This window comes from Bubalus bubalis, chromosome 10, assembly GCF_019923935.1.
Source record: "Bubalus bubalis isolate 160015118507 breed Murrah chromosome 10, NDDB_SH_1, whole genome shotgun sequence".
NCBI classification, from domain to species: domain Eukaryota; kingdom Metazoa; phylum Chordata; class Mammalia; order Artiodactyla; family Bovidae; genus Bubalus; species Bubalus bubalis.
Window position 1 is genome coordinate 66072136 of NC_059166.1, and position 72089 is coordinate 66144224.

At 40.7% G+C, this 72089-nt stretch overlaps 2 long non-coding RNA genes across 2 annotated transcripts; both read left to right on the forward strand.

Annotated features, from left to right (window-relative positions):
* Positions 1-2551: 2551 nt before the first annotated feature.
* LOC123327740 lies at positions 2552-16330 on the forward strand. The gene is made up of 3 exons (XR_006542439.2): positions 2552-3216; positions 14504-14597; positions 15051-16330. It is a non-coding gene; the product is annotated as an uncharacterized LOC123327740 (long non-coding RNA).
* Positions 16331-29749: 13419 nt separating this feature from the next.
* On the forward strand, positions 29750-33272 carry LOC123327741. The gene is made up of 2 exons (XR_006542440.2): positions 29750-31546; positions 32454-33272. It is a non-coding gene; the product is annotated as an uncharacterized LOC123327741 (long non-coding RNA).
* The last annotated feature ends 38817 nt before the right edge of the window (positions 33273-72089 follow it).

The following is a 72089-nucleotide window of genomic DNA, read 5'->3' on the forward strand; positions in this document are numbered from 1 at the left end:
ACCTTTGTATGAAGTGACAATGAAAGAAATTCTCAAACAAAATACTAGAGTCACATATAGACATTTGTTAACATTTATTACTAAGCAGACTGAGGAGGTCTTAACTATCTGATTTTAGGTGATTTAACTGCCCATTACATGGAAAGTTTAGTTGAGGCAGACACACCGATTTCCTGGAGACAGGATTTTGTTACCCTGACAGGTGACATCAGGCAAATAGAAGTCTTCTGACTCCCAGCTGGATACAGGACAAGCAGGCACAAGCTACAGGTCAGGTTAAACTTTTATTTTAGGATGGAGAATCTCTCCAAACTATTTTATTTTACCTCCTCTATATGTCAGTTATTGTTGTTCAGTCGCTCAGTTGTGTCTGACTCTTTGTGACCCTATGGACTGTAACCCTCTGGACACCTCTGTCAAAGGGATTTCCCAGGCAGAAATACTGAACTGGGTTGCCATGCCCTCCTCCAGGGGGTCTTCCCAACCCAGGAATCAAACCTGCGTCTCCTGCATTGGCAGGCAGGTTCTTTACCACTAGCATCAGCTGGGAAGCCCCTCTACTTATATAGGTGTGTTACTTGCTCAGTCGTGTCAGACTGTTTCTCCAGGGGATCTTCCCATTTCAGGGTTTGAAACCATGTGTCCTTCATTGGCAAGTGGATTCTTTACAACTGAGCGACCAGGGAAGCCCCTTCTATATATTTATGGTGCCTATGATTTCATCACCGAGAGCCCATTCCTAATATTCTTTATGCTAATTTCATAACTCTCTGGTGTAGATGGAGGAAAGCATCCCTGAAATCTGTGCTAGCCTCCTCTGAAGTGTGGGCTTCCCAATTAACTGTAACTAAGTAGCTTACTGACCATCCCTGGGATGGGAATTTCTGCTTAGGACAACACACAGAACTTATTAGTTTAAGTAAAGCTTTACTTAAACTAATAAGTGCTATTTATGCTGAAGTAATAACAATTAAAGCAAAGCATGGACATCGTAACAACGTCTATTAGCTGGATTACATACAGTTGCATTTTTTGACAAATACTATTCTCCTGGAGCAGGCAAGCACATATTATTGAGAACAGAACACTTGAGGGGATGATACTGCATTTATCTTTCACACTGGAGCTTGATGTTTCAGCTGTGGACCAAAAAGGAACATAAATTTCATTGTTTAACTTCATTTTTTGTCCATTTCTGAAATGAACTTGGCAGACAGACTGCAGGCTCCTGATTATCACTAAGCTTCCCCAAACCATTGCAAGCTCTTCATCTCTTTTCAGTGGCACTAGCAGAAAATTGATGTCTTATTTGTGGCATTAGTTTGAACCTAATGCCATCTTTCAAGGAGAGACATGCTCTTTATTTAATGAGTCTACACCCTAGGTTAGCTCTGAGGGAAGAAATTAGTCTTTCTCTCTCTCCCTCCCCTCCTTCCTCTCCCCTGCCTTTCTCTTTCCCCACAGCCTGTCTTTTCTATTCTACTTTCTGTGTTGTCATTTTTTAAAATCTCTTCCAATAAGTTAATTAATTGCTTGGTTCTTCGTATTCAACAGAACTAAGCTACTTCTACAAAGGAAGTTGGTAGGATTTTCATTATTCCAGGTTGTAAGGAAGATCTATGGCAACTTCTATTATTTCTGCTACTTATTTTAAATGTTGCAAATCTACAGATTATTCCATGGCCAATAACTTTGTGTCTGAGTAGCTCAACCCTCTGCTGAGCCTTTTCTTGGTGCCTTTGTCTCCTTTTACCAGTTGTCATGGATCATTAGTTCCTGTGGGCAGGCACTTAAACACTCAGGTTGCCTTTGGACATCTATTTATTTTCCATTCCTCCATTAAATATTTACTGATCACTTCTTATCAAGGGTGAAAAGGATATACATATAAATGAGGTAAATGCATCATCAAACCACAGTGAGATACTTAGTGATGGCTGTTTAACAGTAGTGCTTAAACATTTCTTTGGGGGCTCCTTACTCTACAAAATGGAGCATCTGGAGAATGGCATGTTAATTCCACTTCAAAAAGCCATGGGTTAAGACTGTAAAACTAGGGGCTAGAATTAACCTTAGCTTCCCTTCCTCTTCCTTTTTTCCTTCCCTCCTTCATTTTTTGAAACAAATCTAGACTGGGAACTGAACTGACAGCTCAATTAAGCGAGGCAAGCAAAGATTTCCCAGCTGGTACCAACTCAAAAAGGATTATATCAAAAGAGGGAAAGCAAGACTTCCCATCTGGAAAGCACCAAATACTTTGAACCTCACAGCATGGATCAGTGCAATAAGGATGAACAAAGTATTGAAAACATGGCCAAGCCACAATATCTTTGTATTGTGCCTTTAGAAAAAAATGAATAGAAAATATCTCTGGCTCACAGGGAAGTTATATTGAGTCACGATTTACAACCCCTGCACAGAGCTCAATACAGAGCAGGTGCTCACTAAATACTTGTTAGCTGAAGTCATGTTTGACTTGAATTGCCTCTAAAGCACCTTCATCTGACCCAGTGGTATTTATGGACCTCCTGGTTATAGCCCTGCACTGGCTTTCTCAATGTGGTATCTCCATGCAGGGAAACCTTCTAATCCCCAGTAAAATGAAAGAGAGCATAAATATTCAGTAACTAGAGGATTTAAGTATATGCTCAGTGTCCTACCTATAAACATGTCTGCAAAGGATCTTGGTTTGTTCCTTGGAGATGAACCAAATGCTTTAGCTAGTGGTAGAGTGTTTTCTCTCCCTTTGCTCTTATAGACCTGGCCTAACATAAAAATAAATATTTGCTTAAGATAATCTCCAGCTTGACCTTTCTGAAGGCACAGGAAGCTGGTTTAACTTTAGCCATCCACAGCTACAGGTTGGAATGTCTTGATGTAGGGAGGAAAATGTTTCCAAGGAAAGTTCTTTCCCATTTCCTTGCTGGTTGTATTAATGCTCCAGTGTTCAAGTCTAAATCTATGGGGTAATGGATACAGTGGATAATGGGGAGTGGTGGTGTTTTTTTTTTTTTAAACCAACATAACACATGGAAATACTTGTAACTGAGGAGTGAATTAGGCTTAGCATTCAGCTCTGTGGCTAATCACATCAGCCTGTGAAAGGCATGTGGAGGTGCTCACTGGGATAAACTGGCGGCTGTGCTTGCGTAATTTGGCGGTCCACTCTCATTTTCCTCAAGTCACCTAGCTCAAAAGCTTTCGAGTTATGGACAGGTAAGCTGACGTACTGAGAGCCGGTGGGAGGAGCTTGGTGTTGGTATTTACATCTCAGCTCTTAATTGATACTGGGCAAACATATTCCCTTCTCTGAGAATTAATATCTTAATCTCGTAACAAGGTAACAACAGGGGCTGAGTCGGATTTTCCCTGTTGTCCCAGAACCATCAGTAAGACCCAGAACTGGGGCTGTTCCCCAAATTCTAAGCCCTGAGAACTGTAGCTAATGGGACCTACTGTCTCTTTCTTTGCAGGGGTAACTGAGAAGGATTATTTCAGCAGACTGGGCATTATTGTTCCACTATCTCTTATCCCCTGCTGATGTATGAGAAAGACAAGCCTTTTGAGGGAGTGAAGTGCTCATTTCTTCTCTTTATCTCTTCCACTGAAGGCAAGAGAAGGAAGTCTGAGAGAATCATTCATATATTTGGGGGTGGCTAATGAAAGTCCCATTGACACTTCTTTCCCTTGTTGAATATCTACTTAGTTAGCAGAGCTGATGAACTACCTCTGAGCTATTCTGTGTGTGTGTGTGTGTGACTGAGAGAGAGACAGACAGACAGAGAGAGACAGAGAGAGCAAGAGAGATCGCAGATGGTCAACATGTACTTGGATGCTGGGGAAGGAACCCTGCAATGCAGAGACCACTAGGACTTCTCACACGTGCCCCCTTTTAAGAGATACTGAGAGTGCTCCTACATATATATGTTGCAAGCTTACAAACAGGCCAAGGAAGTTAGAGTTTGGGATCATGTGTCTCTAGAGGAATCTCATAACAAGGGACAAAAGAATGTGACATAACAGTGCCAGCTGAGGTCAGCCAGAAATGTGGCCAAATTTCGTAAGGAACTGCCAATGCTTAGAGTGATGGCTCGGAGGGAGTGTTGGTGAGAGGGAAGCATGCTGGAGCCACAGTCAAGCAGAGATGGGGGTAAAGGGGAAACAGGTAAGCTCACTCCACCCTGCCCCAACTCTAAAGGAGACATTTCAGGGAAGATGAGGAAGGGAGCTGGCATCTGACAAAGGCCACATCCCTGGCTAGAGGAAGGGAGAAGAATGTGATAAATTGGATATAATATGATATCTTAATCAAATAAAGTGACTAAAAGCATAAATTAGGGATAATTTGTTATTGTTTGGTGTGGGGCTTGTATAGTTGGGTACTGTCACTGGAAGAAAATAATATAGTTTCAAATTCATAGTCTAGGAGTTGAGACTCTTCAATAACCCCCTCTCGCTTTCTAGTCCATTGTTCTTCCTACTATATAAGGGCTGCTTATACAAGCCCTTGTGTCAAATCCTACCGTATCCCAGAAGTCTTCCTTAACAATTCCACTTTCCACCCTACCTTTTCCCCATTGCACTCCATCATTTCAGCATTTTTCTGGAATCTATCCTTGCTTTTCATTCCAAATGACCACGAGTTAGTTCAGCACTTCAGCTAATCTCACCTCCAAAGCATGGCCACACACTGGCCATGGCCAACTGGCAGAGGCCCTGCTGTATTTGGCAAGTTACGTGCTTGGAAACAGGGCAGCACAGCCCAGTGTGTGTTAGTCACTCAGTTGTGTTTGACTTTTGCAACCCGATGAACTGTAGCCCACCAGGCTCCTCTGTCCATGGAAGTCTCCAGGCAAGAATCCTGGAGTGGGTAGCCGTTTCCTTCTCCAGGGGATCTGACCCAGGGATAGAACCCAGGTCTCCTGCATGGCAGGCGGATTCTTTACTATTGAGCCACCAGGGAAGCCCAGAGGAGTATGTTTTTCTAAACTGCACAGGGACTCAGCTCACCAGGTGTGCACCTGTGGGATCATAAATGTTCAGGAGGAGTATATTTTCCTATTTCATGAAGGTGACTCTGAACATTTTAACTATCTGTTTTCCCCACACTGGCTTCCCAGGTGGCTCAGATGGTAAATAACTGCCTGTAATGTAAGAGACCCAAGTTCAGTCCCTGGGTTGGGAAGATCCCTTGGAGAAGGGAATGGCAACCGACTCCAGTATTCTTGCCTGAAGAATCCCATGAACAGTGGAGCCTGTCAGGCTATCGTCCATGGGATCACATAGAGTCGAAGATGGCTTAGCGACTAACCCTTTCACTTTTCCCCACACTACTCTTGATTTCAAATTACCTTGTACATGACTGACAGATAAGTTTTTTTTTAATTAAGAAAAATCTCTTTTTGTACATAAAATTCATGCTCCAGGGCACCCTCATGTCATGTATATGTGGTGGTGTTATTGAAGGGCTGAAAAGAGACTCAGCCTAAGCATGCAGTGAAATGAAAAGCTTCCTAGCACCATGATTCTTAAACTTTAATGTGTGTACTAATCACAAGCAAATCTCATAAAAACACAGATTCTGATTCAGAAGGTCTGGGTGGGATGTGAGATTCTAACAAGTGCTTGCTGCTGCTGCTAAGTCGCTTCAGTCTTGTCTGACTCTGTGAGACCCCATAGATGGCAGCCCACCAGGCTCCCCGGTTCCTGGGCTTCTCCAGGCAAGAACACTGGAGTGGGTTGCTATTTCCTTCTCCAGCGCATGAAAGTGAAAAGTGAAAGTGAAGTTGCTCAGTCGTATCCGACTCTTAGCGACCCCATGGACTGCAGCCTACCAGGCTCCTCCGTCCATGGGATTTTCCAGGCAAGAGTACTGGAGTGGGGTGCCACTGCCTTCTCCGAACAAGTGCTTAGGTGATACTAATGATGCTAGTCTGAGGACTACACTTTAAGTAGCAAGCAAACCTCATTTAATTCTCACAAAGATCTCTATGAGGTACGGATTATTTTTAGTGCTACTTTATGAATGAGAAAACTGATGGTCAAACTGATTAAATAATTTGTTCAAGGTCACATGTCTTGTAAGTAGAGGAACAGGGACTCAAATTCAGGTCAGCCTGAGTCAAAATCTCTTTTTAATCACCATAGTATATTCTCTCGAGAAGGGTTTATGACAGAAGAGAATTAACTTAAGGAAGGAATTCCATTCAGGAAGTAAGGCAGGCAAACTTGGTGATGAATTGGCCTTGATCTTCTCAATCACACTGGGGAGGAGGTCACTTCCTATTAGAAATGAAGTCTGGGCATTGGGAATGGAAGACTTAAGGAGAATTTGGAGCGTGTGGAGCAGCTGCAGTTTGCTGTGTGCTAGGGAATCAGCAGAAGGAGCAGGAGGACTGTCTGCAGAAGGGAGAACTAGGTGCATTTGGGTAGATTAGATCTGCCAAAGTACTGGATGGTTCCTCAGCTCCATGTTAGAATCACTTGTGCATCCTTAAAAATTTTCAAAGCTGAGGGCATGTCCAAGACCAATTAAGTCACAATCTCTGGGGCTGGGACACAAACATCAAATTTTTTTTGACGGTACCCTGGTAATTTCAGTTAGATAATTTGGGTAACCAAAAAAATTGTTACAGACTATTTGCTTCTAATGCTAAAGTGGGGAAAGTATTTAATTATTTATGAAGAGCCAAGGAGCATTAAATAATGGTTTGGGGTTTTGGTGTTGCTTAGAGCTTGGCAAACTTTTTCTGTTTAGAGCTGAGTAGTAAATAAAATATTCTAAGTTTTGTGAGCCAAACAGCAAAATTAAGGGTATTATGTAAGTACTTACATAACAAGAGAGAAAACAAATTTCCACAAATTTTATATTAGTGAAATTAAAAACTTTATGGACACAATCTTGAATTTCATATAATTTCTATATGTTATAAAATATTATGCTTCTTTTTATTTTTTTGTCATTTAAAAATATAAACATCATTCTTTAATTGTAGGCTATGCACAACAGGCAGCCAACTGAATTTGGCTCTTGAGTTGAAGGGCTGAAATTTGTTGACCCCTGATGTAGTTAATGATATGCTTTGATGAATCCTAAGTGAAAGTGAAAGTGAAGTCGCTCAGTCATGTCTGACTCTTTGCGACCCTGTGGACTGTAGCCCACCAGGCTCCTCCATCCATGGGATTCTCCAGGCAAAAATACTGGAGTGGGTTGCCATTTCCTTCTCCAGGGCATCTTCCTGACCCAGGGATAGAACCCAGGTCTCCTACATTGCAGGCACACGCTTTAACCTCTGAGTAAGAAGCTATCAAATATATGCATTTAAATAAAAATATCAGTATTCAGATAAGTGCCCTACTTGACTAGCAGTAAAACTGCCTTTGAAAAATCATTGTCCTTTCTAAGGACAATGTGCAGATTGAATGACAAAATTTTGGGGCAAAATTTTATTTTTGTCCTTATTTTTCACAATAAATTAAAAACAGCTTGTTGAAATATGAATGCATTACATAGTTCACTACATAATGTGCTTTATAAATTATTCAAAAACTTTAAAAGTATCTTATAAAATATATAAGTAGGGTTTTGATTTGATTTTAAAACATCTTAGTGTTTAACCAGATGTCTGTTCTCTCTGGGCTCCGATTTGTTCAAGAGTCCTGATTGCAGAGTACAGCCTTCTTGTGTTTCTATTTTGTGTGTTTGGATACAGGAATTACAGCCCCCAAATTGCAATTTTATGGAAATACTGTCTGTGTCATCAGGTGAATAGTCTGAAATGCTGAGAGGGTTTAGAGAAATCACTTTACTGTCTCTCTCTCTTTTTTTTTAATCCCCTAAGTGAATTCCAAGGATTACTTCACTAGTACAAAATGATACATCTGGTAAAAATCAGGGCAAAACTTGAATTCAAATCATCTTACTGCAGATTCTCTCTAAGCATCTTACTGTGATGCTTAGCCCATCACACCATTCAAACTTCATGGTCACTGTGAAGCCAAAAGCCCACCTCAGCAGGCTTTGTGTTTTAAAGACTGTGCATTTGGGTCTGCTATTCAAGCACCAGAATCTTTACTTGAAGTGCCAGTGGTTACTAACTGGCTCACATATCTCCTCTTAATAATTCTTAATGTTTTCATTAATTCAGGGTTTTAGTTTTTTAAGTTGATTAATTTATATTTGGCCACATTGCATGTGGGGTCTTGGTTTCCTGACCAGGGATGGAACCCATGGGCCCAGCATTAGAAGGACAGAGTCTTAACCACAGCATACCAGGGAAGTCCCCATTAATTCAGGATTTTAAAACAACAATATGATGAATTAAGAAAATAATGATACCAATATTTCAGAATGTACTATGTCCTTTTTCCCAGTTAAAAGTAAAAAATATGAATAGATTTAAAAGCAATATAAAAACACACAAACATAGGTATAATTTTAGTGTACTTCTGTTGCAAATTATCAAACCCAAGTGGTCTCCTCTGATATATTCTATGCTATGGGTATTTACCATGTATTATCAGCTGTCCTTCAGGGGTAGCAGTGTGGCTAAAAATGGTCATTTTATTGCTTTGCTAGGTTTTACAGTTTAACTGTTTCATCTTGACTTAAACAGGAGTATGTTTAAACTGGCTACTTATTTCATACTCTATTGTCAAAAATTTTATTTAGAAAACTAACTTAAGGAGGTAATTCACAATATGGGAAAGAGATATTTTAAGCAAAAAGGTATTATACTATGTAAAAAGAATATTTAGAATGTGCTTAAATATCCAGCTATATCTGGTTAAATATTTTTTAGTACATATGCTCATGTTACTGAATGCTATGTAATTTTAAAGTTATGTATACAAATAAATTTTTACCGGAGTATGACATGTTTTAATAAAATGTTCATTACTGAAGCAAGATGAAAGTTGTAAATTCTATACAAAATTTGATAATCTATGTATTAACATGGAAGCAAAGTTATACATAAAAGAGATTAAAAAAAATAAACTCACCAAAATAGCTAAGGATGTACCTGGAGGACAAACTTACTGAGTTTTTCCTCTTTCTGTTTTTGTTTCCCCTAATGAGTATATATCATTATTAATTCTAAAAGTCTTACTTTCATTTAAAAAGAGATCCTAACAGATGATTCAAGATCATAATTGCTAAGTATTTGACTCTTCTGGATTGTAACTTCTTGTCATCCTTCTGTCTTGAGGTATTTTATAACTAGACTATCCTGAAGTATTGTCTTAATGATTTCAGATACAGTTTCTCATTAGCAAAAAGCACAGTGGAAAAAAAATTTTTTAAAGCCTTAGGACCCGGTGATCTAAATATTGTGTTTGTAAATTATTTACAATTGCAAAGTTGTTTTTTTCCCCACTACATATGAAAATATTCAATTGCTAGCAGAAGTTAGTAGAAAATAAAAATTCCATTTGAAGGTTGTCTGCTTTGAGAATTTGCCAGACGTGGAAGGGAGCCCTCTGCTGTTAGTTATATTTATTACAGTAAAGTTTGATTTATATTGTTTTGTACCCTTCCTTGAACCTACTCAGATTTTTAATGTTTCTATTATGATTGTATATTTCACATAACAAAGGAAACATAAATTCCATGATGCCAGCTGGCATGGTTAATAATCCGTCAATTCTGCCCTTTTTGAACCATACCACAACATCGGAACATCTGGCGGTTTCCAATTTCCCTGTTAGAGTGGGGTTTTGACCTCTATTTCACTTTCAAATGGGTCTCTTCGGCAGAATAACTCTGCTTTCTCCATTACCTTCACCGTTCACACCCTTTGCAGTGCATGTAAGGCTTTAAACTGAATGCTTTAGAAGGCGATTGTGCTGTTATCACAGGGGACTACTCTCTCCCCTGCTCTTTAATCGCCTTTGTTAGTTTCTCCCATCCTCTAACGGTGAAGCCTCCCTAAATCTTGCTCTGTGGGCCTTTAAAAAAAAAATTCTGCATTTGTTGCTTCTGAGGGCTCGTCTATTCTCACAATCCTAGTTATTATGCCTACAGTAATAACTCCTTAAACAATGGCATCTGCAGGGCTCTGGAGGGGGAGCAGGGGACAGCATATTGGGTGCTTGCTGCATGAGTGCAGTTGTCTGTTTGTATATACATACACATAAAACTTATCAAATATAGATATAAAAATATCTCTTTTTGCCTGCTTTTCTTCACTGGCATCAGACTTCATACTCGGGGACTCAGCCCTTGGGAGGGTTTCTTCTGCTTCTGTGATTCTGAATTTACCCTGTGCTTTTCTATCCCCACTACCATTATAAAGACTTCATCACGTCACATTTGGATGAAAGTTTTAGCATTTCAACTATTTTTCTAGCCTCTAGCATTTTTTTTCCTTTTATCTGCTGTGCCTGTTCCCGACAAACCACTCTTGCTAATGTATTCAGTCGCTTCAGTCATGTCTTACTCTTTGGTATCCTATCGATGTTAGCCCACCAGGCTCCCCTGTCCATGGGATTTTCAAGGCAACAATACTGGAGTGGGTTGCCATGCCCTCCTCCAGGGGATCTTCCTGACCCAGGGATTGAACCTGTGTCTCATGTCTCCTGCATTGGCAGGTGGGTTCTTTACCACTAGCTCCATCTCCACTCTTCCTAATGAACTCTTTATTTCCCCTTTGAAAATATCTGCAATCCTTTTCTTTTGCTTACAGGTTCTGTATCAAATATCTCTCCCTGTTACTCTAGGCCTTTAAAATTTTGACTTTCCCCTTCCAGCCTAATATCCTGTTGTTAGGGGAACCACTGACCAAAACTGCCCACCCTGGCCGGGTCTGATAGGAACTACTTGCATGAGTTATCTTACAACAGGAGGTCCTGGCAAGGAACACAGAGCTAACAAGCTGCCACCAACCGGAAGAATTCGGAAAGGTCAAAAGGAGGGAGGAGGCACCAGTACACATGTCCTGCCAACTTCTCAGAATCCTTGTTGCTGGAATCCATCTTGGTTGAGAAATAAACTAGGCATCAGGAAGGACCCTGAGTCGGAATGATTGGCCAGGGACAACCTGGAAACTAACACTATTGCCATAAAACCTGAAGCTAGGAGCCACGCAGCAGAGCTGTTCTCCTGGGTTCCCTTACCCTGCAGCTCTCCACTTGCGCGCCTCTTCCCAATAGTCTCTTGCTTTGTCAGCATGTATGTCTCCTCAGACAGTTCATTTCTGAGTGTTAAAGAGGAGCCCACTCTCAGGCCCTGGAAGGGATCTGCCTTCCTGCAACATTGCTCCTAAGAAGTCTATTCAACAGGCCAGACTTTTCCTTGCTTCCTTTCCTTTCCTACACCAGGCCTCACATTCCTATCTTAATGCTTTCTCATTATGTTCCTGTCTGAAATGTTTTCTTTCCCTCTACCTGCCAAATCCAACTCCCATTTGAAATACTAACGTTTCCAACAAATCTCTTCTAATAATCAGGCAAACCCGTTTCTCAGCTATTTGTTTGGCATTTATTATTAGCTCCACTCATTACAATATTTTGTTGTATTTAGTTTGATCCTGGCATGTACTCTCTTGGGTACTCTCAATTGTTCCTTTAATATATCTTGTCTCACAAAATTATACATTTAGGAGGATAAGAAATAAACTCTGTGTACCACCCCGAGCTGAGTCAATTACTTGAACTCTCTGGAATTCATTTTCTTCTTCTGTAAAATGGAAATAATGATAGCTCTTTACCTATCTCAGTTTGACACTAGAGGCTAAAATCAAATAATGTGGAGAAATGCTTCAAAGCTTTCAAACTCATTTGTTACCACTATTATGATGATACATAATCTCCCTCCTTTTTGTTTTTTTGTTTTTCCTGAGATATCACCCAATTATAGAATCATGGAATCTCTTTCTGAGGATAGAGTTAATCACCAAAGAGGGTCACAGCCACCATGAGGAAAGGATACCATCTCTCTGAAGGCATATCAGACCTTCCAGAGTGAGATAGGTAAAGAGCTATCATTATTTCCATTTTACAGAAGAAGAAAATGATCATAGAATGATCTCCCTACTACATCTGGAAGCATCTGGAAGTTCTTTTCAGTCATGAGAAAGCTGAAGACCACCTGTCTTGAAAAATAAAACAGGGTATCTATTAGACCTCATATGGCGTATGATTTAGAGCTAGTGATGGTCACAGCAAGATGACCTGAAAAATGGAAAATTTATGTTATATTCTGAGTTGTCAATGGGGTTTGTGGTTAAGTCATGTAAAGAACACTTGCTCAGGAATAGTAGTGAGTGGTCATTATACAATCCATATTGGATGCTCTGGCTCAACTCTCTCCTGGGCAGTTATCTTTAGTGTGCAGATTCTAGTGTCATTTGATTTAGTGAACTTTGGACACTGTGGTTTGTCTAGTCCAGACCAAGTGGGATGCAAGAAAAACTGTCTTTTTTCCTCAGAGCTCACAGGGGATATGCCTCTGCTGGGTTCAAATGTTGGCTTTGCTGCTTGATAGAAAGTGACCTTCACAAGTCAGGTGACATCTCTGAGTCTCAGTTCTCTTTGCTTGAATTATGATAATAATAATATCCATATAACTGTGTTGAAATAGTATACACTAAAGCATCTTGAAAACTTTAAAAGTGCAATGTGTGTGCTTAGTTGCTCAGTCGTGTCCAGCTCTTTTTGTGACCCCATGGTCTGTAGCCCGGCAGGTTCCTCTGTCCATGGCATTCTCCAGGCAAGAATACTGGAGTGGGTAGCCTTTCCCTTCTCCAGGATATCTTCCCAACCCAGGGATTGAAGTTTGGTCTCCTTCATTGCAGGCAAAATGTCTGAGCCACCAGAGAAGCCCTTAAAAGTACTGTACACAAAGACAAATAACCCACTTATAAATGGCCAAAAGATCTGAGAACATTTCTTCAAATAATACATACATACACATGGCCAATAACCACATAAAAATATTTAACATCATTAGTCATTAAAACCACAGTGAAATATCACTTCATACCCACTAGGATAACTATAATTAAAAAGTCAGATGATAGTAAGTATTGGTGAGGATGTGGAGAAATGGGGACCCTCATGCACTGCTGGTGGAAGTGGAAAATGGTACAGATTCTTTGTAAAAGAGCCTGGAAGTTTCTTTAAAGCTTAATATAACTACCATATGATTCAGCAATTATACATCTGCATATATACCTGACAGAAATAAAAATGCATGCCTATATAAAAACTTGTATATAAGTGTTCCTAGGCATTATTCACAATAGCCTAAAAAAGTAGAAATAACCTAAACCTCCATCATCTGATGAATACATAAATAAAATGAATATTCATACAATAGAATATTACTTGACAACAGAAAGAAAAGAAGTCGTAATACATGCTATTATATGGATGAAGCTTGAAAATGCGTTAGATGAAACAAGCCAGTCACAAAGGATCACATTTATATGAAGTGTCTAGAACTGGCAACTCTATAGAGACAGAAAGTAGGCTGATGGCTGCCTATGACTGAGAGGATTGGGAGAAAATGGGGAGCTACAGCTAATGGATATGGGTTTTTCTGGGGGGGGTGATAAAAATGTTCTAAAATTGATTGTTATAATAACTGTACAATTTTGTGAATAGACTAACAACTATTATACACTTCAAATGGGTAAAATGTACAATATGTCTGTGAATTATATCTCAATAAAGCTGTTATGTAGAAAGTTATATGGGCTTCCCCAGTAGCTCAGCTGGTTAAGACTCTACCTGCAATACAGGAGACCCCAGTTCAATTCCTGGGTTGGGAAGATCCACTGGAGAAGGGATAGGCTACCCACTCCAGTATTCTTGGGCTTCCCAGCTGGCTCAGATGGTAAAGAATCTGTCTGCAAACCAAGAGACCTAGGTTTGATCCCTTGGTTGGGAAGATCCCCTGGAGGAGGGCATGGCAACCCATTCCAGTATTCTTGCCTGGAGAATCCCCATGGACAGTGGAACCTGGTGGGCTATAGGTCGTGGGGTCACAAAAGAGTTGGACACAACTGAGTGACTAAGCACAGCACAGAAAATTGTATACAATGGAAATCATCATAACAATTTGTTTTATTATTTTATTTGTGCTTTACTTTTGCAATATCAATGTTCCAATGTTTCTCAGCTTCTGGCTCCAAGGTAAAGACAAAAGTACATTGCAGATTTCTTGTGAAAGCTCATAGTATTTCTTAGGTTAAGTATTTTACATAGGAATCTTAAAGACAGCCATTCCAATTTGGGTGAATACTACTCAGGGCCTTGCCAGGGTGAACACTGAGGTTTTCAGTATTTCCAAGTTACCTCTGAGGATACACATAAGTAGGCATTTGTAATCAACTTGAATTTCATGGGCTTTGACAAAGACAGGATTGTGGGAACAAATATCCTAGTGAGAGTGAACCAAATTGGTCCTCTGCTGAGGGCATTTAAAGTCTGTGCAGACAGATCTACTTAGATTCTCACTGAGGAAAGAGAGGGGAAAGAATTACTTGTAATTTTATTTCAGAATTTGAAGATTGTAGAAGACCTCTGGAAGAATCCTTTGAGAAAAATCAAAGATCTACACTACCAAAAATGATTCTAGAAAGTACTGATGTAAGGTAAAAATACAGTTGGGATGGTGATAGTGTTAGTTAGATGAGAAGAAAACTATCCAGACAGCTTGCTATTGAGATATTGAGTAGGCATTTCTAAGAAAATGTAAAACTTTATCTTTCATCCTTTATTATATGGCTGTTTGTAGATAAGGCACCTTTTGACACTTGCAGAGCAGGTCCTAACATGCTGACACCTTTTGAAAGCTTTCCTAAGTGTACATGTTCCGTTATGGGACTTAACTGAATTGTTTTTGGCTAACCTATTTTGAGTCAGAATGTACATGCTGACCTAGCAACTCCTTTACCTTTTGGCATAATCAAAGAATTTAAGTTTCTTTAACACTAGCTCTATTCCAAACACCTGAATTTTACTGAGGTGAGTGCTAGGCAGCCTAGTTGTTGTTGTTGTTGTTTTAATATTTTCTTTTCTAGTCAAAGCTTCTTCTCACTGGACAGGGAAGCTCCCAGAATGAGCTGGAAACCAGGACATGTTGAATGGAAGAGAAGCAGAGTATGCAATCACTGGGCTCATTCTCTGATGTACGTGAAGACACCTCAGTTCAATCAGCTGAAGCACCCATTAGTTAATGAAGAATTTGAATGTTCTGAAGAGCTAAAGGCAAGACAAGGCTGGGGCAGGGGCCTGGTTTTACTTATTCATCACTCAACAAATATTTGCTGTCTGTCTAACGACTGGGAATGCCAATAGGAGTCAGGCAGTCATGATGTATTGAGGAAGACAGACAAAAATCAACAATATGCTAGGTGCTATGAAAGAGCCAAGGTTTGAGTGTTAAGGGGCCTGGACTGGGCTGGGAGTACTCACACTCCAGGTCCCAGAGACTGAGAAGAGAGGCAGGCACATTTGAGGAGCCTCCCCACCCACTACCATCTGGCGGTTAAAACGCAAATAAAACATCTTTAATTTAAAACTTAGCATTTGAAGATGTTGCAGACTTGACGTCTTTGAGTTTGAAATGTAAAGAATATGTGCTCAGAGATGGAGTTTTTCCTGCTGATTCAGAGGAAGCCAGCTCTGGGCCCCACGACAGCTTTTGATCTAGGGAGTAATCACTGTCTGTTTTCTCTGCAATCACAGAGAATTTCAGCAAAGCCTTTCCTAAAACAACCATAACCAATTTTTTCCCCCCAAAAATACTCCCTGCATTTCATGTTCTCTGTTTAGGTAATCTGCATAGAGTTTTTATTAAAAAACCTTGTAAAATAGCATTATTTTATCTATTTTACGGAAAAGAAAATAGAGATATAAGGAAGTTAACAATAACTTAGTTACTCAGCAAACTTTGGAATAAGGATTTTAGTCCGTGACATATTGCCTCTTTATAAATCCCTGCTCTTAGTCATATTAAATCTGCAAAGATTACAATCTGTTAGTCTAATTTATCAATGCCTAAGAATTTCTTCCTGAATGATGTTTCTGTGTAGCTTCTAAAGTGCTTTAAAATTCTTATTAAGAATAAGACATGTAAATAATTTTTTTTTAAAGGAAATGAACAAAAGGTTAAGTTCTAACTCGAGTAGGATGAGTTTTTATTCTGATTTTTTTTTTTTTTTTTTTTTTTTACAAAATGTGTTACTCTCTTGGACTGCAGAGGGACTTTCCAAAGGGGGAACAAAAAGTGACTTAACTGATCTTCAACTTCTCTTCCAATCCTAAGATTCTTTTATTTTGGTAAGAAAATTTGACATTTCTGTCTTGATGTGAACCAAGGGAGGACACTGTTGCGCAAGTGTGATTGTCTAAGCTGAACACATTCTTGACTGAGACGGTCCAGGGGAGAAATTCCTTCTGAGGACCACACTCCAAATATTGCCTTGAATTCAGAAGCATACCCATCCATTTTCTCCACAGGTCATGTAGAGGTTAGTGTGCATTTCTTGGTTTCTAATGTTCTGCTGTAAGGATCTGATTTAAAAGTTCATTTCCTTACACACCAGGAACAGTGTTTATAGGTCAGGCTCCCAGACTGTGAAATCCTTGAACTCTCTAGGAAATATCCTGAGCATATGATTTAACTTCTGGCTCCCTGGGTCTTGAATGGGGCCTTTGGAAAATACGGAACATGGAGGAAGACCCCACCAACAGCTCATTTTATTTCTAGACCGAGTAGCATAGCTGAGAATCGTAATAACTTTTGCCAGTCATCTTGCTTCTTGCTTACTACATTCTTTCACTGCTTCTGCACAGCACTACTGAATCCTGAGTTTATCTGCCTCCTCTGCTCCCATGCTCCAGAGAGTAAATCCTCTGGTAAAGCCATAACACCTGGCAGATCACGGTCACTGCAGACAATTGGTCTCCAGTCTGAGCTGGGTGCTCAGAAATTCCTGTCAATGCTTTTACTTTTTCAGAGTTGCTTCCCTCTCCCGTTCCTTTAATGATTTCCTACAACCTCACCAGACGCCTTCTGACCCCTTTTAATGCTCTCTTCCTCTGTCTCCAAAGATGACCTTGCTGTCACTACTCTGACGACCTTTAGGTCCCAAGTAAGCCCTCTATCAACTACCAGCTAGGAGCCACGTGCTCCCTCCATCCACATCTATACCGGCTAGCATGCTCTGCTTTTCTATCTCAGAGGATGGCTTGCTCCCTCTCAAGTCCAAGTCCTCTCGGCCACTAACCTAAGTCAGTGACCTAAATCAATGACCCTCGGGCCACTTGGAACTCCTACAGCCATTGCCCCACCCTCCTCTTTCTCCACTCTTTCCTTCTTCACAGGTTTCTAAAAATGTAAACTAGCTTTGAGGCCATTTCCCTCTGGAGCCACCATCAAATCTCTCTTTTCTTTGAGAATTCAAAATTCTCAAAGGAGTAGGCTGGACCCCTAACTTGGCTTTCCTATCTCATACAGGATCTGGCTTTGGAACCCACCATTCATTAACTGCTCTCACTAAGGTCACCAAAAATGACCTCATAACCCAGATGCAATTGACCCTTCTTAGTCTTCATCTCCAAGGCTCTGTGTGCTGCACTTAGCAAAGCTGACCATGCTTTCTTTCTTAAAACAATCTATATATTTCCTCCGTTTCTCCTGCTATGTCCTTCCAGTTCTCTCCATCCCAGCCTGGTTCTACTTCTCTCCCACATGGGCTCCCCTCCCTCTACCACCACTTAAAATTTTGTTGAATGCAGGATTGGTGTTCATTAAGAGTGACGATTTTTGAGTTAACTTGTCTCTCACTGTTTGTGCTTCCATAGATTCTTAACCCCTCTGTGCCCCAGTTTCCTCACCTTTTAAAATGGGATTGATAATATTTCTCATTTATCTGAGAGTTAAGTCAGATAACACATGCAAAGCCCTTAGTATGAATTTTTCATTTCAAAGAGAAAATTCAATTGTTATAACTTAATTATATAAAGAAGCATTCCAAAATCAAGTATTAGATTTCTAGTTTTTAGTAGTGGCTCACCAACATATTATCATGTTTTAGGTTATTCCAATTGTAAATGTCCTAGGAATTATTTGGAAAAAAAAAAAAAAAAGGTGCTTTTCTGAATTTGTCATGACAGCCAATTCAAATTTTTAGCTGTTGAGGCGCATCTAGCAAGATTAGGGCATCTAAAACTGTTTTAAAATAACTAGATTCTTGTTTTGATAACTACCAAAGACTTCTTTAAAAAAAAAAAAAACTCTGTTAAAACTAAAAAGAAAATTCAAAAACATACAAAATACATTGTAATTTTTGAATTGCTCACAAAATTTTTATTCAACTTGTCCTTATAATTAAAGTGAGCTAATATTTGATTTTAAAAAAGGTAAGTTCAAACTTTATTTCTGGTAAGTTAATGCAATTTCCAGAGACATGTTGACTCCTGTATACAAATAGGATAATTATATATAACTGAACTAAATTGATTCAAAACAATTTATTTCTAGACTTATGTGTGGAGGTTATCATAAATTAGAGCAAATTAGTAGATATTTATTTGGTTATTCTAGAAAATAAAAACCAATGTCAATATTTCAGATTTCTGATGTATATTTTCCTCCCAGATCCCAACCTATTTTTGATCAGAAGTTTACAGACTCTTCTGAAGGTGCATTAATTCTTTAGAATGTTAAGATATTGTTCAGTGAATTTTTAAATTCACTAAAAAGTGAGTATTTTGGTTCTGTAAATTTTTTGATCTGAGTATCAGTTCAATTTGACTAGGCAAAGCATTACATATTTTAGGTACTATGCACGTTTTAGTCTTGCTCGGGTGACCAATTTTCTTGATTTGCCCAAAGACTGTCCTGGTTTTAGCACTGCAAACACCTTGTCCTGAGAAATTCCTTAGTTCTAGAAAACCAGGGCAACTGGCCAGCCTAGGCTCAGTGAATCCACTATATAGCCTGACCAAAATTCTCTTCTTGTTTCAAATTAAAAAAAAAAGCAAAAATAAAACCATGCTCTTTGTCAATTTGTGTGTCCTTAATTAGAAATGTTTAAAGACATTGATTTCATGTTGTGACGAGCTTGCTGCTGCTGCTAAGTCACTTCAGTCGTGTCGGACTCTGTGCGATGCCATAGACGGCAGCCCACCAGGCTCCCCCATCCCTGGGATTCTCCAGGCAAGAACACTGGAGTGGGTTGCCATTTCCTTCTCCAATGCATGAAAGTGAAAAGTGAAAGTGAAGTCGCTCAGTCGTGTCTGACTCCTAGAGACCCCATGGACTGCAGCCCACCAGGCCCCTCCGTCCATGGGATTTTCCAGGCAAGAGTACTGGAGTGGGGTGCCATTGCCTTCTCTGTGTGAGGAGCTTAGAAAGGTTTATTTATACGCTTCATTTCATGTCTTTTTTTTCTTATAACCTGCAACTGGATGTTTGTAAGCATTCTCAGATTAAAATGGATTGAGTTGAGTCTACTTTTTGAGCATCAGATGTCTGAATAGGTTCCATGTCTGTATCTAGAGCCCTTTCATCTTTACCATCCACTCAGTACTTAGAACTTATGATTAAAGACTGTGAGTATATTTGTATATGGTTATACAGGGCTGTAGTAATATGAGAGTGGGCTTCTCAGGTGGTTCAGTGATAAGGAATCTGCCTGCCAACAGGGGAGACTCAGATTCAATTCCTGGGTCAGGAAGATCCCCTGGAGAAGGAAATAGCAACCTACTCCAGTATTCTTGCCTGAAAAATCCCATGATCAGAGAAGCCTGGCAGGCTACAGTCCATGGGGTCGCAAAAGTGTCAGACACGATTTAGTGACTAAACAACAACAACAATATGAGAGAAGATTCAACTCAGCTTTTTACAGGAGATGATTCACATTCACCTTATTATAGCTCACTGACCCACTGTGAGGTGCATCTTTTACTCCCCCTGTAGGAGGAGACAGAAAACTGCATCAGTTTCTAGGATATTCCCTCTTTGAGGAGAAGCAATGAAGACAGGCAGTAAGTGGCAGGGCCATTTAGTGACTTCCTCCAGCCATCTCTGTTTCATGGTGCAATTTAAGGTGGATGAATGGTTCACTCTGGGCTCTAGGCCAACTAACTGGCCCTGGAGAAAATCATTCTCACACCCACGCTTGACACACACACACCCTTCGATTGTCTTTCCTGCCCTGCAGCCCCCCAAATAAAATCCTTCTACTGGAGGAAGCAGCAGGTTCTTTCATTGCAGTCTCTGGGCTACAAGAACCAAAGAGCAAAATGGATGTTTTCCTCTGAGAACTGGCACTGAACAGAAGGAAGGAAATGACTACTCCAATTCAAGCATGTTTTAATCTCAGGAGAAGTGGGGACAGAGGAGGGGCAAAATTGGCTGAGGAATCAGTGGGAAAGTCATAAATTTTGTCTCTTATCCCGGCAGCTAAGATTCTCCCTTTATAGTGCCACCCACTTCTTTTTCTCTTTTAAAAGGGCTTGGATAATGAACAGTCCCTTTCTAAATTCTCAAGTTCAAAAATCTCTTAGTGGAGGAAGAAAAAGGAGTTTTGAGTAAATCTCTCAAGTCTGGTTGTATGCCTTCAGAACATGCTCAGAAACTTTAAGATTCACACACACCTGGTGAATATACTGGCCTAACCTAAAGAAATTGGCAGTAAACAAATCTACATTTTCTTACCTCTTTGATACTTTATTTTGATACTTTGTTTTAAAAGGTCAACTCATAGTTTCTATTTGTTTTAAAGAATCACCTATCATTGAAAGAGACAATGAGCAGTAAACACTATTGTGATCCACTTTTAAAAACAATGATCCCGTTTGACCTGAACCTAAACAGGAGGACTCAATTAGATCCAGATGGGCGGACTGTCTACAGTCACCAGGCATGGACTTATCAAAATGTTGGCTTAAACAAAAAGTTGTTGTTATTGTTGTTGGTGGTGGTAGGCTGTTCTAGAATCAGGAGATTTAAGAGATAGAACAAATAGAATGTAGATTCTTATGCCTTGATTCTTGATTGCGATGATACTGTCACTGAAGGAGAGAATTCCTTTGTTCTTAAGAGCACCATGCTAAAGTATTTAGAGCAAAATGTCTTGATGTCTTCAACTTATTTTTTTTCAATCAGTAAAGGCAGAGATGATTGAGAGAGAGAGATACAGTGAGAGTGAAAAGAAGGCAAATGTGAAAAAACTCTAGTCTAAAAATATTGATTTGGAGTTCATATTGAAAAATTCCCTATTGCTTGTTGCTCAGACCAGGCACGTCCACAAGTTCACCATTTGGCCTCAGAGTATAAATCTGGCTACTCTGACATCTTATAAAGATCTGTCTTTAGTCTGGCTTCTATTAAAGTTTAAGCTTACAGGAAGAGATTTACTCTCTGAAAAAGTGTGTCAGAGGAGTTTCTTACAGATGTCCCTTACAAAGTATTCCAAATTCGTTTCTCTCAATTAATTTTTCAATCAATTTCTATACCCACTTCATTATATTTTTAATTTAATTTGCAAATAAAATTGCATTTGCATTTTCTTGAGTAACTGTCCCTTCAGTTACCACTCATTTCCTTTTCTAGAATCTCAATTATGTTATGATATGTGCCACAGTAATTGGGTTGTAAAAAGTCATGAACCATGATAATAGGGAGGCTATTCATAAAAATCCCCTCACTGTCTACTAAGGGCTTGATTCTGAAATGTGAAAGAAAAATTCCATGATTGTGTTAGCTAGTGGAGAATCTTTGTGCTCTAATAGGCCATATAGCCCAGGGACTGGGCATGGACACATGTGTGGTTTGGGAACATGGTTTTAAAGCAAGTCTTTGGGGCTTCTTACTTTAAAAATATCAAAAGTAGTTTGATATAAATTCACATATTTTAGGACTTCCCTGGTGGCACAGTGGATAAGAATCTGCCTGCCAATGCAGGGGACATGGGTTCGATCCCTGGAAGATTCCACATGCCGCTGATTCCACATGCGCCACAGCTACTGAACCCTTCCTTGCTCTGGAGCCCTCAAGCTGCAGCTACGGAAGCCTGCTTGCCTAGAGCCTGTGCTCAGAAACAAGAGAAGCCACTGCCGTGAGAAGCCCTCACACAATAACTAGAAAGCGGCCCCTATATTTCCGGAACTAGAGAAAGCCCTCGCAGCAACGGAGACCCAGTGCAGCCAAAAATAAATAAATAAAATATAGCAGGGTGTACATGTCAAAAAAATAAATGAAACCTTAAAAAAAATATTCACAGTTTTTAAAGACTCCTCAGTCCCATGGTCTATGGGGTGGCATAGAGTCGGACACGACTAAGGCGATTGAGTACCCGCATACAAACAGTCACAAATCTGACCATTCTGCTCTTTTGCTGGGTCATCATTTTTGAGCATCTGACAATCAGCACCTGGGTCCCAAAAGACCAGCTTTCAGTAGCCCGTTGGCAAGTCGAATAACTTCAAAATTCTGCCCCAATTCTTGGATACTTTGAAAGATGCACCTCTCTATTGCACAGTCTTTTGCCACTTGCACTTTTTTCTCAAAAAACATTCCGTAATTTATTTCAGCGGGAACTTTAATAATGCTGTGCTGGGCACTGTGCTGTGCATTGTAAGGAAGAGATGAAGAAGTAAGCTGTGCCCTTCTGGTTTCTAGGGAGAATGGGATTCAGCAGGAATAGAAGACATGTGTATACTTTACTCTTACATCAGCTCGAGTATGGCACACTGCATATGCAAGTCATAAACAAAGTATTGTCCTGGCTTCCTTCTTCATTATTCTAGCATAATGAGATGCTCCTTCCTCATGCTTCAATTTCCCCCTCCTCTGCTTCAAGAGTATGGCAGCTGCATAATATGTTGTGGTTATCAGCCCAGAGCATACATTTCTTGAGCCAATTCCTTGACATTCATTAAATACCTTTAGTACCTATCAAAGTTGTATATGGTAGAGTTTTGAAAATTATCATTGCCTAAAATGAACGGACGGATGGAGAGGTGGTAAATGTGTGTGCGCTAAGTCGCTTTAGTCATGTCCAAATCTGTGTGACCCTGTGGACTATAGCTCGCCAGGCTCCTCTGTCCATGGGATTCTCCAGGCAAGAATACTGGAGTGGGTTGCCGTGCCCTCCTCCAGGAGACCTTTCTGACCCAGGGATGGAACCCGCGTCTCTTATGTCTCCTAATTGCAGTCCATGGGGTCGCTAAGAGTCGGACACGACTGAGCAACTTCACTTTCACTTTTCACTTTCATGCATTGGAGAAGGAAATAGCAACACACTCCAGTGTTCTTGCCTGGAGAATCCCAGGGACGGGGGAGCCTGGTGGGCTGCCATCTCAGGGGTTGCACAGAGTCGGACACGACTGAAGCGACTTAGCAGCAGCAGCTTTCCCACTAGCGCCACCTAGGAAGCCTGAGTTGATGAATCATCATCAAAAAAACCCCAGATGTCCATAAGTTTTTCTGTGATCAGACTGATAAAAGTTTCAGGGTTTAGAGGCCTTTGCCTTCAATCTATTACTGATTTTGTTCTGTAAACTCAGGAATAAAATCACCATGATGAGGACAATGAAAAGGAATTTAGTTGTCTCATTTGTACCCTTCCCTTGTCACAAATTGTATACCAGAGCAAATCTTCATCTTTACCACCATGACCTTAGAAACTAGCTTCTTTACTTCTACTGAGTACTTGCTCAGTTGCTGGCCCAGTTTTATAATTTTCTTATCAGTCCCCCGAGGACAAACTCTGACCTCAGTCGTAATTCATTTCTGGGGACACAGAAATCATCTCTGCTAGTTCATAAGGAGATTATAACCCACTCAGTGCTCATTAGTAAGTGGAAATAAAGACTAGGTTCAATGGACATACCATTCATTTCCAGTGCTATAAACTTGGAAGAGCTTTTAAACTATAAGGAGCTTTGAGTCTATCTGATTACTTAGGAGGAGGAAGGATTAAAACTCATTTTTAAACTGCTTGGGTTAATAGTAACATCATCTGTGTGATATTGAGACAGCTTAAATTAAATATCAAGAGGTTAAACTATTGAATGACTTATGAATCCTGGTACTTAATACAGTGAGTAGATGGTAAAGGAAATAAAATGTGCTTTTTCTTAGTTTAGCAAATGTTAAGTAAATGGCAGTAAATATATAAATTCTACTGGTAGTTCTGCCTCTTCTTGGTATAACCATTTCAATGATTAGAGTGGCAACTAAATGCCAGAATGATAGGTGATTTCCATACATTATCTCTGACTCAGAGTACCATAAGGTAAGCTCTATTTCCCCTAATCTACAGATGAGGAAACTGGGTCTCACAGAGGTTAAATAACTTTCCCTGGTCACACAGCTAAGAAGGGGCTCCCAGAAATCAAACCTAGATCTATCTCAATCCATGAATAAAATATTTACATGGACACAAATCAGTAAAATGAATGACATTGACCTAGTCAAGGAATTTAGTTGTAGAAGCTTGCCAGTGGTATGTAGTTACCGCATAAAGCCAGATATTCTAGCCTGTGGACCAAGAATGTGCCTGCCATATCAGTAAACAAAGGATATTGCTGCCATCAAGCCGGCAGTCACAGAAGCCACTCCAGACTATGCATCCTGATGGGGATTCATGATGGAGAAAAAAAAAGAGATAGACGCCCTAGATAGCTAAGGTGCTTATCAAAGGAATGATTTCAATGAGCCCAGACTCTCTTCTCTCGCACAGAAAGGTGCTAAATTCTTTAACTTGAGATGTTTGGTTTTCTTTAAGAGTAATCTCTGATGTTCTGACTATCTGTATATATATATATATATATTTTTTTTTTTTTTGCAAAAATTCCTCTATGTCCTGGCTTCTCCCGTATCTATTTGGAGCAGTTCCTGGGAGTGATCCAAGAGGCTATTTTCCAGGCTTAAGTCCTCTGAAAATCTGCCAAATAGAACATAATTCTCAACTTTTAGGTTCTGTGTGTGTGTGTGTTTTTCCCCAGTCAGTAAGCCTTTCCATGGTCTGCCACTCAGGATTTGGCCACCATTTCTCTCCATCTTACTTCAACAATGCTTGTCTTGATGAAAATCACATCAGTTCTATACACCTGAGTGAACTTAAGGATTTTTTTTTTTTCAACCTGTCTCAGAGACACTGGAAGTTTTAGATTTCCTCTAATTGTTAGTAAAATGTTTTAACCATGTTACAAGAATCTCTGATATAAGTTAACAAGAGACATATTTTGAAGGTCTTCCCTTCACAGGAAATTCAGGAGTCTACATAGAGCATACCTCTATGAAGCTGATGCTGGCGAGGTGCTCAGGATATAGAAGTGAGCAGAAGCTGCTCTTGTCCTCATGGAATGTATAGTCTGCCGGGAGAGCTGGATTATCAGTGAATCTGTCTGTTGTGCTAGTAGCTCAGTGGTGTCTGACTCTTTGCGACCCATGGACTGTAGCCCACCAGGCTCCTCTGTCCATGGGATTCTCCAGGCAAGAATATTGGAGTGGGTTGCCATTCCCTTCTCCAGGGGGTCTTCCCAACCCAGGGATCAAAGCTGGGTCTCCTGCATTGCAGGCAGATTCTTTGCCATCTGAGCCACCAAGCAGGCCCTTATAAATGAATAATCATGTTCAATAATTTGATCACTTGGTAGCAGTAAAGATACAATGTTAATAATTATATACTAGAATAAGTGCTCCAAAATGAAGCTCAATAAATTGTTTATCAAAGGCATAAGACTTAAGCCTGGGCTCAGGGGAAGCTTTTCAGGAGAAGTAATGCTTAAAGGAGGGAGGAGCCTTTCAGGCCAAAAGAGCATTTCATCAGTACATGCTCTGGCACTGTGGGGAGGGGCTTAGCACATCATAGAACTGAAGGAAGAACCTAGTATGGAGAACAGAGGAGAGTGATGAGAATTAAGACTTCAGAGGCAGACAGTGTCCAGACACAGAGCAATACATGCTCTGTGGGCCTGGGTAAGGATTTTGGTCTTTATCTTAGGGACAATAGGGATCTCCTGAAGAGTTTTAACCAAGGGGCAGGGAGTGGTGGGTGTGAGTAACAGAAAGGCTGGAAGGGGAGCAGAATAGATGCAGGCCCACCAAGTATTAGGTTGTTGTCAGCAGTTGGGGCCAGAGATAAGGGTGGCTCAGCCTGGGGTAACAGCCGAAGAGGTGGGAGATATGTCTAGCTGTGAGAAGTGAGTGCCTTGGGCAAGCACATGAGAGAGGAGGGGAAATCAGAGGCTTGGAAAGTTTCTGACTGAACTTGTCTGAATATGATACTGGCAGGAGTTTAAAATTAGGGGTCCAAATGACATTTTGCTTGGGTTTGCCCTTCCTGGAAGTTATTCAGAAACATGAGATAAATATTCAGATTACGAGAAAGGATAAAAAACGTCTCTCTTTTATAAACCCATCTCATTCTGAGGGAGAGAGAAATTGATGATTTTATTTAGTCCCGTGAGCAGTGAGGGCTGTGGTGGGTGGGTGCTCACAGTTAGGAGACTGAAGCTTCATCTAACTCTCAGAGACTGGGTTGTTCTGAACTGTCCAGTCAGCCTGGAGCAGAAAGAAATGGCTGTAACAGCTGAAGTGCAGAATTTGTGCTCAGTTCTCCCATATCCAAGGGAAGCGCATGCCTTTACACTCTTACCTTTCCTTGAAAAGGGACTTCAGACCATTTCTGAAAGATCTGTAGAGATCTGAAGGCTCAAAAACAAATCTTCTTTGTAAAAATTCTTTCAGTAAACTGGTTGCCAAAAACGAAACAAAACTGTCCATTCCTTTGATATAATTAACTTAAAAAAATCATGCTGGAGCCCTCTCAGTCTTTTGGACTGAGGAGCAAGATGGTAAGAACCAACACAGAACAAAATCACACAGTGGGAGTCCCCTCTCCCTTCTTGTCTAACACCCTTGCTCTTTTCCACACTGAGCGTCTGTGACTCGTATTTCTTTTTAGATGCTTGTTTCCCAGAGACTGAATTCTTACTCACCTACTCCAGGAGTCATCCTATATTGTTATTCTTCCCGGAGTAGTTTTTACAAGACCCTGCCTAACATGTTAGGGAAAAATTGCATTTGGAATCATGGTATTTCAAGCCCTCTGCTAATGCAGAGTGCTTCTCTGCAGTTAGTCAGCTCCTTGCAAAGATGGTCTTGCCAGGGCTTACTAGTATTAGGTACTAGTTGTGTACCGACCATGCACCAGCACAGATTATAATCAACTATTACGTTGAAATTCACCCATTATTCAGTTATTAGTAGTGGTGATGATTTGGTGAATTAAACCCATATTAAAATTCTAATTGAATTTCAAAATCTGCCCCCCCCTCCCCGACTGACCTATAAGACCTGCTGACAATCTCAGCTAACAACCCTCTGTGTCCCAGTTCAGTATTGTGTACTGTCTCTTCTCTTTTGACCTCACTACTGCAGAGAAAGGACCAGAAGTCAGGCACCAAGATGAAAAATAGGAGCGGATGGACAAACAGAGGCTGCTGAACCTTGGACAGTTAATGGCTGATAATGTTAGAAGGGCAAATAAAACAGACATGCATGAAGATTTTTTTTTTCTTTTTATATGTACATATACATAACTCAGTCATCTTAGAATTGTATGCTTTCGGATTTGATTTTTTAAAAAAACCAAAACAGAATGCCTTTTTGCCTGTTCTCTGGGATGCCAAGAAAAGGGATTAGAGATTTTTTAAGTTGATTTCCCCAAGTGAGACAATTTCTTGTCTAATTTTACCCTGCCATTCTTAAAATCATCCTATGAATCTCAATGCATTTTAACTGCACAAGTGCACATCTCTCTGTTATATCTTTTTCTAATATTCATAAAACCTCCCACAAATGAATTGGTTTCCTTGCCATCAAGGTTGGAATAAAAGATATTGCAGTCTGGGGCTCCAGTTCCCATAGAGACGCGGTAGATGGCAGTGTGCAACGGCAGATTCCAACCTCTCGGCCTTGCAGGGGCAACTGGGTGGGAATAGATGGAATCTCTGGACAGGAGTGTTGTTCTTTCCAGCCCAGTCAGAGGAAGAGGTCATTTTCCTAGGAAATGATTTCTCCACAGAAACTTAGTTTTGCCGAATCAGTAAACTGAAGTTACTTGAAATACTTTGACACCAAAGAATTTTAAGCTTCTTTAATTTAAGCCTGAAAAAAATCTGCACTTCAAAACTCTTCTTCAGTGCATGGAATAATCTTTCAGTTATATGATGTGCTGACCTCACTGTGCTTGGTTTTTTATTAATCCCTGAACAAGATCACTCTGGGCAACCTACAGATAAATCCTCTGGACATTTCATAAGCACAAGCTGGATATACTTTGTGATTTGACTTTTCAACATCCTGGCTGGACTGATTTGAGCATCAGCATATACCTTCAAGGCCATGTTTAATTAGGTGACTGTTCTTTGATTATTTTAAAGCATTTTTATATTTTTGCATAATAGCACCCCTAAAACTTAGTGATTACTTTCCAATAGCCTTAAATATATGTAAGATAATTTAAATTTTTTATTACAGAAGAGAGGCATCTTGGATAGTTTTGTTGAAGATTTTAAGACTGTGATTACGTCATTAATAAGCAAATAAATAATTTCTAATATGCTTCTCATTTTAAACACTAGCAGAGGAGACCTCGGTCAATACCAGTAACTTTTTTTTTTTTTAAGAGAATTTCCCTAGAAGTTTTTAGAGGAAAGATATTATGTATAAATTGTGTACAACACTGTATTACATTGAAATTTAATAATTTAAGTAGACATGCTCATGCCTTCCCACCCTTTCTTCCTATTTGGATTTGTGTTCTTGAATTGGGAGCTTTGCTCTGACCTCCATTCTGCAGTGTATGTGGTTGCCTGGCCTTTCTCACTTGGACTAATATGCTACATCATATTTCTTTTCCCAGACTTCCTTGTCCATTTAGGAACAATTACACAGTCCCCTGAAACTCCTAGCTTTGGCTTTTTCTGGCTTGACTCACTCTTCTGGCTCCAGTTAGGCTGAACTGCTACATCTTCTCAAGGGTTGATTCCATTGGCCTTTGGATTCCAGAGTTGTGTTGTCAATTGCAGGAGTCTCTTTTCCTCAGTGTCTTTAACATGATCTTTTGGGAGTTGCTTTTCCCCTTCCTTAAATGGTGATGTTGCCCAGGGTCCTGCCCTAGGCCCTCTTTTCCAGTCTTCCAGGCTTTCATTTACATGTCCATGCCCCTTCCAGTTCCAAGTCTGCAGAGCCTTCCCTTGAGATTCAGAACTTAGATGCCTCACATCAGTAGAGGCACTTAGATGTCTCCCTGCCACCAATGGCAGGGCCATCACAGCAGATAGTAGTACATTATTTGTGGTAGAAGAAGTATAAGTGCATGTATGCTCATTTGTGTCTAACTCTGTGACCCCATGGACTGTAGCCCACCACACTCCTCTGTACATGGGATTCTCCAGGCAAGAATACTGGAGTGGGTTGCCATTTCTTCCTTCAGGGGATCTTTCTGACCCAGGGATCAAACTGGCATCTCTTGCATCTCCTGCATTGACAGGTGAATTCTTTACCACTGCGCCAGCTGGGAAGTGGTAGAACTACAGGAATCAATAAAGAAATTCATTATGGACTATCAATCCATAATACTTATTAGACACTTCCTGTGGGCAATCATGGATAATTGGAATTATTTTAGGATGCGAGGAGAGCTTGGTTAGAATATAAAGCTATACCAAGTACCTCCAGTCCATTCATGTAGAATAGATTAGTTGACATTGCTTTCAGTGGTCTTTGATGCTATTTTAAGAAATGAGCATTAATAGGTATGAAGATTCTGAAAAGAGGATGTCTAAAAACAGACCAAACTATACTGTCCTCTGTTATCTATATATAGATGTGGTTTAAAGATGTTTGAGTAACCAGTAGTCCAGCACATACCACACACCATCTTGTCTACTTAGCAGTATTATTTACTTTCTCATATATTTGTCTTACCTCTGTTAATTGTGCCGTAACATATAGGGCATCAGCAGTATCATTCCTGTTTGAGGGTCACCTCAGTATTTTAACAATGTGTGTGTCTCACAGATAGCAGATGCTCATTGGATGTTTGTGTGTAAAACTTGGGATGTAGCTGGTTCTTCTGAAGGAGAGTTATTTTGGTTAGTTTATTTGGACTTGCCTCATGACGATGGGCAGCACAGCGTGTTATGTTTATAGCAACTGAAGCATTTGACTGTATAAGGCATCCTGCGTTATGTACACAAAACTGGGCAGTCTTTTCTAATTAGTCATCGCCATTTCTTGTCTTGCGATGATCTGAGGAACTCTAATAGAACTGCAAAAAAACTGAGAGCCAATGTCCAAGCAGAAAGGACACTTAGAAGTATAGACAGGCCAATAAGTCACACCTGTCTCTTCAGTTAGATGATAAACTGTCAGAAAAATGAAAAATACAGTAGAAAATATAGCTGGGGTCCAGGGTTTTCAATCTGTGGGTAAAGTCTAATGAGATTGTCAAGATAGCATGGATCCATATAGCTTCAGAAACTTAAAAAAAAAAAAAACGAAACTAGGTTAGCACCTATTTTAACTGACCTTCAATTGAATTGGACTGTATGCATAAAATATACCGATTTTAACAGTGTAGAAATTTATTTCTGTCTCCTGTGAAAGACACTGCTGCCTGCTGCATACTAAGTTGTTTAAGTTGTGTCCAACTCTTTGTGACCCTATGGACTGTAGGCTCTTCTGTCCATGGGATTCTCCAAGCAAGAATCCTGGAGTGGGTTGCTGTTCCTCCTTCAGGGGATCTTTAGTCTTTTATGTCTCCTGTATTGGCAGGTGGATTCTTTACCACTAGCGCCACCTGGGAAGCCCTGTGAAAGACACCAGAGATACTTAATCCAGAGAACTTGAGTTAACAAACCAGGGTCAAACAGTTTGGTGATGGCAAAACTTTAAATTCATCATCTGAGAGGTTAATTGATAACAGCATCTGCCTTCTGTGCTGCAAAGATTTAATACTAGAAAATGACATACTTAGAAAAATGCCTGGCAACACAGTAAAAGTCCTAACTGTTAATATTATTAGGGACCTTGGATGAATCAACAGATCACATCCATAAGTGAAAACTAATGCTGTGATAACTTACTTGTAGGAAGGATGCAGGGTGTTATGAGAGGATATAATCAGGGTTTCTGGACTTCTCTGGTGGTTCAGTGGTTGAGACCCTACACCTCACTGAAGGGGGCACAGTTCCATCCCTGATCTGTGAACTAAAATCCCACATGGCTGGGTGTTGGCCCGGTGGCCGGCTGAAACTCATTCTAGGCAGAGAGAACTAACCTGTCCTGAATCTGGAGGGAGTATGGGGAAGGACTAAAAGGAGGGTTTGTAGATTCTAGACGATGAGTCTGGAGAGAGGGGCAACTTCCAAGGGGACATAGTAGGGATTTTGGTCTGTAACTGAAGAGCGGTGGGCCTGCTCATCCACAGAGGAAGCCTGGAGGGTGATTTCAGCTGGATGCAGCCTTATTCGTGAGCCTGATTGTTGGTCTCTGACCTCTGCGAGGCTGGTGAGCCCCTGAGCTGGAGGGCTCATCTGACTGTGGGGAGGGCTCACCTAATTACCCGAATTCCCTGAGGTCCACTTGGTGCAGCTCTAGGCTTTTGAAGAGATTTGCAGGCTGCTTTCAATAATACATTGAATGTCAGATAGTTAGGGGAAAAGGAAATTTATTTTGACTTAGACTTCCTCACCTACACAAAAATATTTCGACAGCCCTAAACCAGAGGAGAAACATATGGATAATCTGAAAACACTTATATTTGGCTCTAGAAGTTGCAAAGATAAACAGCCCCAGGGGCAGGGTTGTGTGTATGTCACTGTTCCTGCAAATTCACACTGACTCCCTCTGGCCTCTGCAAACTCACACTGACCCTTGCTCAGAGTCTGGAACCTACAGGGTGACAGAAGAGTGAGGCTTCTAGGGGTGACTAAGCAATACTTTATTTGAAGGCAGGTGCCTAAGGTCATTGAAACTTACATGGAGACCCAGGCTAGAATTTGATATTTTTTATAGGTAATTTTCTGTAGATAAAGGACTCTGTGGCTAGTTCTTATCCAGATAGGAACACACCTTGTGAATAAAACACATAAACATTATTCAATTTTTTTCTCAATATTTTTGAAAATAAAATCAGAGGTCCAAAAATTAAGAGGTCCTGAATAATACCAGAGTAGAGGTTATACTTTATCAAATATATAACTAAGGAATCTCATCATCCTTGGCTTTTTTTGTAGAGTCTGTCCCTTACAATAAGTGAACATTCTGTATATTCTAAAGTGCCTAAAATATTCTCTTCGTGGAGCTTGCCAGGTCTGCAAGGCATGGCTCCTTTCGAAGAGGAGAGCATGGGAGCTCCATTAGCGGGCTTTGGTGGCATTAATAATTCAGAGAAGTGCCCTCTGTCTTCTTTCAGATACACAGAAGGGTCCAGTTTAATGTATCACAGGGGAACAGAGAAGAGAGGAGATGAGTCCCACACCAGGGGATGGAAGCTGATTATGAAAAGCTGCCCCACTACAGCTGCTGCCTTTTGAAAAATATAAACATGGTTTAAGTAAACACATCATCATCTTGTAGGAATGTTAGACAGGGCTGACTATGCCCCCTCCCTCACCAAAGGCTGCGTCTTATCTAACTAGCATATGTGAAAGTCAATTTCTTTTTTAATCAGGAAGCTACAGAAACAAGCTCATTTTGTGATTTAATCTTAACTTGTAAGCACTAATGATAATTAAAATTTATTCTAAAAATTAAAAAAAATCTTCATGTACATTTTTGATATGTTGTCATGAGAGTATTAAGATATTATAGATAAGTGGCTCCAAATATTCCAGCACTTGAAAATTTTAAAAATGACATTTCTCCCTGAACTCAGCATTATGGTAGTAATGAAGAATCTAGAATCAAAGTATTTCTGGGGAAGAAATATTTTTTCAAGCATACCAAGTCTCAGAGGCAGCAGTGAGTCAGTGTATAATCAAGCCACATTTGGATCTGGCTGAAAAATGTAGGTCAATGAGAGATGATGCTTTTTGTCATAGTTAAACATCTGTTGGGCATATTAGATGTCAAACACTGCCGTAGAGAACAACTTGATTTGGCATCATCATCGTAGTTAATAATTGAAATAGAAAGAAAAAGAAAGAACCCTCATCATAATTGGGCAAAGGAATGAAGATGATTCATATTTAAATACATAATATGAATTAGTTCTGAGATTACAGAAGCCACACAAAAAGATGGCTGGTTCATCATTAGGGTCTTTGATTGTCAAGAAGCTGAGATTTGGGGCTTCCTCTTAGAGTCATGAAATTTGTTGTACAGCAATGGTTCTTCAATAACGGCCAGAGGATTCCTGACCATTAGAGTCCCTATTAGGGCATCTAATACTAATTAGGGCAAACTCTTCCCTTTCCAACTAAACATCTGTGGGAAGCTAAATTTTCTTCATATAGTTCAACTAAAACAAAATATGACAACAGATTGCAGAGGCAGATATAAGGATCCATCAGTGTTCTGTTAAGCAGGAATTACAGAAGTTTGCAAACATGCAAAACAGTGGCCTTATTCTATTTTTTTGCTCCAGAGGAAAATGTTATTTTTTATAAAACTGTTATTTATGTTAAAGTATAGTAGTTTTGTTATCTTAAATGAATTAAATATATTCTTTAAAATTTTCTGTTTTAATTTCTAATGGTCTATATATGCAGAAATAGAATTCACATAAACACAAAGATTTTGAGATTTTGAGGGTACTCAGTCAAGTTTAAGAGTGTGAGAGTCTTGAGATTAAGATTTTAAAATTTTGAGACCCATTGCTATAGATTTTTAACTCATGCAAGTGAAATCAGTTCAGTTCAGTTCAGTTGCTCAGTAATGTCTGACTCTTTGCAACCCCATGAATTGCAGCACGCCAGGCCTCCCTGTCCATCACCAACTCCTGGAGTTCACCCAAACTTATGTCCATCGAGTCGGTGATGCCATCTAGCCATCTCATCCTCTGTTGTCCCCTTCTCCTCCTGCCCCCAATCCCTCCCAGCATCAGAGTCTTTTCCAATGAGTCAACTCTTCACATGAGTTGGCCAAAGCATTGGAGTTTCAGCTTCAGCATCAGTCCTTCCAAATAACATCCAGGACTGATCTCCTTTAGAATGGACTGGTTGGATCTCCTTGCAGTCCAAGGGACTCTCAAGTCTTCTCCAACACCACAGTTCAAAAGCATCAATTCTTCGGCGCTCAGCTTTCTTCACAGCCCAACTTTCACATCCATACATGACCACTGGAAAAACCATAGCCTTGACTAGATGGACCTTTGTTGGCAAAGTAATGTCTCTGCTTTTGAATATGCTATCTAGGTTTGTCATAACTTTCCTTCCAAGCAGTAAGCGTCTTTTAATTTCATGGCTGCAGTCACCATCTGCAGTGATTTTGGAGTCCAAAAAAATAAAGTCTGACACTATTTCCACTGTTTCTCCATCTATTTGCCATGAAGTGATGGGACCAGATTCCATGATCTTAGTTTTCTAAATGTTGAGCTTTAAGCCAACTTTTTCACTCTCCTCTTTCACTTTCATCAAGAGGATTTTTAGTTCCTCTTCACTTTCTGCCATAAGGGTGGTGTCATCTGCATATCTGAGGTTATTGATATTTCTCCTGGCAATCTTGATTCCAGCTTGTGCTTCCTCCAGCCCAGTGTTTCTCATGATGTACTCTGCATAGAAGTTATATAAGCAGGGTGACAATATACAGCCTTGAGGTACTCCTTTTCCTATTTGGAACCAGTCTGTTGTTCCATGTCCAGTTCTAACTGTTGCTTCCTGACCTGCATATAGGTTTCTCAAGAGGCAGGTCAGATGATCTGGTATTCCCATCCCTGTCAGAATTTTCCACAATTTATTGTGATCTACACAGTCAAAGGCTTTGGCATAGTCAATAAAGCAGAGATAGATGTTTTTCTGGAATTCTCTTCCTTTTTCCATGATCCGGCGGATGTTGGCAATTTGATCTCTGGTTCTTCTGCCTTTCCTAAAACCAGCTTGAACATCTGGAAGTTCATGGTTCACATATTGCTGAAGCCTGGCTTGGAGAATTTTGAGCATTACTTTACTAGCGTGTGAGATGAGTGCAATTGTGCGGTAGTTTGAGCATTCTTTGTTGCCTTTCTTTGGGATTGGAATGAAAACTGACCTTTTCCAGTCCTGTGGCCACTGCTGAGTTTTCCAAATTTGCTGGCATATTGAGTGCACCACTTTTACAGCATCATTTTCCAGGATTTGAAATAGCCCAACTGGAATTCCATCACCTCCACTAGCTTTGTTCGTAATGTTGCTTTCTAAGGGCCACTTGGCTTCACAATCCAGGATGTCTGGCTCTAGGTGAGTGATCACACCATCATGATTATCTGGGTCATGAAGATCTTTTTTGTACAGTTCTTCTGTGTATTCTTGCCACCTCTTTTTAATATCTTCTGCTTCTGTTAGGCCCATACCATTTCTGTCCTTTATTGAGCCCATCTTTGCATGAAATGTTCCCTTGGTATCTCTAATTTTCTTGAAGAGATCTGTAGTCTTTCCCATTCTGTTGTTTTCCTCTATTTCTTTGCATTGATCTCTGAGGAAGGCTTTCTTACCTCTCCTTGCTATTCTTTGGAACTCTGCATTCAGATGCTTATATCTTTCCTTTTCTCCTTTGCTTTTCACTTCTCTTCTTTTCACAGCTATTTGTAAGGCCTCCCCAGACAGCCATTTTGCTTGTTTTCATTTCTTTTCTATAGGGATGGTCTTGATCCCTGTCTCCTGTACAATGTCACAAACCTCCGTCCATAGTTCATCAGGCACTCTGTCTATCAGATCTAGTCCCTTAAATCTATTTCTCACTTCCACTGTATAATCATAAGGAATTTGATTTAGGTCATACCTGAATGGTCTAGTGGTTTTTCCTACTTTCTTCAATTTAAGTCTGAATTTGGCAATAAGGAGTTCATGATCTGAGCCACAGTCAGCTCCCAGTCTTGTTTTTGCTGACTGTATAGAGCTTCTCCATCTTTGGCTGCAAAGAATATAATCAATCTGATTTCAGTGTTGACCATCTGGTGATGTTCATGTGTAGAGTCTTCTCTTGTGTTGTTGGAAGACGGTGTTTGCTATGACCAGTGCATTCTCTTGGCAAAACTCTATTAGCCTTTGCCCTGCTTCATTCCATATTCCAAGGCCAAATTTGCCTGTTACTTCAGGTGTTTCTTGACTTCCTGTTTTTGCATTCCAGTCCCCTATAATGAAAAAGATATCTCTTTTGGGTGTTAGTTCTAAAAGGTCTTGTAGGTCTTCATAGAACCATTCAACTTCAACTTCTTCAGCATTACTGGTTGGGGCATAGACTTGGATTACTGTGATATTGAATGGTTTGCCTTGGAAACGAACAGAGATCATTCTGTCGTTTTTGAGATTGCATCCAAGTACTGCATTTCGGACTCTTTTGTTGACCATGATGGCTACTCCATTTCTTCTGAGGGATTCCTGACTGCAGTAGTAGATATAATGGTCATCTGAGTTAAATTCACCCATTCCAGTCCATTTGAGTTCGCTGATTCCTAGAATGTCAACGTTCACTCTTGCCATCTCTTGTTTGACCACTTCCAATTTGCCTTGATTCATGGACCTGACATTCCAGGTTCCTTTGCAATATTGCTCTTTACATCATTGGACCTTGCTTCTATCACCAGTCACATCCACAACTGGATATTGTTTTTGCTTTGGCTTCATCCCTTCATTCTTTCTGGAGTTATTTCTCCACTGATCTCCAGTAGCACATTGGGCACCTACTGACCTGGGGAGTTCCTCTTTCAGTATCCTATCATTTTGCCTTTTCATACTGTTCATGGGGTTCTCAAGGCAAGAATACTGAAGTGGTTTGCCATTCCCTTCTCCAGTGGATCACATTCTGTCAGACCTCTCCACCATGACCTGCCCATCTTGGGTGGCCCCCACAGTGCTGGGTCATCAGCATGAAGGCTGGGACAATATATACCTGCTCCATCCCAGAAATTAGAATTCCTGCAAGCCCTCGCCTTAGCTGAGTAAGAATTTTTCTAGACATTGAGTTGGAAGGAATCAATTTTTTTGATGTTAGCCATGATGCCCTCATCTATATCAACAGTAATATTTCCTGTTTGGAGCCTTTGTGTCCATTCTTTTGTCCCGAGTTGCCCATAGAAGGTGGTAATGCTGCCCTCCTGACCATCTGTCCATCAGAAATTCATCCCTTTCTAGACTCCTCCAGTGAGATGAATGAGATCTTCCATGTGAGAAACGTCAGAATGACCAAAGAAGAGGCAATTTGGTAGACTTAGTTGCTAGGCAATTTTTTATTGATTTGGGGGTACATTTTGTAGACCTTGACGCTAAATAAATTTGCGGCTTCAAAGGGGTGTTATTAAGCACTTTAAAGCCTCAGATTTTTAGCCTTTACTTGAGGATAATTCTGTTTCTCAGCCAAATATCTGTGATGATCAGAGACTACATTGTACATTTATTTTGTAGTATATGCAATGGGGAGTTGTAGATTATAAATTAAATTATTACATTCTGTGGATAGGAACAGTGTCTTTTTCAGTATTTAATACCTTTACTATAGTAAAATTCCTGATAATGATAAGTGTCTTGGGAAAAAGAATGAGATGCCAGGTTGAGATATTTTGACATGAAATTCAAATGTGAGAGACAAAGGTACTGGGAAAGAAAGAAAATTTTCACTTTTACTTTCTTGAAAAACAGAACCTTTCACTGAGGTAGATATCGCTAGTGATGATTAATATTTGTTTTAATGTATGCTTGAGTGCTCAGCCATGTCTGACTGTTTGCGACCCATTGGACGTAGCCCTCCAGGCTCCTCTGTCAATGGGATTTTCCTGGCAAAAATACTGGAGAGGGTTGCTATTTCCTCCTCTAGGGGATTTTCCTGATCCAGAGATAAAACCTGTGTCTTTTGTGTCTCCTACATTGCAGGCGGATTCTTTACCACTGAGCCGCAAGGGCAGCCCTTTTTTCCTAATTGGAATGCTCAAAATAATTGGTATATTGAAAGTGAAAGTGAAAGTGAAGTCTCTCAGTCGTGTCTGACCCTCAGCGACCCCATGGACTCAGCCTACCAGGTTCCTCCATCCATGGGATTTTCCAGGCAATAGTACTGGAGTGGGTTTCCATTTCCTTCTCCAATGCATGAAAGTGAAAAGTGAAAGTGAAGTCGCTCAGTCATGTCTGACCCTCAGCGACCCCATGGACTGCAGCCTTCCAGGCTCTTCTGTCCATGGGATTTTCCAGGCAAGAGTACTGGAGTGGGGTGCCATTGCCTTCTCCAAATTGGTATATTGGGTGGTTGTCAAAGTGCTATGGTATATATGATGGCCAAAGAGGTGCCAATAGGGTCAGTCAGAGATTATCAAGTTTTGTAACCAAGCAGAACCCTATGGGGACTTTCTGGGACAGACCCCTCCCCTATATCCTCTGCTTTAGCTCCTCTCTGAAGTGTGTAGATAGTAGTATCTGATGCACATTTCCAGAGTTGTTTTATGGATGCTAAAACCCCCACCAAATGGAAGAAGTTAACTCCTTGATGACCATGAACATATAGCCCCGAGGCCTGCTATTGCCTAAGGATTGATAATATTAACCCCAGCAACCCTACTCTCTTACCTCACCATCAACCAATCAGAATTGTGCATGAGCTGATCACAAGCCCTGGGATGCTCCTTCTTCACCTGGCCTTTAAAAATGCTTTGCTGAAACCCATTGGGGCTTCAGGGGTTTTGACATTAGCTGTCCTGGACTCTTTGCTTGGTGTCCTGCAATAAACACTGCACTTTCCTTCTCCACAGCCCTGTCAGTGGGTTGCCTTTACTACACATGGGTGGGCAGACCCATGTTTGGTCCAGTAACAGTTTCTCTAAGATTATGAACTTTCTGGAATCGATTATGTAAGGAGAGAAATGACTGTTTAGAATGTTGGGTCCTCACACAACCAATCTGAAATTTGTGCCCCTCCCGCTCCATGACACCCACACTGTCCTCGACTGCAGTTTCCCACACCCCAGTCTTAAATGCTCATGATGGCTCCTTTTCAAACCATTCAGGTGCTTTCAGGTGGTTGTATTTCTAAAATTTTACTGAGTCAGCCACTTCCAAGGTCACATCTGTCCTAGAAGAGCTGGGTTGGGACATATTCTGGACTCTGCCTTTGACTTCTTTTCCAAAGAGCCCCAGAGACCCAGAATTGTTGTAGGAAGAGGGTCCATTCCAGGGCCTGAGAGTGGGCTCTTGTCTAACACTTGGAAATGAATTATCTGAAAAGACACAAGTACTGACAAAACAAGAGACTTTACAGTAAGTCCCCTACATTACGAACTTGCAAGCTGCAAACTTTCAAAACTGAAAAGGTGTGTCTGTATGTCCAGTCACTAAGTTCTTCACTTGTCTAGCATGCATTGTCACATGCGTGCAGCCTCTACAAGTGGTTGAGGTGTCGTGTACTTTACAGTGCTGTATAGAGTGCCGTGGTACAGTAGCCTTATTTCAAGCCCAGGGTGTCCTGAAGCAAGCATAAAAGCAGCAGCGGTATAGCTGGTACTGCTAAGAAGTGCCAAGTAAGAATGATGAAACTTGCTGTGCAACACGAGGAGCTTACTAATGATGAAATTGAAGACTCAGAGAAATGACGAAGAGAGACAAGAGGAAGAAGAAGTAACTGAAGAACCAGTGAGATTCCTGATGCAGGAAGCGGAAACGGGAAGGGGATTTTCTTTATTTGAGGAGGCACTATTAGGTTTTGGGTCATAGGACTGGAACATAGAACAGTACACGTAAGTTGTAGCAGCCATTCAGAGTGCAATCCATGTCGTCTATAGAGTGCTACCATGTCATCTATAACAAGAAAAAAAGATCTACTCCCCAGACATCATTGGATTGTTTTTTTTTTTTTTCCAAAAGGGTGGATAGAATTGAATTCAGCAAGGAATCAGAACCTGTGCCATCAACGTCAGGAATGAGTGAAATTTCAGCTTGCTCTCCATCTCCTGTTGCTGATGATCCTTTAGCTCTACCATCTCCTGCCTCTTCTGCCTCTTCCAGTCAGTAACTCTTCTTGCCTGTTCATTCGATGCCAGCCCCTGTATGCCAGCTGTTGTACTGTGCTACTGAATTTTTCAGGGTACTTTACTGTAAGATGAAAAATGTTTTCTTGTTTTTTGCTTGCTCATTTTTTATGTATTATTTGTGTGAAAAGTATTTTAAACCTATTACAGTACAGTACTATATAGCCTATTATGTTAGCTTGTTGGAATTCCCAACAAATTGGACTTAACAAATGCACTCTCAGAAAGGAACTCATTCCTATGTAGGGAATTTACTGTATTGGAAAGGGGTGGTGGCTGGGTGGAGAGTGGCAGGATAAGGGAACCCAGGAGAACTGCTCTGCCACGTGGCTTACAGTCTCAGGTTTTATGGTAATAGGGTTAGTTTCTGGGTTGTCTCTGGCCAGTCATCTTGTCTGGCCCATATTTGATCTGACTCAGGGTCCTTCCTGGTAGCTCCAGCATCTCTCAGCCAAGACGAATTCTAGTGCAAAGGTTTCTAGGAGATTGGTAGGACAATATTATGGGCTGGCATCTCCTTCCTCCTCTTGGTCCCTCCTGAATTCTCCTGGTTAATTTCAGTGGCAGAAACATGTTCTTAATCAGGACCTCCTGTTGTGAGACAACTTCTGCAATTGGTTATCATTGTGTCTGGCCAAGGTGGGCAATTTTGGTAAATTGTTCCCTAACAGAATTATCATCTCGTGTTTCTTTCTAGCTCCATTGGGAGTGAAGAACAGCTCAGTTTGGGTGTGTTGTTGTTGTTGTTATTGATCCCTATGATTTTATTTCAGGGGTCTCCTTGCCCTTCTCTGACATGGAGCCTGGGTGGGGACCACTCCAATCCACCTTAACAGGTGTTTGTAATATTGACACAGAAGTTTTCTGAGACAATAACTATGATGAGTAATACACTATAATTTTATTATATTAGAAAAAATGCTGGCCTCACACTAAATTTTATTTCACAACTCACCAATAGGTTAGAACTACGATTTGAAAAGCTGGGAAAGTCCCTGGCTATTCATGTCTTTGAGTGCTAAAGAGAAGGGAGCCCCAGTTTGCTAGGACTAGAGGTTCTCTCAAGGACCATTTGCTTTAAGGCAGCAGTCCCCAACCTTTTTTGCACCAGGGACTGGTTTCATGGAAGAACACTTTTTCATGGACTGGGAAGAGAGGGGAGAGGTCTGGGGGTGATTCAAGCACATTGCATTTATTGTGCACTTTATGTGTAATCTAATGTCACCATTCAGAGAAGGCAGTGGCACCCCACTCCAGTACTCTCGCCTGGAAAATCCCATGGGTGGAGGAGCCTGGTAGGCTGCAGTCCATGGGGTCACTAAGAGTCGGACACGACTGAGTGACTTCACTTTAACTTTCCACTCTTATGCATTGGAGAAGGAAATGGCAACCCACTCCAGTGTTCTTGCCTAGAGAATCCCAGGGACAGCAGAGCCTGGTGGGCTGCCGACCATGAGGTCGCACAGAGTCGGACACAACTGAAGTGACTTAGCAGCAGCAGCAGCAGAGACAGAGAAGGCAATGGCACCCCACTCCAGTACTCTTGCCTGGAAAATCCCATGGGCAGAGGAGCCTGGTAGGCTGCAGTCCATGGGGTTGCTAAGGGTCGGACACAGTGGAGTGACTTCACTTTAACTTTTCATTTTCATGCATTGGAGAAGGAAATGGCAACCCACTCCAGTGTTCTTGCCTGGAGAATTCCAGGGACGGCGGAGCCTGTAGGGCTGCCGTCTATGGGGTCGCACAGAGTCAGACACGACTGAAGCGACTTAGCAGCAGCAGCAGCAGCAATGTCACCATTGATGTGACAGGAGGTACCAGTCCACAACTGGGAGGTTGGGAACCCTTGTTTTGAGGGACTTTCTAGCTCTTCTTCAGGGGGATTTAAGTTCCAAGCTTTCTTTCATCTCAGCTAAAGGAACTGAGTCATTTTTTTTTCTTTTTTTTTTTCCTTCATTTTGTTTTTATTATAGCATGTTTGCTTAATTTACAGCAAGCAGAAAATAAGCTGGGTCTTGTTTTGATCCAAACATTGATGTTTTAAAGGTTGTACACAATATTTGTTAAAAAGAACATATAAAAATACCTTTTTAGAAGCTTCTATAAGAAAGAAAATACAAAGTTTAACCCCACAACTTTCCTCTTTGCTAGAACTGTGAACTACTGCTACAGTTTTAAATAGACTTTTTGTTTAAACTATACATCCAGGAAAATCTAAAAAAATTAAAGAAACGTGCATATAAATGATTGCATTGCAGAACATGAACATTAACTGCAAACAGTAAAGAAATGAGTTAGAAATACTATCAAATATACAAAGGTTCTAGAATCAATCCTTGAAACACATTCCACAAACAGTATCAAACATTCAGGGAAGATGCCAGTGGCCAATGATTAGCCTGTTTCTTTTTTCCTATCTGAATCGCTGTGGCCCAAGGGAAATGATGGGGCTGGGTCACATGCTCATTCTGTTGCCAACTGGTATTTATACTTAGCAAAATAGTTCACATTTCCAACTCTTTAGTATATCTATTGCTACAACTCTAATCTTAGCCTCACACTTAGCCCATCCAGATGGTTGTGACAGCCTCCTAACTTCTTGCTCCACTCCTGCCTTTCCATACTTCACTTCCACTTGGGCACCAAGAACAATTCTTTTAAATTATCCATCAGGTCATTCCTGTTTTAAACCCTGCAAGGCCTAATAGGTCAGTGAGAACAAATTCTCTCAGATGCCCTCCCCTACTCTCTCTTCTCACTCCTCTCCAAGAGCACTAGCTTTCTTTCTGCCAGAGCCAGCTTCCTGGTGCTCAAACCTTATTTTCGTTACTTTCAGTTATGTGATTTTTTGGACAAGTTATCTAACTTCCTAACTTCTTCATGCCTCAGTCTCCTAATTAGTAAAGAGGGATTAATAAGAAGCCCAGGTTTCAGGATTATTGCGATGGTTAAATGAGATAATTCACCCCAATTGTTTAACCCTGGGCCTTTCTTGTAAATTGTGCTGTTTTGTTGCCAATTAGTGACGTCATCTATTATCTTTGGTGAAGTTGGCTATTTACTTAACATACTCTTTATCATGGTGCAAACATCTTAATCACAGTTTCTAAACTACGACTGAGCGACTTCACTTTCACTTTTCACTTTCCTGCATTGGAAAAGGAAATGGCAACCCACCCCAGTGTTCTTCCCTGGAGAATCCAGGGACAGGGGAGCCTGGTGGGCTGCCGTCTATGGGGTTGCATTGAGTCAGACACGACTGAAGAGACTTAGCAGCAGCAGCAGCAGCAGCAGGAAGAGGTACTGCATTTTTGGAACTTCCCAGGTGGTGCTAGTTGTAAAGAACCCACCTGCCACAGGAGAAATGAGTCTCGGGTTTGATCCCTGGGTCCGAAAGATCACCTAGAGGAGGGCATAGCAATCCACTCAGTATTTTTGCTTGAAGAATCCCCATGGACAGAGGAGCCTAGCAGGGACTGGGGTCACAAAGAATCAGACACAACTGAAGCTACTTAGTATGCACACACTGCATTTTGACTAGTCTTTTAGTAATGAAACAACTGGTATTACTTATGGACTGATAGGAGAAAGCATCTTGGTGTGCCCATCCTCCTCACCCATCTATGTTAGTCCTTTCTCTCCTTCCTATCCCCCGGCTAATCTCTCCCACTGTTGCAAATTGTGAGGACTGGATGTACACAGAAAGGTTTAAATTGGTGCTAAGGGCAGAGGTGGAGTCAGTTTGGGGAATAAAACTCTAGTTGCCTCAAAAAGCAATAGTTCTATGAGGATAATTACAAGTCTAAATCTAATGATAATTCTAGGATAATATCAATAAATTATTATTGCATCTCCCACCTCCCCTACAAGGTCCCTCCTCAAATTTCAGCTTTCCAGCCCTCAGTCCATACATCCCCTTAATAAAATGCCTCCCCAACAAAGATTCGCCAGAATCATATCCCCTACTCTTTTTTTTTTTTTTCACATATTCCTCTGCCTCTCCTATACTATTGCTTCAAGGAATACATTATATACATGCATAACATTCCTTCCACCCCAGTCTTCTTGAACTACACTGATGAAGTACCAAGCTCAGTCTGCCTCAATTAGCATAACTGACTAAAGCTACAGGCTAGGTGGGGAAGAAGAGCTAGAAAAGGCCAAGGAGATGGAGGGAAAGAAGTGTGAGGGGTGGGCTGAGCCCCAACCAAGTGAGGCTAATGGTGTAGGAGAACTCAATCTTCCCCACCTGAGTCAGAGAGAACAGGGAGAAACTTAACACTACCTTCACTTTCTATTTGGAAAGAAGACTGGTCCCCCACCACTCCTAGAATGTAGTTGATTTTCATGGCTTTGTTTGGCCCTAAAGGCCCAGATAATGTCTGGAACAATGGTTCTCGGTCCTGGCTTCTCCTTACAGCCATGTGATGAATTTCGAAATTTCCCCAAACAACACCCTCAAACCAATCAAATTGGAACCTCTGGGTATGGGATGCAGACAGTATTTTTTTTCCCAAGTTTTCTAGGTGATTTCAGTGTGCAGCCAGGGTTGAAAGTTACTGGACTAAATAACTGGTTCCAAAAGTTTATTGTGCCTCAGAATCCCTTGGATGAATTCAGTAGGTCTGGGGTGGAGCCCTCAAATTTGCCTTTGTAATCTGTTCCCAAGTGATGCTGGCGAGGACCACATTTTCAAACCAGTGGACTAGAGGACAGAGTGCACCTTAATTTTCATTCTTGAATTAACTCATCAATTAAATTGATTAAAATTCAAATCTGTCTTAATTTTAATTCTTGCATTGAAAAATAAAAAATAAAACACATTTATAAAACACTGGAACAGTTCAAGAGAAGGAAGGGGGAATGAAGGAGGTTGGGTGGTCTTAGCTGGAATGGTTAGGGGAACCACTGACTGAAACCCCCACCCTGGCCAGGCATCACAGTAACCATTTGCGAGAGTTATTTTACAATAGGAGATCTTGGTAAGGAACATGGAAGTAACAAGCCACCCCCAACCAGAAGAAATCAGGAAAGATTAAAAGGAGACAGGAGAGTCCAATCCATATGTCCTCCCAGAATCCTTTTCACTGGAATCCATCTTGGCTGAGCAGTGCACACATCAGGAAGGACCCTGAGTCAGAATGGTTGGCTAGAGACAACCCTGAAACTAATCCCATCACCATACCACCCAAGAATGCAAGCCATGTGGCTGAGCAGTCCTCCTGGGTTCCCTTACCCTCTTGATCTCCACCTGGGTATCCCTTCCCAATAAAGTTTCTTTCTTTGTCAGCATGTGTGTCTCCTTGGACACTTCATTCTTGAGTGGTAAGAGCCCACTCTCTGAGCTGTGGAAAGAGTCCCCTTCCTGCAACAGGATTAGATCAGCGTGTTAACAAAACTCAGATAACATTATGGACCTTCTAACCCACCACTGCCTCTCCTCGTGTTGATCACACTATTTTCATCAATTATAATATCTCTATAATAACCCAAAATGTGCATAAAAATGACTGCTCACCATAATAACCCAAGGCTGTATCCTTCTTAATTGGCTTTAGGACTTTCTGTAATAAAAAGACTCTTGTTCAAGCCCTGCTGCACCAGCTGTTTTCCATAGAGAGCAATTAGGAAAAGCAGTGAGATTTTTGGGCTTCCCAGGTGGCGCAGTGGTAAAGAATCTGCCTGCCAATGCAGGAGACACAGGAGATGAGCGTTGATTCCCTGGATCAGGAAGATCTCCTGGGGGAGGAAATGGCAACCAATTCCAGTATTCTTGCCTGGAGAATCCCATGGACAGAGCAGCCTGGCAGGCTACAGTCCATGGGATTGGAAAGACTTGGACATGGCTTAGCAACTGAGCACGCAGTGAGTGTTCCTGCTGCTTACGAGGTGACTGTCTCTGGACAGCCCACACATGCTGGCTTAGAGTTTAGTGAATGCTGCTTTTTGTTATTCATAGATGGCGGATTCTGCCCAGGCTCTAACATGTATGTATGGTGCCACAGGCAACCTGGTCTGACTTCCTCATGGCAAACTTCTAAGAACCTTTCTTAAGAAACTACTGGCTTTCCTTCTTTGCTCACTTTTTGGTCTCTTCTTTCATCCTGCTGCTCTCCTCTCTTGGACCAAAATGGTAAGGGACTGCCTGAGGGTCAGAGAGAAGCCTGTGCTCATGAAGTGTGCAGGGACCCCTGCTGGCTACAGAGCCTCTCTGCTTGCTTTGCAACGTGACGTCTGACTTGATGTGGTACAGAAATAAATAGCTTTCCATTTTTAGGCCTGTGTTACGATGTGATTTCTTTTGAATTATGATTCCTACTCAGCCTGTGTGAAACATATGGGATCTAAGATATGTTAAGTAGTTCAAAATCGAGTCACACAGTGGCCAATGTGAACTTCCAAGCTGGTTGTTTAATCTTAGAGGGATAAACTAAAAATATTACTTTATTTTGTAAAAGACTTATTTATTTTTAGCTATATTGACTCTTCATTGATGCAGGCTTTCTCTAGTTGCGATGAGTGGGGACTACTCTTTCTTGTGGCGTATAGGATTCTCACTGCAGTGGCTTCTCGTGTTACAGAGCACAGGATCTAGGGCACAGGGGGCTTCATAGTTCTGGTGCTCGGGCTTAGTTGCCCTGCAGAATGTGGAATCTTCCCAGACCAGGGATTGAACCTGTGTCCCCTGCATTGGCAGGCAGATTCTTAACCACTGAACCACCGGGGAGGCCCCTAAAAATATTACTTTAGATAAAAATTTGATGGGTGATGTACATTACTGGAACAGAAGGAGCCACTGATAGAGTCAAGACCCCCTTCCTTGGGGCTAACATTTACTCCAAGAGGCTACTGAACAGAATGTGTTGAAAGCTGTTTGCTGGAAGACCCGATCCCACCCAGCTGAGAACCGATTCCACCCGATGCTGGTAAAAGCTTATCTGTGAGAGCCCAGGGCGACTTCCTGCTCACACTTGTCCTAAGACACATTTCTGAACCAAAGACCAGTGGTCATGCTAAGATGCCTCTTTTCTGACTTCTCCTTGGAGTGTTTGTTACCCCACTTTTGATACTTGGACCCGTGTTTTGTGTGGGTGAATTGTGTGCAGTAAACCAGGTGATTCCTGAATTGAATGTGGCCCAGTGGCCCAGTGCTAAAGAATCCATCTGCAAGTCAGGAGATGTGGATTCAATCCCTGGGTCAGGAAGATCCTCTGGAGGAAGGCATGGCAACCCACTCCAGTATTCTTGCCGGAAGAATCCCATGGACAGAGGAGCCTGGCGGGGCTACAGTCCATAGCGTTACAGAGTGGGCCACGACTGAAGCGACTCAGTACGCATGCACACATTGTTTCCTTTAACTCCAATCCCTGGATTCTCAACTGGCTTCACTTCTGCATCTGGAGACAAACATGCTCTCATTTCTGTGTTCTTGCAGCTGGCCTAATTCCTGACTCATACTATGGGGTGCCAAGATCTTGTGACCTGGTGGTGATTGATTCATGGGCATTGTCTAGAGGACTGCTTTCCCATGTGCTTGTCCTGAGACCTTTGGAGCAGCCCCAAATTCTCGTGTCTACTTTGTCCTGTCTTCCCTTGCACCCAGGAGGGGTGTCTTCCAGGATTTTTCAGGCTCAGAGTCTGCGCTTAGCTTCCTTCGTCTCTTTTCTGACCAGCTTCAGTAACTGAAAGACAATGTGTAAAGTGTGCCTCAGCTTCCTCTTTTAATGGAAAATTCTAAACATGTACAAATACAGAGGGCAGAGTAATGAATATTCATGTACTTATCACTCAGTTTCAACAATTGCCAACAAATATCCAAATCCTCATTAGATCTAAGAGCCAGCCTCACATATCATTTTATGTGAGATAAATCTCTAAATATTTTAGAGATACTCAGTATCTCTAAATGAAAAGCACTTAAGAAAATTATGATACCATTATCATATATAAAATGTCAATCATTCCTTAATATCATCAAACATCCAATTAATGTTCCCTTTCTCCCTTCTGACTCAGCTCTGAGAGTTTCACTTTAAGTAGTGTCAGATATCCTGAGCTGTCTAAACTATGGTGTCCCTGTACTTTCTGTATCAAGGTTTCCAACCTCAAAACAAGAAGGCACTGTTTTTTTAGTTTTTTTTTTTTTTTTTTTTTTTTAAAGATATTGACGAGATAATCAGGACCTTCCTCACCAACTCCACCCCCTGCCCTACCCCAACCACTGTGTCAAATCTAAAGCTTGCAAGGGGTACCTGGAATCCTGTCACAGTGACTGAAATGAAGCTTCAGGGGGACCAATGATTTTAAAATTTTCAAATTCTGGATTTGTATCCACTAGAGGTATTTTCTTTATTTAAAACATTTTTGGCTGAGCTGGCATACAGGTATTTCTCCAAACCAGGGATGGAACCTGTGTCTCTGCAGTGGAAGCATGGAGTCCTTGCCACTGGACCACTGGGGAATTCCCCACCAGAGGTTTTTTTTTTTTTTCACATTCTAATTCTTGTTACCTTTTTAAAAATCAGAGAATACAAGCACATGGTACAGTATTCAAAGAGGTGCATGGTAAAATTGTCTCAAGGCGCTCTTTTCCCCACTTACCTCATTCTCTCCACAAACAGCTCTGGTCACCAATACCTGGGGACTCATCTACAGGTCTTATATGCGTATACATATATATTCTGCAAAAATGTTCATTTAGTATGTACTTTTCTTTGTATCCTGCTTTTTTCACTTGAGAGTCTTTAAGGAGATTTGATTTAAATGGTCTTTTCCCAGGACTCAGATAATGAGGGCTTATTGTACTGTGTATATCAACTTAGCCAATTTCTAAAAACAGTTTTCAGTCATATTTGTAAGTGTAACACTGCCTTAAATTTTTTCTAGGAAGTCACTAGCCTTTCTCACAACAAAATGCACGGCACTGTGACTATGATCAAAAAACTGTTAGAATGTCTAATTACTACAAAATACCAGCAAAAACAGACTGACCTCATGCCCCATCTTTCAAGTAAGAAATATTTTTAAAGCATGGATTATTGGATATAATAAAAATAATGTTTTGGTAAAACCCTTAGAAAAGGCTTAAATGCCAGGTTTATTAAAGGACATGATGTGATCTCAGGTAATTCTCTGGAGACCTAAATGAAGGGCAAGAAGCAGGAAGTTGACAGTAATTTCTTAGGGAAAAAAAAGATGCTGATGCTTCACTTTACTGGACTCGGAGGATCCAATCTGTGGCCAAAGCAGGAAGCCCGGTCTAGGGCAATGCTGGTGATCCTGAGCTAGGCTAAGGAGAATCAGAATACGAGTGCAAGTCTATCCTTAAAGATGTCGATATTTTTTAAGACTTGGCTTGAGTGCAGAGACCACAAAACAGGCAGAGTAGGAGGTAGCCTTTGACTTGTAAGTAATATTAGATCCAGATATTCCAGATAGTCTGAGAGGAGGAATTTTGAATTAATCTATGAAGATTGTTTTAAAGGTGTATCTACTCACTGTTTGTGTCTGCAAGCTGATGAACCAAAAAGAATATAACAGAGATTCTTTTCCCTGATTAAAACAGACCAGAGTCTTGGAAAGCCAATAATATCTTTACTGTTATTAATATATTGTTATTTAGTCATATATTTTATTGCATATGAAACATATATCTTTTCTTCTTCAGATATAGCACTTAATAAACCCAATGGTTGCATTCTTGAGGGAAAAAAAAAAAAACCAAAATTCTGGTTTTAGAAATCACAAGCAGATCTTATCAAATATCTGTCTGCTCTATCAGAAGCACAAACACTTCTCATCAAGACTTTTTAAGTTCAAAATGGGATATATTTCCTTAATGTTACAAATTGAGGCAGATCAAATACATAAACCCTTACCAGTGGTTGCCATATATTTTTAAAAGGATTTATTTGTGCTTCTCATAAATGCTGAAGCTCCATTTTAGCTTATTATTTTTCTTTGATGAAGATGGCAGAGATGATGAACCAGTGACATCTGAACTTCACAAAGCATGGCAGAGTTTAAAAAAGATAAAGTGGCTTATCCCATTTGTCTAGATTATTTTCCAAACATCTGCTCATATTTTCTCATGCCAGTGTAATTTTGCTTTAAATGCATGTCTGTGGAGAGCAAGTGGAAGTGGCTGTAAATGGGATTATGGAAGGCATGTTCCCCAAAGAGAATTGGTGGGTCAGGAGGCTTGGTGGGGGGTGTTGTGGGAGGGTGCCTGGGCTGGAAGAAGGCCAGGACTAATGGAGAAAGAGAACCCTAGGTAGACAGGAGAAGGTGGTAATTTATTGATATATGCTGATTAATAGAAAGTTCTTTATTTATCCATGAAAAAGTGAAAGTGATAGTGTTAGTCTCTTAATAGTGTCTGACTTTTTGCAACCTCATGTAGTCTGCCAGGCTTCTCTGCCAGTGGAATTCTCCAGGCAAAACTACTGGATTAGGTAGGTAGCCATTCTCTTCTCCAGGGGATCTTCCCAACCCAGGGATCAAACCCAGGTGTCCTGCATTGCAGGATGATTCTTTAATGTCTGAGCCACAAGTGTTTTGTTTATCCCTAAGCAGAACCAACTTTTGCATTCCAGTCCCCTATAGTAAAAGGACATCTTTTTTGGGTGTTAGCTCCAGAAGGTCTTGTGGGTCTTCATAGAACCATTCCACTTCAACTTCTTCAGCATTACTGGTCAGGGTATAGAAGTGGATTACTGTGATATTGAATGGTTTGCCTTGGAAATGAACAGAGATCATTCTGTCATTTTTGAGATTGCATCCAAGTACTGCATTTTGACTCTTTTGTTGACTATGATGGCTACTCCATTTCTTCTAAGGGATTCTTGCCCACAGTAGTAGATATAATGGTCATCTGAGTTAAATTTACCCATTTCAGTCCTACCTAAACTGTCAACATTCACTCTTGTCATCTCCTGTTTGACCACTTCCAATTTGCCTTGATTCATGGACCTAACATTCCAGGTTCCTATGCAATATTGCTCTTTACAGCATTGGACTTTGCTTCTATCACCAGTCACATCCACAACTGGATGTCGTTTTTGCTTTGGCTCCATCCCTTCATTCTTTCTGGAGTTAGTTCTCTACTGATCTCCACTAGCATATCGGGTACTTATTGACCTGGGGAGTTCATCTCTCAGTGTCCTATCTTTTTGCCTTTTCATACTGTTCATGGGGTTCTCAAGGTAAGAATACTGAAGTGGTTTGCCATTCTCTTTTCCAGTGGACTACGTTTTGTCAGAACTCTCCACCATGACCCGTCCATCTTGGGTGGCCCTACACGGCATGGCTCATAGTTTCATTGAGTTAGACAAGGCTGTGCTCCATGTGGCTAGATTGGTTACATCCCTGTGATTGTGGTTTTTCAGTCAATCTGCCCTCTGATGGAAAAGGATAAGAGGCTTATGGAAGCTTCCTGATGGGAGAGACTGAGGGGGAAACTGGGTCTTGTTCTGATGGGTGGGGTCATGCTCAGTAAATCTTTAATCCAATTTTCTGTTGGAAATCAAGACCTTCTAGAACTAACACCCCAAAAAGATGTCCTTTTCATTATAGGAGACTGGAATGCAAAAGTAGGAAGTCAAGAAACACCTGGAGTAAAAGGCAAATTTGGCCTTGGAGTACAGAATGAAGCAGGGCAAAGGCTAATAGAGTTTTGCCAAGAGAATGTACTGGACATAGTAAACACCCTCTTCCAACAACACAAGAGAAGACTCTATACATGGACATCACCAGATAGTCAATACCAAAATCAGATTGATTATATTCTTTGCAGCCGAAGATGGAGAAGCTTTATAAAGTCAGCAAAAACAATACTGGGAGCTGACTGTGGCTCAGAACATGAACTCCTTATTACCAAATTCAGACATAAATTGAAGAAAGCAGGGAAAACCACTAGACCATTCAGGTATGACCTAAATCAAATCCCTTATGATTATACAGTGGAAGTGAGAAATAGATTTAAGGGACTAGATCTGATAGACAGAGTGCCTGATGAACTATGGATGGAGATTCCTGACATTGTAGAGGAAACAGGGATCTAGACCATCCCAAAGAAAAAGAAATGCAAAAAAGCAAAATGGTTGTCTGAGGAGGCCTTACAGATAGCTGTGAAAAGAAGAGAAGTGAAAAGCAAAGGAGAAAAGGAAAGATGTACCCATTTGAAGGCAGAGTTCCAAAGAATAGCAAGGAGAGATAAGAAAGCCTTCCTCAGAGATCAATGCAAAGAAATAGAGGAAAACAATAGAATGGGAAAGACTAGAGATCTCTTCAAGAAAATTAGAAATAAGAAAGGGAACATTTCATGCAAAGATGAGCTCAAAAAGGACAGAATGGTATGTACTTAACAGAAGCAGAAGATATTAAAAAGAGGTGGCAAGAATACACAGAAGAACTGTACAAAAACAATCTTCATGACCCAAATAATCATGATGGTTTGATCCCTCACTTAGACCCAGACATCCTGGAATGTGAAGTCAAGTGGGCCATAGGAAGCATCACTACGAACAAAGCTAGTGGAGGTGATGGAATTCCAGTTGAACTATTCCAAATCCTAAAAGATGATGCTGTGAAAGTGCTGCACTCAATATGCCTGCAAATTTGAAAAATTTAGCAGTGGCCACAGAACTGGAAAAGGTCAGTTTTCATTCTAATCCCAAAGAAAGGCAATGCTAAAGAATGCTCAACTACTGCACAATTGCACTCATCTCACACACTAGTAAAGTAATGCTCAAAATTCTCCAAGCCAGGCTTCAGCAATATGTGAACCGTGAACTTCCAGATGTTCAAGCTGGTTTTAGAAAAGGCAGAGGAACCAGAGATCAAATTGCCAACATCCGCTGGATCATGGAAAAAACAAGAGAGTTCCAGAAAAACATCTATTTCTGCTTTATTGACTATGCCAAAGGCTTTGACTGTGTGGATCACAAAAAAGTGTTGGAAATTCTGAAAGAGATGGGAATACAGGTTTATTGAGAGCAACAATTAGAACTGGACATGGAACAACAGACTGGTTCCAAATAGGAGAAGGAGTACGTCAAGGTTGTATATTGTCACCCTGCTTGTCTAACTTATATGCAGAGTACATCATGAGAAATGCTAGGCTGAAGGAAGCCACAAGCTGGAATCAAGATTGCCGGGAGAAATATCAGTAACCTCAGATATGCAGATGACACCACCTTTATGGCAGAAAGTGAAGAAGAACTAAAGAGCCTCTTGATTAAAGTGAAAGAGGAGAGTGAAAAAGTTGGCTTAAAGCTCAACATTCAGAAAACTAAGATCATGGCATCCGGTCCCATCACTTCATGGGAAATAGATGGGGAAACAGTGGAAACAGTGGTGGCTTCATTTTTTTGGACTCCAAAATCACTGCAGATGGTGACTTCAGCCATGGAATTAAAAGACACTTACTTCTTGGAAGAAAAGTTATGACCAACCTAGACAGCATGTTAAAAAGCAGAGACATTACTTTGCCAACAAAGTTCTGTCTAGTCAAGGCTATGGTTTTTCCAGCAGTCATGTATAGATGTGCGAGTTGGATGGTGAATAAAGCTGAGTGCCGAAGAACTGATGCTTTTGAACTGTGGTGTTGGAGAAGACTCTTGAGAGTCCCTTGGACTGCAAGGAGATCCAGCCAGTCTATCCTAAAGGACATCAGTCCTGAGTGTTCATTGGAAGGACTGATGTTGAAGCTGAAACTCCAATGAAACTTTGAAGCTGAAACTTAGGCCACCTGATGCGAAGAACTGACTCATTTGAAATGACTGGGAAAGATTGAAGGTGCGAGGAGAAGGGGATGACAGCGGATGAGATGGTTGGATGGCATCACTGACTCAGTGGACATGAGTTTGCGTAAACTCAGGGAGTTGGTGATGGAGAGGGAGGCCTGGCATGCTGCAGTCCATGGGGTCACAAAGAGTCGGACACAACTGAGTGACTGAACAGAATAATACTTTTATTTTAATAACTAGGAAACTAAGGCAGAAGGAGGTTAAATAAGTTGCCTTGTTGTTGTTTATTCGCTAAGTGGTGTCTGACTTTTTGCAACCGCATGGGCTGTATAGCCTGCCACACCGCTCTGTCCATGGGATTTTCCAGGTTAGAATACCGGAGTGGGGTGCTATTTCCTCCCCCAGGGGATATTCCTGGCCCAGGAATTGAATTCAAATTCCTGTGTCTCCTGTACTGGCACTTGGATTCTTTACCACTGAGCCACCAGGGAAGCAATAAGTTGCCTTGCCTTAATAAGTCTCTTCTTCAAAAAGGACAAAAATAGACTCTGGAATCAAACGGTTGGGTTCAGAGACCGTAGTCTTAAACACAGATGTGGGCCCACATGGTGGCCCTTCCCTTCCCCCAGCTCTTGGTTAGCGTCCCTAACTGATGAGTACATTCCCTCTTTCCAAGTCCTGACACAGAGTTCCAGGGACCCATTAACATTTAATTAAGTGAAGCATTCAGGTTGCAGGCTCTATCCTGCTAGATTCTGAAGCATCATAATCAAGAAAAGGCTGCTGGCTGCCATCACTACCATTTCACATTGTTACCCATATAGAAGCCAAATAACTGAATCATAAGCAGGGCTCTGTGGGATGCTGCTTGTCCCAGCTCTAGGAGCCTTGCATGCTTCTTTTCCTAATTCTGGGCTGGTGATATTTTTGGGGGGGTGTTTAATTTCCTCTGTTCTATATTGCTGCAGCAAAAATTTGAAGGGATGGATGTGCCAGTGTTATAGCTCAGTTTTATTATCAAGCAAAGAAAAATACATCCTCATGGCGTGAGGGCAGGCCAACCCAAAAGACTCGAAGAGAAGAGAATCCCCCAGCTCAATTTTGGCTCCTCTTTTTATATATTTTTTTCTCCTCCCCCTGGGCCTGCTGTATCTAAATTGGGCTAGCCAGGAGGGCTGTTTGTTATACCTGAGGTCCTCACACGGGTCCTCGGACGTTCTATTTTTGAGGACTTTTCCCTTCTTTGTCTTTTAGCCACTACCATTTTGGACTCCTTTTTCCTATTCTAACTACCTAACAATATCATGATATTGATATCTTTTTTTTTGGAGAATCTGTTAAGCATTTATCAGCAGAGCACTAAGTATAAGCTAGTAATAAAGCTAACTATTGAAAAGAGATTAAAACTGTCATAACTTAGAGAACATATGATTTCGTATATTGAAAACCTTAGCGGGCAAAAATGCTTCTCAAAATTAAGGAGATTAAAAAAATATATACAGGCCAGACTGCTGATCCAGGCTTTGGAGACAGACCATGCCTCCTTTGGTGCTGACTGAATTTACAAACAGAAAGATTGGAAAAGACAGCATTGATGTTTTCTGTATTATGGAGAAGACCAATCCATATCAAGAAATGGAAAAAAGTCAGTGTCTAGTGAGATGGTTGGATGGAATCACCAACTTGATGGACATAAGTTTGAGCAAGCTACACGCAGGGAAGCCTGTCATGCTGCAGTCCATGGGGTCACAAAGAGTCTGACACGACTGAGCAACTGAACTGAGTGAGAGAAGGAATTCGAAGAAGTTATCCTGCTGGTTTCAAGTCCCTGGTTCAGAGACCCAGGCCTGGCTGCATCTCAGTTTAGTTTGCTCATCGTGCTGTCATGAGATGCTACCATGTCCTTCCTCTAAACTCCACATTTTGTCTAAGACACTTCAGTTTGGGGTTTCTTTCATTTCATTTGTAAACCAGATTACCTAATGAAATAACCTGTTGTTGTTAGTTGCTGGATCGTGTCCGACTCTTTGTGACCCCATAGGCTGCAGCCCTCCAGGCTCCTCTGGCCATGGGATTTCCCAGGCAAGAATACTGGAGTGGATTGTCATTTCCTTCTCCAGGGAATCTTCCCGACCCAGGGATTGAACTTGCGTCTCTTGCTTGGCAGGCAGATTCTTTACCACTGAGCCACCAAGGAAGCCAGTAAAATCAAACGTTCTTATGTAATCGATGAAGGAAAAACCTCTGTGTTCCCCACAGTCTTTTTGCAAAGACAATTAACATTTTGCATAAGAAGACTTTACCTGTCCGGGATCAATAGGGTTCTTCTGATACCCTCAGTGCAAACTATTTCCCCAAGTTTTCTGGCATTGTGTATCTCAGTGTTATATACAATTATTGATTTGTGGTGAGAAGTTTTACCAATGAACTTGGGGGACCATGCTCTGATGCTAAAAAGGGACCTGGTTTTAAAAAATACAGATACTGTGTAGTGATGATAAATGACTGGCTGCTAGCCAATCACTCTTCATCAGCACTTTGCTGAACATAATGCGATTTCTTCTTTGTGGTTCTCATTTCATTGTTGGCAATTATACCTTCCCTTCCCCCACCATAAGTGCAGGTCTGTGACATCAAAGAATTTCTTCCCCACATCTTGCTTCTTGGTGAAAGAAAGTGAAAGTGAAGTCTCTCAGTCGTGTCCGACTCTGCTACCCCATGGACTGTAGCCTACCAGGCTCCTGTCCATGGGATTTTCTAGGCAATAGTACTGGAGTGGATTGCCATTTCCTTCTCCAGGGGATCTTCCTGACCCAGGGATTGAACCTGGGTCTCTCTCATTGTAGACAGATGCTTTACCGTCTGATCCACCAGGGAAGTCAGTTGCTTCTTGGTACTGTATCTAAATATATCTCAGGTGCATACAAAGGCTTCTGGTTCAAGTTCATGGGTCCAGAGCACATGTTACCTTCTCTTGGAAAGATGAGAGGGAAATACGAAAAGGTGGAATTTGTAAGAAATTTGAGAATGTGGAGCTGGAAACTGATGAAATAAAATTTATATTTTATAGCAAGGCAAGAAAAATTTAAACAAAAATTTTCTCTGCTCCTTTGGCCCTCTCCCCTCCCCTTTATTGTGTACCATACATGTGCATTAACCAGACCTCCTTAGAAGATAATCTTCTTTCTTATTCTTATAAAGGGTTGTGAGGGTTATAATTTCAGATTGGCTCAAGTGAAAATTTTCACTTCTTTCTTAGATCTGCTGTTGACTGATTTTGTCAACATATGCGTGGTGGTGTTGTTGTTCAGTTGCTCAGTCATGTCCGACTCTTTGCAACCCCATGGACTGCAACGTGCCAAGCTTCCCATCCTTCAACAACTCCTGGAGTCCTCAAAGTCACGTCCATTGAGTTTGTGTGTGGTGTAGCCAGCAGGAGATCAGAGATACCCACCAGAAGACCCCTGATGTCTACTCCCACCTGGCACTCAGGACCAGCACAGTCCCATTGAGTCCCTACCTGCTTAGTACTCTCAAATGTTCTGGAGAGTTCTCCTGATACCTGGATCTGTTTTTTTTTTTTTTTTTTTTTTAATCTCATTGGTTTTAAGTGATGATTCTAAGATTTTTATCCAAGCAGTTTTCATTTAAGACTTGGAGTTTTGAGGGGCACTGGTGCATTTGCTAGGCAGGGACCTAGGGGAATCTGGGCAGGAGTGCCAGGGAAACATAAATGGCTGGGTTTTTGTTAAATTTGCCTCAAATTGAAAAAGTAAGTTGACATATGGTCAAAAAACTTTTACTAGTGAAATGAGAGACTAGATTATTCACTCTAAAGAACAAGGGGCATGTGCTCCTTTGGGCCACAAGGTGTTCTCAGTGACTGAGAACCTACCTGATCATCTGAGGATCAATCCTCCTAGCATGTAGTGGTTCTTTTTTTTAAAAAAATGTATTGAAATGTAGTTGGTTTACAATGTTGTATTTATTTCTGCTGTACAGAAAAGTAACATAGCTATACAGTCTTTTCATACTCCTTTCCATAATGGTTTATCACAGGATATTGAATATAGTTACCTATGCTCTACAATAGTACCTTGTTTATCCATCCTATATATCTGCTAGTCTCAAACTCCCAATCCTTCCCTCCCCTACCCTCTATTTCCTTTGGCAACCATGAATCTGTTCTCTACATCTGTAAGAGTATTTCTGTTTCATAGATATGATCATTTGTGTCATGTTTTAGATTCCATATATACGTGATATCATATGTTATTTGTCTCTAACTTACTTCACTTAGTATGACAATCTCTAGGTCCATCCATGTTGCAGCAAATGACATTATTTCATTCTTTTCAATGGCTAAGTAATTATTCTGTTGTGTATATATGTGTGTGTGTGTGTGTGTGTGTATAAAACACCTTTTCTTTATCCATTCATCTGTTGATGGACATTGTTTGTTTCCATGTCTTGGCTATTCTAAGTAGTGCTGCTATGAACATAGGGGTGCATGCATCTTTTTGAATTATAGTTTTGTCTGGGTAAATGCCTGGGAGTGGGATTGTGGGATTATATGGCAACTCTATTTTTAGTTTTTTGAGGAACCGCTGTACTGTTTTCCATAGTGGCTGCACCAACTTACATTCCCACCAATAGTGGGAGGGTTTTCTCCACACCGTCTTTAGCATTTATTGTTTATAGACTTTTTGATGACAGCCATTCTGACTAGTGTAAGGTGGCACCTTGTTGTATTAGGATTTGCATTTCTGTAATAAATTAGCAACGATGAACATTTTTTCATGTGCCTATTGGCCATTGTATGTTTTCTTTGGAAAAATGTCTATTTAGGTCTTCTGTTCATTTTCGATTGGGTTATTTGTTTTGATTTTTGTTAATGACTTGTAAGAGCTGTTAGTATATTTTAGGAATTAAGCCCTTGTCAGTCACATCATTTGCAAATATTTTCTCCTAATCCATAGAATATCTTCTTGTTTTGTTTATGGTTTTCTTTGCTGTGCAAAAACTTATGTTTGATTGGATCCTATTTATTTTTGCTTTTATTTCTATTGCCATGGGAGACTGACCTAAGAAAGCACTGATGTAACTTCTGTCAGAGAATGTTTTGCCTATGTTCTCTTCGAGGAGTTTTATGGTATCTTGTCCTATGTTTAAGTCTTTAAGCCATTTTGGGTTTATTTTTTGTGTATGGTGTGAGGGTGTGTTCTACTTCATTGATTTACATATGGCTATCCAGTTTTCCCAATACCACTTGCCAAAGATGTGCAGTGGTTCTAGAGGGGAATCCCACTACAACTATTCAGAAAATACTGCTTGCTGTTCCAGGAATGCAGGAGATAAGGCCTGATCATCCAGTGCTCTGAGTCACAGGGAGTTTTAGACTGTTGGAGGGAGAGACTGAGCCATGTAAAAGATTTGAACCGACCCAAGTATAACTCCTTGGGCAGCTAAAAGCAACACATGTGTGATCTATCACCGATCATATCTCATATCTGAATTAGACTACCAAATTAATCATGGGAAATTGTGCCTCAAAGGCCAAACATCTCCTGGACAAAAAGCCACCTATGCGGATACTAGCTAGGTTTATGTATGCTTGTATGTGCTTACTTAGTTGGGAATTAAAGAAAATCCCACCCTGACATGGCCAGGATAGGCCTCTTTGGCATTCAAAAACTGATTTTTGCATGTCCAGTTAAAGCCAGTGGAGGTAAGTTCCCACTGTGTCAGTCAGCCTCCTGGATCCCTGCCTGTAGGGTCTACTTGAAACAAGAGTGGAAAGAGTGTTTTCTCTTTTCTAAAATTAGGCTAGTAGGAGAAAATATTTGTAGGGCCAGCGTCTTGGATCCTCTGAATTGGAAAAACTTCTAAATTGTGGAAAAACTTTGGAGAGCTCTTATCTTTTTTCTGTTGTTTGTTTTAATGTGCATTTATTTGTCAATGATGTTGAATTTTTCATATGTTTTAAAATTGCAGTATAGTTGATGTACAATATTATATGTTTCAGGTGTGCAACATAGTGATTCACAATTTTTAAAGGTTATATTCCACTTATAGTTTTTATAAGATGTTGGTTATACAATATATCTTTATAGCTTATTTATTTTATACATAGTCATTTATGAGTATGTTTTATTACCTCAAAATTAGTTATCTTGCCATTCACAACCGCAATGCAGTCTGGAAGGTGTGCACTTTAGCTTTTCCGTTGGTGCTTAATGAAAGACAATAAAGGGTGCCATTGACAAAATTTAGGAATAGGTGATATTTCAGGAGAGGATCTATAAAATATTTAGGACTAAAAATTAATATCTTTGTAATAAGAGGGTAAATTCCTATAAGGAAGCAAGAAAAAGAACCAAAAAAATGGCAAAGAGTATGATTGAGCTACCTTAATAGTTAAAAATACACAGATGAGGTATTAACATCCCAACAGTCAATAAAATACAAATTAAAAGTCTGAGATACTGTTTAGAGAGGAGAAAATACAGATATGCATGTGTGCTAAGTCACTTCAGTCATGTCTGACTCTTTGCGACCCCATGAACTGTAGCCCACCAGGCTCCTCTCTCCATGGCATTCTCCAGGCAAGAATATTGGAGTGGGTTGCCATTTCCTCCTCCAAGGGATCTTCCTGACCCAGTGATTGAACCTGCAATTCTGATGTCTCCTGTGTTTGCAGGCAGGTTTTTTTTTGTTTTTTGTTTTTTTATCACTAGTGCCACCTGGGGAGCTCCAAAAAAAACACATCTTCCCTGATGTGAACCCGGGCCTTGAAGATGAAAACACTGCATCCTAACCACTAGACCACCAAGGGACTGGTGCAAAATATAGATAGATGGGTATCAGATGCTGATGAGGATGTGGGGAGGTGGAAAGCTTCAGCACTGCTGGGGATCATGTAGACTGTATGGTCACTTTGAAAGCAATAAAATAATTTCATGGAATTAAGTATTTACTGTATAGTAATTCTGTAGTATTCTATACTTCAAGAGACTCTTGAGAGTCCCTTGGACTGCAAGGAGATCAAACCAGTCAATCCTAAAGGATATCAGTACTGAATATTCATTGAAAGGACTGATGCTGAAGCTCCAGCTCCAATACTTTGGCTACCTGATGCAAAGAACTGACTCCTTGGAAAAGACCCGGATGCTGAGCAAGATTGAAGGCAGGAGGAGAAGGGGATGATAGAGGGTGAGATGGTTGGATGGCATCACCGACTCAGTGAACATGAGTTTGAACAAGCTCTGGGAGTTGGTGATGGACAGGGAAGCCTGGCATGCTGCAGTCCATGGGGTTGCAAAGAGTCAGATATAACTGAGTGACTGAACTGAATACTATAGTAAGATAGTAATAGTAGTAATTACTATATAGACTTTAAACAGTAGGAAACTCTCATAAGAGTGTACCATGAGATTTTTATGAAGATGTTTAACACAGCGTTATTTGTGGTAGCAAAAAAAGCAGGGACTGATTAAGTCAAATTATTGACCTATACACATTAGTCACAAGGAATCACCCAAGTAGACGTTTAGCCACATGGATACATCTCTAAAATATAAGTTTTGTAATCCTATGCTGTTTATGTAACTTAAACATACCCAAACAATAATATTTTTTTAAAGATTCTCACACATACATATACAAATAAAAATAATGAAGTTGGATTGAAAGTACAAATATTTAATATTTTAGGCTGGGAGCATATGGAGTGGGAGGGAAAGTAGATTATATGGGATGAAGGGGATAAACCTCTAAAATAAAATAAATAATAAATGAAGATAATATGTCATGAGTTGATAGTATGATAGATCCCATTCTGCTTATCTGACATCTCTAACCAGTTACTCTTGAGAAAGAGGAAGGTTTGACAACTTAAGATCTGGCTTGCTGGGAGCCATGAGGTAGGTAGGTATGGAGCAGTCCACCACAGACTACCTCCCCTTCTGTCTTTCAGCAGTCAGATGCGTCCATGTACATTCCTCACTGGCCTCTACAAGCATCTGCATTAAGGCCTCTGCTCTACAGAACTTTGTTCCAGATGCGGATCTCAGGAGCAGGAGACCTCGTGGGCACAGACCAGTTACATAAGCATAACAGGGTGAGTTAGTTTATCTTAAAAGTTCTTGCTATGGTGATGAGTTCCCCCTGGGCTGAGAAGCCCAAAGACAAGCAGCTCAAATGTTACATGCCCTGAAGTCAATACTTCTCCCTAGGAAGGATCCCGCAGAAGATTTAGATGGAGGAATGATTTTAGGCAAAGTCCATAAAGAACCTTTTATGCGTGCACTGTCTTCTCCCATCATTAGTAATTCAGGTAAGAGACCCATGAGGAGCACAAACCAGGTGACCGTCTCACCTCTGACTCTATTCTGTGGAGATGGTCAGATTTTCAGTTCCTGATTAAAGTTTCCAATTTAGCTTGCTAAAAATGTGCCAATGCATTTTAAATCCTGCAGGGTTTTGTCAGAAAACAGCAGTTTTTCCATCCATGACTTTCCTTGATTACTAAGGATGTTCTATACTCAAATAGCTGATTACCTGAGACAGTCTTTAAAAATTAACATCCTTTGGTATGAAGTACAGAGATAACTCAAAAGCTTAATCTAAAAAAAGAGATACTCTTTATAGAGTTTGTAACCTATGGATGACATGACAAATTTATCTACTACATTCATAACTGATATGTAACAAGTACAAAAAATTAAGAAAGCTGTAATAATATGTCCTATTTTGGGTTAAAGTAAAGTCAAAGGAAACCCCAACCCCTCCATACACTGGTCACCTGTACAGGATATATATTTCATCGCCAAGGGCAGTGCTGGTAAGAAGAGTGATGTGAAGGGACTTCATTTTATTGAACTGCTTCTTTGTTAACAGAGACCAACAGCCAAGAGGCATTTTGCCAGAGTGTGTTAATAGAATTTTCTATCCTGCATTTGATAATGTAGGAAAAATCTACCAGAACTGGACCTGTGCTTGGTTATGTGTAGATCTGGACACATTAGAAGTTTCTACCATTTTAGAGAAACCAGTTTTTGTATTTAAGCCCATTTACTACCACCCGAGTACCTACACTAGAGATCAACGTTCATTGCAGATAAAATCCACTGCTTTGACAATCCTGGTGAACACTAGTTAGTTCACATTGGTAGCTGAAGTACTGAGTTTGAAAGTCTACTCCTGAGCTAAAATAAATGATACAGCTTCTAATAATTCGTAGTTACTGCCAACGGTGACGTGAATGGTGAAAAATGCGGAGTAGGACTAGATTACAGGACTTTGTACTATCTTTCTCCAAAATGCACTAGGTCTCGTTGAGTGTGGCCACGGCTAAACATGGAACAAGTAAAGCAGGGTAGGTCTGGAATATCTTGGTTGATGGGGAAACAGTGGTAGTTTCAGAGATTTCTAGAGTTAATATTGAGAGGGGAAAAGAGACCAGCCCTACAGAAGCAAATAAGTCAGTTACTACCATGAAGTGAAACAGGTTGAGTTTGTACAGAAATTTTGGTTTCATACTCCTAGGGGAAAAAAAAAGAGTAACATTGAGTGTGCTGACAGACTATGGGAAGACGTTGCATTAATCACATGAATTTCAGTTGAGGAAAAGATAATATACTAAATGATATTATGAGCATTAAACAAAATCGCTATTGAGAAATGTCCATCTGTATTTCCTTAATTATGAGTATCAGCAATCTCAGCTGCCCAGATTACGTGTTTGTCTCTTCCCAACTCTCTCTATGGAAGGCTGTGTGGTGTCACAGGCAGACTAATCTGATGGTATCTCCTCCACTCTTGGTAGCTGTGTGATCTGTCTATATTGTAAGACACACAGTTAAAAGCTCACCCCATTGATTGATCACTGACAACTAAGACTGCTTTTGAATTAACAAACTGTAGCAGCTGCCCTGGGAGAAGGCAATGGCAACCCACTCCAGTACTCTTGCCTGGAAAATCCCATGGACAGAGGAGCCTCATGGGCTGCCGTCTGTGGGGTCACACAGAGTCGGACACGACTGAAGCGACTTAGCGGCAGCAGCAGCAGCAGCAGCAGCTGCCCTGCTCTGATACACAGCAGCCGAGAGACAAGGGCAACTATTGAAAAAGGCTGAGCTCTGGTGGTCAGGCAGGACTGCTGCTTAGGTTACATCTCTCCCACCTGGTTACTGATCTGGGATTCATCTCTACTCCTTCATCTTTTTCCGAAAGTGGGGATTGTATGTGTGTATGTGTGTAGGTGATGCCAGTAAATCACGGTGTATGTGGTGCCTGTCACATTTATCCTGAGGTTGCCAGCTCTTAGATTAAAAATTATCCTGCCGTTGGACTAAGGTAGGTAGTTGTTGCTGCTTTCCCATTGGCCACTTGACCCACTAAATGCAAATCGTCTGTTTTCTTTTTGACATCCCTAATATTGACTGCTTAATTTAGGAGGCCCATTTGGATGAGTTTGGAGGGTTGGAGTAGATTGCTTTTATTTATTTATTTTTTTTAAATTTTATTTTATTTTTAAACTTTACATAATTGTATTAGTTTTGCCAAATATCAAAATGAATCCACCACAGGTATACATGTGTTCCCCATCCTGAACCCTCCTCCCTCCTCCCTCCCCATTCCATCCCTCTGGGTCGTCCCAGTGCACCAGCCCCAAGCATCCAGTATCGTGCATTGAACCTGGACTGGCAACTCGTTTCATACATGATATTTTACATGTTTCAATGCCATTCTCCCAAATCTTCCCACCCTCTCCCTCTCTCACAGAGTCCATAAGACTGTTCTATACATCAGTGTCTCTTTTGCTGTCTCATACACAGGGTTATTGTTACCATCTTTCTAAATTCCATATATATGCGTTAGTATACCGTATTGGTGTTTTTCTTTCTGGCTTACTTCACTCTGCATAATAGGCTCCAGTTTCATCCACCTCATTAGAACTGATTCAAATGTATTCATTTTAATGGCTGAGTAATACTCCATTGTGTATATGTACCACAGCTTGCTTATCCATTCATCTGCTGATGGACAATCTAGGTTGCTTCCATGTCCTGGCTATTATAAACAGTGCTGCGATGAACATTGGGGTACACGTGTCTCTTTCCCTTCTGGTTTCCTCAGTGTGTATGCCCAGCAGTGGGATTGCTGGATCATAAGGCAGTTCTATTTCCAGTTTTTTAAGGAATCTCCACACTGTACTCCATAGTGGCTGTACTAGTTTGCATTCCCACCAACAGTGTAAGAGGGTTCCCTTTTCTCCACATCCTCTCCAGCATTTATTACTTGTAGACTTTTGGATCGCAGCCATTCTGACTGGTGTGAAATGGTACCTCATAGTGGTTTTGATTTGCTTTTCTCTGATAATGAGTGATGTTGAGCATCTTTTCATGTGTTTGTTAGCCATCTGTAAGATTGCTTTTAATATCGCTAGTTTTATTTGAGATCACTAGTCATCCTCAGTGAATTGGAAAGAGTGCACACTCTAGTGGACATTTTCAGAACTGGTATAGCCTGTTTGTATAAAACAGGTCAGGACTGGGTCAGTTGACGGTCGCAGCATTACACACTCTTGGCACCCTTTCATCTCTAAGTTAGTGGTTTCTGCCTTTGCGGTAACAAAAGGAGTCTGAAAGCTTAACCACAGGACCTGAAGAATGCAATGACTGGTAGAGGCGGGCAGGCACGTGTGTGTGTGTGTGTGTGTGTGTGTGTGTGTGTGTGTGTAGGGGTGGTGGAGGGTTTGCTGCTTCACTCCACTGCCCTTTGTAAAATGTTTGGGAGCCTGTTGCGGGTGGGGGGAAGTTTGGAGAGACAGAAAAGTGAGCCACAGTGTTTGGTTATCATGGCATTAAAGTAAAAAAATGCAAGAAAAACTGATTGTGAAGGTAGAAAGATTCTCCTAATTCTTATTTTACTAAAATCACTTGGTGTATTGAGAATTGCTCAAAAATGTGCCATTAGAAGTATTAGAATATAAAGGCTTCCCAGTAATAGTATTTCTCTCGAATTGTCACAGTGTTTTGAATTTATTAATGTCATAGTAAGTAAATATGTATATATAAAACTTTTCATTGTTAGCATGAATTTTATCATTTTTTATATTGTACACTGTCAATTCTCAATGCAAATATAAGACCATTTAACTTGTATGCAGAATCACTGAAATTCCTTAATTTGTATTTCATACAGGCATATGTAATTTTCTCTTAACAGATGACATGAAAAAAATAACTAAAATGTTATTTCACTTCTTGATAAATGCAAAATATGGGCTATTCTATCTTTACCTTTCCCCCCTTAACTTCCATGTTATCATTTTCAGTGTAAGTGGTTGGTTAATACAGGGAATTTACACAAATAAGAAAGGACATGACTGGGTTTCTCAGTTTTTAATGTTTCTCAGGCCACCATTGCCTTCTTTCTGAGCTGAGAATGGAGCGGGGAGGTGGCTTTCTGGGATTGTCAACACCTCCACTTACTCGGTCACAGATACAACATGCTTGCCCTGCTGGACTCCTGCCACTGCGGGTCCACTGGAGCATCTCACTTGTGGGGCACGGAGAATGCCATCTGTGAACAGGGAAGCTGGGAATGGTCCATGTGCAGACTTCACGCATCTTCTGTGCTCATGCTCCACTGTCCTTTCAGACTCACTGACAAAACCAAAGTATAAAGATAATGGCGTTAAGAATTAGAGATGGTGACACCAGAGCATTACACCAAGCACAGAGCTCTTCTGAGCACGGCAAGCTGTGTGATCGCACTGGCCCCCCAGATGACACCCCAAGATTTACACGGTTTCTCCTCAGAGTAGCAGACCTTTCAGGACATGGTGCTTAGTCAAGGGAAGCCTGGGACGAAATATCAACACCACCTTTAGACTAGCTCCTTTATCCCAGTAGAATTTGCCCTTGTTATCATCACCATCATCATAGTTTTTGATAATTTCGTTGTTTTTATTCTTTCTGTCCTTTCATTTTGGAACTCCTATTAGTCACGTACTAGATCTTCTGTAGTGAGTATCTGATTTTATTATCTTTGTTTACTTTATTTTAAATACAACTTTCTTGGAGAATTCTTAAAATATTATTTTGATTCTTCTATTAATATTTAAAACATTTATTTTCTTTATTTTTGGCTGTGCTGGATCTTTGCTGCTGTACAGATTTTTCTCAAGTTGCAGCAAGCAGGGGTTACTCTCTAGTTGTGATGCACACAGCTCTTGGGGCTTCTCTTGCTGTGGAGCATAGGTTCTAGGGCTTGTAGGCTTCAATAGTTGTGGCTCCTGGGCTCCAGAGCACAGGCTCAGTAGTTGTGGCTCACAGGCTTAGTTGCTCCATGGCATGTGGGATCTTCTTGGATCAGGGATCAAATCTATGTCTCCTGCATTGGCTGAGCCACCAGGAAAGCCCTCTTTTATTAATATTATTTTTATGATTATCACATCATGCCAAAGATTTCTATCGTATTCTTATATGGATACAACTGGTTTCATTGACATGGGATAATTTCTTTTATGGCTATGTTATAAGGTATGGTTAAGAGGTGGACCCAAAACCAGACGGTTTGTACTCAAATCCCAGCTCTGTTATTTACTGGTTGTGTAAACTTGGACAAATTACTAAATTTTCTCATCTGTGAAATGGGCTAAAACCTTCATCAAAGGATTGTTCCATGAATTAAAAGCACTTAGAACAGTGCTTGACCCAAAGCAAATCCCTCCATTAGCATTTGCCATGCCACTCTTATTATCTATCTGAGGTTATTAATCACAGGATTAACTTTTTTTCTGGTTTCCTGTCTTTCCTTCTTCTGGGTTCCTTTTGTTTAATTTGATGCTTGTCTCAGACATTTGAAGAGTTCCTCAGATCTGATGATCCTGGGCTCTCTGTGCATAGTGAAGAGTGAGTCACTAGAAAGTGGACTGGAAGTTGTGTATGTGTGCATCAGGGTTCTGACTCCTGGGGTTCACTGTAGGATTCACAGATTGTTGAAACTGCCTTTTTGTCAGAGGATGCCAAAAACCTACTCTGTGGGTGTCTTCTGTCTCAGGCTGTTCCGTTTCTTCAGAGAAGAATTCTGCTCACAGTAAAAGGCTTTAGAGTCTGACAGTTCAATATGTATATTTTCACTAATCTCCGTTTCAGTCTTAACTTTGCCACAGTCATTGCTTCCCTCAGTCTAGACCCTTGTTGCTTAGGTTTACTCGAAGAAGACATCTTCCAGCTTTTCTGGGGGAATTACTAAGGGGTTACCTGTTCTGCTTGATTGGAGAAGAGAGCTGGCAAATCCAGCAACTCCCTGTTTAGATTGTCATTAAATCCATCTATGTTCCATTTTGCACCTAACACTTACCTGGCCTCTCACTTACCCATGAGTCTTTTGTGGGTGCAGTAGCGTGTTGGTCCATTTCCTGTCTGTATTCTCTCTTTATAAGCTCTTATAAGTTTTTCAACTCTGCTAAGTCAGTTACTACCACTCCATCCATTTTTCCATCCTTGAAAATTTTATTAAAATCTTTCCTCTGCAGTTGTTTGGTCTCTGATTTACTTTGCCTTTTGGCTTCTATCTTTTTTATCTCCCTTAACTATAATTTTAGTAGGGTTAAAGGAGAAAGAGGAGACTAAGGTTAATTTTCCATGTTTAACTAAACTGAGATGGTTGGATGGCATCACTGAGTCAATGGACATGAGTTTGAGTAAACTTCGGGAGTTGGTGATGGACAGGGAGGCCTGGCATGCTGCAGTCCATGGGGCTGCAAAGCGTTGGACATGACTGAGCAACTGAACTGAACTGAACTGAATGAATTTTAAAAATATGTATTTGTTTATTTGGCTGCCTTGAGTCATAGTTGCAGCAAGCAGGATCCTTTGTTTCAGCATGAGGAGTTTAGGAAGGCTCAATAATTGTGTGCAGGCTCCAGAGCATAGGCTTAATTTGCTTCACCGCATATGGGATCTTTAGTTTCCAGGCATATGGGATCTTAGTTTCTGGACTAGAGATCAAACCCATGTCGTCTGAATTGTAAGGTGATTCTTAACCACTGGACCACTAGGGAAGTCCCTGAAATGAATTTTTTAATAGAAGGTTTTTTGTGTGTGTGTGTTTTGTATTTTTCTTGTAGTAGGTATATAGGAAGTGCCAAAGAATCAGATATTGCTAAGAATGCTGGGTCCTCTGGAATATACCCATTCCAATTGCTAGAAGACAGTGTTTTTCCTTTTAGCTTGCTACTTTGGGGTGAGACAGAGTTTGTGGCAATTTATCAAATTGTATTGTTACCTGAACTTCAGAGGCCTCAGATTACTGAGTCCATGGAGAATTATCTTTCTTTTTTTTTTTTTTTTTGGTTGAGCCCCTGCAATGCATGTGGGATGTTAGTTCCCTGACCAGGGAGCAAACCCACAGCCCCTGCAGTAGAGGCACTGGAAGCAGAGAGTCTTAACCACTGGACCACCAGATAAGTCCTCCAGAATAATCTTTCTTGGGCAAAGCTGTATCATCTGTCCCTTTGTTTCCTGTCAACTTTCAGATTGTCTGAGTCAGGTTGTCTGTGCCTCAACTTGATGAATGCTGAAAGGAGTACCCAACATCCTATGATAGGGATGACAGCATTTCCCTCCATGTTGCCCAAGGCTCAAGCCTCGGTAATTACTTGGTCTGAATCCAGGAGATAACAGGTAGTGGTTTAACCGATTGCTTCACAGCCTTCAAAAGGTATGCCTATTAATGAAAGTGTGCATATCAAATTGTTTGCATTGGAAAGCTCTGACTTTCAAAAAGATACTCACTCCCACCCTACCTGGTCAACATTTAAGGTTCTGTCCCTGTAGGAAGCAGACTCTTTTGGTTGTAAGTTACCGTGTGTGTGTGTGTGTGTGTGTGTGTGTGTGTGTGTGCTGTCACCTTAGTTGTGTCCGACTCTTTGTGACTGCATGAACTGTAGCCCTCCAGGCTCCTCTGTCCATGAGATTCTCCAGCCAAGAATACTGGAGTGGGTTGCCATGCCCTCCTCCAGAGGATCTTCCTGAGCCAGGGATTGAACCCACGTGACTTAAGTCTCTTGCATTGGTAGGTGGGTTCTTTACCACTGAGCCACCAGAGAAGTCCCCAGGGAAGTCCTAAGTAACCATAATCAGACTTAAAGTCACCTCCCAGAATCCATGGAAGAATTGAACAACCAAATTTCAGAGAAGTAGCTGGTTCTCACAAGCCCCCTGTGCCCATGGATTTGAATGCCATCAGGATGTAATGTTTCTCATCTCTGATGAGAGACAGAGAGTTGAATATAAGCCATAAATAGTCCATGAATTTTCCATATTAAATTTTCCACTGACACTAAATACTGACCTACTTTCTCAGTTTCAGTCCAAAAAAATCCCCAAGGAGGACTTTACTTGGCCCAACTTGAATGAGTAGCAACATCTGGTCCAATCAACTGGGGCCCTGGGGTGAAGTCAGGGAAGAGTGTCATCTCCCAAGGGGCCACGTAGATGGGGTTTGTGGTTACAGTGTCACATCCTTGGAAAAGTAAGAGCTGGGGCTGACAAGAGAATAGCTTCGACATTCACCACAAACTAACCTTGAGTTTTGAGTAGAATTTTCTCTTAGTTCAAAATACATGTGATACTGTGTTCCTTATAAACATCAATTTCAAGATTAGAGGCAAAGGGAACTTGTCATTTCAATGTCAAACCCTTAACTCTTTTTCACTCTGAAATAACCCACTTATAACAAGGCTGAGAGCTCACTTTAAGATCAGAAATCTGACAGCACTTATTGACTTTGACACTCTCCATAGGAAAACTCTTGGAGTATCCACGAAATGAATTATGAGCAGGAGAATCAAGAATGTTGCAACAAAAAATACTCTTACCATAATAGACCTCAATGAATATTTTGGATATTGGTGGTAGTGAAATGTCCAACCTGGAATTAGAATCAATTTGAAATGTGGTAGCCACCATTTGGAGACATTACTTTGCTAACAAAAGTCCGTCTAGTCAAAGCTATGGTTTTTCCAGTAGTCATGTATGGATGGGAGAGTTGGACTATAAAGAAAGCTGAGCACTGAAGAATTGATGCTTTTGAACTATGGTATTGGAGAAGACTCTTGAGAGTCCCTTGGACTCAAGGAGAACAAACCAGTCCGTCCTAAAGGAAATCAGTCCTGAATATTCATTGGAAGGACTGATGCTGAAGCTGAAACTCCAATACTTTGGCCACCTGATGCAAAGAACTGACTTCTTGGAAAAAACCCTGATGCTGGGAAAGACTGAAGGTAGGAGGAGAAGGGGACGACAGAGGATGAGATGGTTGGATGGCATCACCGACTTGATGGACATGAGTTTGAGTGAACTCCGGGAGTTGGTGATGGACAGGGAAGCCTGGTGTGCTGCAGTCCATGGGGTTGCAAAAAGTTGGACACGACTGAGTAACTGAACTGAGCCATCAAATAAGGCACCAAAGTGATTTTTAACAATCTGAGATAGATATATATATATATAAAATATACAATATATGTAATATATGTATAATATACAATAAAATTATGTAAGTTGGATGTATACACATGTGTGTATATATATGTATGTACATATATACACACGTATCAATTATGCATGATAGAATTATTTAATACAATTACATAAATTGAAAGGGAATATTGGCATCATTTTGGTTCAGCATATACAGTTTATCAGAGGTAGTTATTAATGTCTTTCAATGGAATTGACACAAACTTGAATTTGACATAAAACTGAAACCTTCCATTAGTTTGCTACCACTCAGTGACATTTACATTCTGGTTTAAAAATACAAGAATTCCACTTTGCATTTGAGGGCTTGTTTTAATTAAACCCTAAGGCTGAATTATACTTCCCTGCAATCTGAATATAAGGAGATTGAATTATTTATATTGTGTATCTGAGCAGATACCATAGACCTAATTTACTGCTGGTAATGATATTCAATCATAGATTAGTACTCTGAATATGCAAAATTTTAAACACATGTTAGTAATTGTTGAAAGTCTCTTGAGACTGATTTTAAAAAGTAAGGAAGCATATTTTGAGTTGATAAATGCAAGTTTTAGAAACACCAATGTAGAATAGTCCTAACTGTACCCTGCTGTTACAAT